At 48.9% G+C, this 69,404-nt stretch overlaps 4 protein-coding genes across 9 annotated transcripts in view; 3 read left to right on the top strand and 1 right to left on the bottom strand.

The window, feature by feature from the left end:
* The first annotated feature begins 18,933 nt into the window (after positions 1-18,933).
* On the top strand, positions 18,934-33,657 carry Mims2 (mitochondrial inner membrane scaffold 2). Of its 2 annotated transcripts, none has more exons than XM_085832060.1 (4): positions 18,934-19,212; positions 24,492-24,661; positions 25,576-25,834; positions 27,829-28,675. In XM_085832060.1, the coding sequence occupies exons 1-3, from the start codon at positions 19,027-19,029 to the stop codon at positions 25,790-25,792; spliced, it is 573 nt and encodes a 190-aa protein (XP_085688186.1). In that variant the 5' UTR covers positions 18,934-19,026; the 3' UTR covers positions 25,793-25,834; positions 27,829-28,675. The 2 variants fall into 2 exon arrangements, with proteins under 2 accessions (XP_085688186.1, XP_021011460.1); XM_021155801.3 differs by lacking the exon at positions 27,829-28,675 and adding an exon at positions 31,739-33,657 and having other exon boundaries at positions 18,935-19,212.
* Positions 29,118-43,778, bottom strand: Aurka (aurora kinase A). Of its 2 annotated transcripts, none has more exons than XM_021155797.3 (9): positions 43,528-43,778; positions 41,928-41,974; positions 39,884-40,133; positions 37,433-37,487; positions 36,611-36,802; positions 35,810-35,948; positions 32,825-32,973; positions 29,996-30,170; positions 29,118-29,897 (listed from the first exon to the last, which is right to left on the bottom strand). In XM_021155797.3, exons 1-9 carry the CDS (start codon positions 43,532-43,534, stop codon positions 29,712-29,714), a joined length of 1,200 nt encoding a protein of 399 aa, XP_021011456.1. In that variant the 5' UTR covers positions 43,535-43,778; the 3' UTR covers positions 29,118-29,711. The 2 variants fall into 2 exon arrangements, with proteins under 2 accessions (XP_021011456.1, XP_021011457.1); XM_021155798.2 differs by having other exon boundaries at positions 43,552-43,778.
* Positions 43,779-43,781: 3 nt separating this feature from the next.
* On the top strand, positions 43,782-53,775 carry Cstf1 (cleavage stimulation factor subunit 1). Of its 4 annotated transcripts, none has more exons than XM_021155792.3 (6): positions 43,782-43,935; positions 46,019-46,216; positions 48,670-48,947; positions 49,084-49,281; positions 50,402-50,792; positions 53,052-53,775. In XM_021155792.3, exons 2-6 carry the CDS (start codon positions 46,048-46,050, stop codon positions 53,309-53,311), a joined length of 1,296 nt encoding a protein of 431 aa, XP_021011451.1. In that variant the 5' UTR covers positions 43,782-43,935; positions 46,019-46,047; the 3' UTR covers positions 53,312-53,775. The 4 variants fall into 4 exon arrangements, with proteins under 4 accessions (XP_021011451.1, XP_021011453.1, XP_021011450.1 ...); XM_021155794.3 differs by having other exon boundaries at positions 43,794-43,935; positions 46,016-46,216; XM_021155791.3 differs by lacking the exon at positions 43,782-43,935 and adding an exon at positions 44,013-44,106 and having other exon boundaries at positions 46,016-46,216.
* An 11,548-nt stretch (positions 53,776-65,323) lies between these two features.
* The window catches only part of Cass4 (Cas scaffold protein family member 4), a 39,986-nt gene continuing 35,905 nt past the window's right edge, over positions 65,324-69,404 (top strand). The window contains exon 1 of the mRNA XM_029469096.2: positions 65,324-65,578. Coding sequence (XP_029324956.1) covers positions 65,543-65,578 — 36 coding nt within the window. The 5' untranslated portion in view covers positions 65,324-65,542. The remainder of the gene's footprint in view (positions 65,579-69,404) is intronic.

The raw sequence follows: 69,404 nt of genomic DNA, 5'->3' as shown, positions 1-69,404 counted from the left end.
TGCCCAAGCAATTGCATTGCACAAAATGGGAACGACGCTGAATGCATTTACCTGCACAGAAGAGCTGGCTTGCGGGATAGAAATGACATTGAAAGCTTTTATGAGCACAAAGGAGGGCCTTCTCCAAGTCTGAACCTGGAGGACAGCAAGCTGTGCTATACTGTGTGACAGTATGAGGCACCATGTTCCTCTGTCTCTCGTAAGACCATCCAGCAAATACCTCGAGGGTCACCTGCGAGAGGCAGAGGCCACTTCCATCCTGAAACTTTTTGTCCTCTTTTCTACTTTGGCGACGCTAAGAGAATTGCATCTGTTTCTTATTGGTTGGCACTTGTGACCAAGATTGTATTTAAGAGCTTTTTAATGTCTCCAAAGCTGGTGTAAAGGCTGGAAGACGGCCCAGCTGGTAAAGCACCTGCTAACTTAGGTCGTGTGAGCCATGAAGCCAGAAAGGAGACAGTGAGAGGGAAGAAGAGGTCTTAGCAGAAAGTGGACATCTTTAAGTGAGGCTTGTAAAATACATGTGATATCAAGGCAGAGTGGACATTTCAGGGAAGAGAGAACCCAGCAAGAGTTGGGCAGGATGGGGCTGGGGGGCGGGGAGGGAGTGGGCAAAGGGACCAAAAGAACAAGTATGTTCAAAAATGTCATAAAGACCCAAAAATTCAAAAGCTCACATTGCTTCTACACTTTCCTGACATGATACTTTGTCCTTTTCAGTCATGGATAAAAAGAGACAGAGAGAGGGAGACAGGGACAGACAGACAGACAAACAGACAGGGAGACAGGAAGAGAGAGAGAGAAACAGAGACAGGGACAGAGATACAAAGAAACAGAGACGAAGACAGACAGAGGCAGATGGAGAGAGAGAGAGAGAGAGAGAGAGAGAGAGAGAGAGAGAGAGAGGGAAACAGAGACAGGGACAGAAGAGACAGAGACAGACAGAAAGGAGGGAGAGACAGAGACAGATAGAGAGAGACAGAAAGACAGAGAGGGGGAGAGGGAGAGAGAGAGACAGACAAACAGAGAGAGACAGACAAGGAAAAGAGAAATACACAAGAAATTTTACATCCCGCAAGTGAATTAGCAGTCTTCTGTGTGACAAACCACCACTTCACAACCTGCAGAGATGGCTCCTGCTCAGCAGACATCAGCTACCCAGCAGCACTTAGCTGGGGTGTCAGCCTCCAGCAGGCTACCCAGACTTGTGCATGAGGTAGCCACAGTTCTAGAAACAACAGCAGGACCAGGGAAGACCTTTTGCAGGCTGAGTTCACAACACACAGAGCATGACTTCTGCTCAACCCTGTTGATCAGAGTTTAATCAACATGCTAAGCCAGAGCCAGGGGGTTGAGAAGCAGCCTCCAGCCCTGGGTGAGAGAAGACAGATTCCTTCCTGCAACATTTTGTTGAAAGGGTTGGTCACTTGAGGTATACAAGCTGGGAAGTACTGGCCTGGAACAAGTGAGTAATGGCTCCTCAGACACACATGGTCCCCTGCACAGTGCTTCCCTCTATTGGTTTGCTCAATTATGTAAGCTTCCAGTGTACAGGGCGTGTGAAGACTGACCACTAGCATCCCAAAGTGACTTCTCATCCAGTATATCCCAGATCTCAGACAGACTTCTCTCCCCAGCGTATCCCAAATCCCAGCAACCTCCCACCCTAGGATATCCCAAACTCCAGAATGATCTCTACCCCAGAGTGACCTCTGACTCCAGTATAACCCAAATTCTAGAGTGACCTCCTGCCCCATGGTATGTCAGTTCCCACTGTATGTGGGTATGTGACTTCTACCCCAGCAAACTGCAAAGAGCCAACACAACTACAGCTGCACCCTGACAACGCTTTGTCTTCCCAAGAAATCTCTCCTTTCTGCTCACCCTGCTTGTCCTTCTCCAGCCAGTAGCCAATGGAACAGTCTGCACGGCTAAGGGTCCTTAGTTGGTAACCCATAACCCGGATTGTGAACAGGCACCTCATCTGGAATGGGATTTACATGCCACCATGTTGGTTGCACAGCCGCCACTCACTTGGGGTCTCTCAGGCCCAGAGCCCTCAACTGCAGATCTGTGCATGCTGTGTTTGCATAATACTCGTTGGAGATATGTTCATTGAATAGTACCTTTTGTACAAGCACAGGTTCGTTTTGAATATGCTAACAATATTCAATAAGGAAATAAACCAACAATGGTTCCTTTCTTTGTATTTAGCCCTGTGTCCCCCAGTGTGATGGAGGAATGGCAGCATCCCACAAGAAGCAATTTGCACTCACACAGAGGCGTTTTGTTGAAAGGTGGAAAGACTCCGTAACTCAGGAAAATCATCTTTTAAGTACTTACATTTGCAAATTACAGCTTTCACAAAACTACCGCAAATGTTATGGGCTGCTGTGGCTCTGCCTCTGTGATCATGGCCGTGGGAGAGCCTACAGCGCCACCTTCTGGGTATTGGTGTCTGCTACAAGGGTGCCCTGTGCTGAGAGCCGCTCTTGTGGGGACTGCCCAAAGCAATCTGCACTTGATAGCCTCAGAGCCACTGCAACTCGCAACTCGCCACTCGCCGTCTTGCAGGGGGTGGCTTCTGCAGTCCCCTGAAACCTCTTACCAAGTGTCTCCCAACAAAGCCAGCAGCTCTCCCCCATCAAGCATGCCAGAAATGTACGGGAACAGGAAGAGCTCCCAGGAGCTGGCCAGCCACGTGAGATAGCACCCCCATCCTCCCTCACCTTTCTGAGGCCTCAGTTCTCTTACTTGAAAATTTAAATGAAGCCAGACTTTTGGGGTTGTAGTGCCAAGAGTCAACAGCAGCTAGAAACATTAAGCCTGCAGTTCCTCTGAAGGATGCTGCAAACATGGCCATGATCATCGCCAGCACTCCTTATAGTGGGAAGAGCAGGGCATCATGGGATTAATCACCCTACAAACTCTGAGAATATTGTCATCCCATGGACGCAGGGGTATTCCCGCACCATTCACCGATGGGAGAAAAAAAAATCTCATTAAATATCTTGTTCAATGTTAACTAGAGCCCTTGGGAGTGTTCTGTTTTCCTCTGAAGGTCCGATGGTTTTAGTACAAGCAATAAATAGACAATAGACAGACTAACAGGAGAGACACCACACAGGTTTATTATTGTGAGCAGCAGCTAAACAGGGTATGGAGGGAAGGGAAGGGAAGGGAAGGGGAAGGGAGGGGAGGGAAGGGGAAGGGAGGGGAGGGGAGGGGAGGGGAGGGGAGGGGAGGGGAGGGGAGGGGAGGGGAGGGGAGGGGAGGGGAGGGGAGGGGAGGGGAGGGGAGGGGAGAGGAGAGGAGAGGAGAGGAGAGAAGAGAAGAGAAGAGAAGAGAAGAGAAGAGAAGAGAAGAGAAGAGAAGAGAAGAGAAGAGAAGAAGAGACCTTCTGAAGATCAGACATCTGAGGTTTAAATCTCTCTTCCTGGTGGGAGGGAATAAAGGTGCTGGTGATTTTAGAAGGAGGGAGAGATTTAGGGTGGGCAGGTGCAAAAGAGTCAAAGCTGGGCTGGGTTCCTCCAGATGTGTGACTCTGAGGCTCCCTTCTTGCAGGTTTAATTCAATCTTCTCTGGTTAATGAAGTTTCGGGCAGACTGGAGGCCAGGACTGAGGCAAAGTACTAAGCCTAGTGTGCACGAAGTCTTGGATTCCATTGTGTGCCATGCAGGGTGGTGCAAGCCTGTCGTCTTGGCACTTGGAAGGTACAAAAAGAAGGATCAGAAGTTCAAGGTCAGTGAGTTCAAATGCAACCTGGACAATTTTGAGAGCCTGTCTAAATGAAAAGAGAAGGAGGAAGAGGAGGAGGAAGAGGAAGAGGAGAAGGAAAAGGAGAAGTAAAGGCTTTCTCTTGGCAAGTAGAAGAGGAAACTTGGATTATCACCAAGAGTTGGGAAATTGTGTAACCTGGGGAGTCTGACAGAGCCATAGGGGGGTCTTATGTATGTATTTATTTATTTAGTATTCTTTGAGAATTTCATACAGTATGTATAATCATATTCTTTCCTATTCCCCAACTCCCTCCCCACTTCCTACTCACCCAACTTCATGTTCTTCCTCTTTCTCTTAAAAAGAGAAAAAGAAAGAGAATTTTTAAAAAGAAAGAAAACAAACAAACAAACAGAAAAAAAACCCAAAGGTACTGAAAAACCCAGAGTCCAATTTGTATTGGCCAATGACTCCCGAGCACGAAGCTGGTCCTCGACTGAAATGGGCATGCTCAGTGTCACTCCATGGCCAGCTATTCCTGAGCATGAAGCTTGGCCTGACAGTGGTCGTCATGCCCAGTGTCACTCCATAGATGACAGCTGCTTCTCCCTCCCCCAGAAGCTATCCTTTACAAACAGTTTCCTGGCTAGACCTGGGCCCTGGTTTCTGCAGCTACTGCTCTGTGCGGGGGACCTCAGTCTGGCTTGAGCTTGTACAAGTTCTGCCCGTGTCATTGCGGTCTCTCAGAGATCATGTACAGACGCCTTGCTATATTCCCAAAGGTTACCCCACCACTGTTAATCTGTGTCATGATTCAGAAGATAATGGCCCCATAGATTCATCTGCTTCATGCGTGGTCCCCAGTAGGTGGAAATGTTTGAGAAGGATTGGGAGGTGTGGCCTTGTTTAAGGAGGTGTGTCACTAGGGAGGGGCTTTGAGGTTTTAAAAGTTTACACCACTCCCCAGTTAGCTCTCTCTCTCTCTCTCTCTCTCTCTCTCTCTCTCTCTCTCTCTCTCTCTCTCTCTCTCTCTCCCTCCTTCCCCCATACTGTTTGCAGATTGAGATGTAGGCTCTCGGCTACTTCTCTAGCTCTGGGCTCGCCTACCTTCTGTCATGATGGATGAGGACTCTTAACTATCCCTCTGAAACGGTAGGCCTCAGATAAACTCTTTCTTCTATAAATCACCATGGTTATGGTGTCTTGTCACAGTAATAGAAAAATAACCAAAGCAGCAGTTGGTAGCTGGAGTTAGGTATTGCTGTGACTGGCCTGCCGTGCTGCTCTTTAAAGGAATGCGGAGGGTCAGGCAGTGGTAGCACATACCTGTAATCCCAGCACTTGGGAGGCAGAGGCAGGTGGATTTCTGAGTTCAAGGCCAGCCTGGTCTACAGAGTGAGTTCCAGGACAGCCAGGGCTACACAGAGAAACCCTGTCTTGAAGAAAAAAAAAAAAGAAAGAAAGAAAGAATGCAGATCCTTTGAGAGTTTGGACTAGGAAAGCAGGTGAATGCTGTAACATTGAATGCTGTGAGCAAGGCGTACTTAACGGGTCATACTAGTAGGAGCCTGGAAGGCTATAGTGCTGAGACCAATGTGGGCTATGGAGGCCCAGCTCAAGAGCTTTCAGAGGACACCAGTACTAGCAGCTGGACTAAAGACCATTCTGGTGATCCATCCTGTGGTTGGCTTTTGCCCTTAATGCGGGTCAAGGGGGAACAGTCCTCTGTTGCGGGTAGAGGGGCAAACTGTACAGCCACTATGGAAATTAGTATGGCAGTTCCTGAGAAAGATGGGACTCAATGGACCTCAAGATCCAGCGATGTCACTCTTAGACACATACCCATAGGATGCTCCATCCTATCACAGAAGCACCTGCTCAACCGTGTTCAGTGCTGTTCTAACCATAGTGGCCAGAAACTGCAAACACCTTAAATGTCCCTCAACAGAATGGATAAAGAAAATGTGGTACATTTACACAACGGAGTATTACTCGGCTGTTATAAAAAATAAATAAATATGACATAATAAAATTTGCAGGCCAATGGGTGTAATTAGAAAAAAAAATCATTCTGAGTGAGGTAACAGAGACCCAGAAAGATAAATATGTTATGTATTCACTTTTATGTAGATACTGGCTGTTAAATACATGATAACCAAGCCACAAACCATAGCCCCAGAGAGGTAAGGCATAGCTCAGTGGCTCTCAACCTTCCTCGTGTTATGACCTTTTAATACAGTTCCTCATGTTGTGGTTGACCCCCAACCATAAAATTATTTTTGTTGCTACTTCATAACTGTAATCTTGCTACTCTTGTGAATCATAAATTAAATAGTTTTTTGAGACAGAGCTTTACTAAATAGTGTTGAGAACCACTGGTATAGAAGAAAGGACTGGGGTAGGAGACATATTGAAGGGGGAATAGAATAGGTTTTATGGGTGTACAGCAGCCTTGTGGAGGACAGGAACAGGAAGGTTGGAAGTGAGGAGGAGGGGACATGGGGTTGAGTGAGGGAATGCACAGAAAGACAGCTAGAATTGAAAAGGAGGATCTGCTTCCTGCTAAATTGAAACGTCTGGGACTAATTCATTGGAAAGGAGACTTCAGGACAGACTGATATTAGCTCTGTGGCACGGTTATTAATAACCATTCTATTACGTGTCTTTAAATGGAAAAGAGCAAGCAGGGCAAAAAGAAATACCAGATGTACAGTCTAGGGAGAAGAAGCACACCAGGAAATTTAATGACGGAGCCAAGGCTTGTGCTGAAAGAGACAGAGACCCAATGAGATGTGGAAGAAAGAGAGTCGCCGTCCAGGGCAAGGCCCCACCCAGCTGATCCTGTGACTGTTGAAAGAAAGAGGCCTGAGAAAGTTTCCATTCCTACAAAGCAGCAGCCATCAGAACGTGTGCCGATGTAATTCAAGGAGGAGGTGATCAGGCAGGCAAAGTCATGCCAAGCAGGCAGGCAAACTTGGCAGCATGGACCATGAGGTTCTGGCTTTACAGTCACAAGGGACATGGAAGTTAGGGCTTGCAGGGTCTTCCTCCAAGGTTAAGGAAATCTGCTGAGTGCAGGCCATGACGGGCACCCCTCATGGAAGCCCTGGGAGGCCACTGCCTTTGGAAATGAAGCCTGGATTTCATTGAAGATGCCAGGATGTTGGAGGTGCCAGTTCCCTGAGATGTCTGCCAGAGAGAGCTTCAACACAGAGTGGAACCAACCTAAGAGAGATGGAAGGATGCTGCAGGCAGCAAAGCCAGAGGGTAGAGCCATCTAAGATCTCTGATGTTAGACGGGAGCTTCGGAATTGGAGTTTAGTCCTTGCTTTGGCCCAGTATCTCCTCAACGTTCCCCCATTCCTCCTTTTTGGAATGAACCGAGAGGGTCTCAAGATGCAGTCATTGAATAAGTAAATAAGCTCGCTCCCAGTCCTAAGGAAAGCTCTTTCTGCCCACTCTCAAAAGCTTTCATAATCAAGTCTGTGAAATAAGCAGACAATATGTAAACCAGCCAAAGAAACCCCACTGTCTGCATCTGCACAGGAAACTCAGATTGGAAAGTCACAGTCCAGCCAGATGGCTGAAGTTCATACAACGCTCTGAGCACAGAAAGGGCTGTGTGCCTGGGGGCTCCGGTCGGTCGAAAGAGGTCATTAGCAAGGGACAGAAGTGACTGAATGGTGCAGAGACACAGCTGGGCCTTGTCTCCGAGGACAGGCCTCGTCACAGTAGCCTCTCCCTGCTGCTGCTGTCCTACTGAAATTCTTTCAGAGGTGGATGTCACTGTGGCAGAAGGTCACCTACAATGTCCCCAAAGAGCCAGTTCAAAATAGGTCAAAAAAGTAAGGGGCACATTCTGCAGGCCCGTACCATCACTCTGTCCAGGAATGGCACAACAGGGAGGTGTCCTGAGTTCTACTAAGTTCAATTTGAATTGTATTTTTTGCAATGAGAAAGTTAGAGTTATAGTTGTAGTAGGAAGAAGAAGAAGGATAAGGAGGAGGAGGAGGAGGAGGAAGAGGAGGAGGAGGAAGAGGAGGAGGAGGAGGAGGAGGAGGAGGAGGAGAAGAAGAAGAAGAAGAAGAAGAAGAAGAAGAAGAAGAAGAAGAAGAAGAAGAAGAAGAAGAAGAAGAAGAAGAAGAAGAAGAAGAAGTTGTTGAGTTTTTAAATCTCCCACGGTTGCGGTAGAACAGGCTGACAGGCTTTTCAGATATTGACTTTAGCCATCATACCTACGCTCCTCAGACCTGACTCAGAGTTCCCTCCATCTGTCGGTGTTAGTAATGGCTTCCCACATTGCCATTAGTGAGCATTTCATACAAAGCACCCTTCACCGGCTCAGTTCTTCTGGATCCTGCCGGAGTACCCAGAAATGATGGGCTCTTTCTGAAAAGCAGTACAATTCTCGGAATACTCTGTAATTCTGTCCTCCAGTCAACGACTCCCCAGCCACTGATGACTTACAATCAGCAGCTCACCACAAACAGCTCAATGTTCCAGGCACCTGAGACGCTGTGTCCTGAGCTGCCCACCCTCCAGCTTAGACCAGACACGCCTATCAGCTTCTTCTCAAAATAGGTGAGTGAGAAAAGCCACAATGGACCTGGTATGTACTGACATACTGGCCTTGGGGCGACGGAATCCTGGCTAATGCTGGGAGCACACTGAGTGTTCTCTCTCTCTCTCTCTCTGTTTCTGTGTGTGTGTGTGTGTGTCTGTCTGTCTGTCTGTCTCTGTCTCTCCCTCCCCTCCCTCCTTCCTTCCTCCCCCTTTCCTCCTCTTTCCCTCTCCCCCCTCCACTCCCCCCTCCCTCCTCCATCTCTCCTCACACAAGTCCCCTAAAACAGAGACTGCCTTTGTGCCTGGTCTACAGACAAGGAAAGAGAAAGTCAGAGGTGTGGATGGACTTGCTCACTCACATGGTAAGTGTGAGTTAATGCTTACTCACATGGTGAGTGTGAGTTAACGCTAGGCAACCAGATCCCTAAGCCTGAAGCCATAAAAAAACCCTTTGCCTCAATGCATTGGGCTGATCTTCCATCTGATTTGTAGAAACAGAAAGAGAAGGCCCACAGGGAAGAAACTGGGAGGAAGCCCAGAGCTTCATTGCTAACTCTCCTTGTCTATATTCTTACCCTGTGGTCTGCCCAGGCTGAACACACTAGAGACACTGTCCAACAAAGGCCTCCCGCAGTGTTTACTCTAAGTAGAGGGGAGCAGGCGTGTACCCAGTGCCACACTAGGAAGTGGTCAAGCCAAAATCCAGCCAGCTTGTGTTTACAGCCATGATTCTTCCTCAAAAGCACAGGAGAAAAATGAAGACAGTCTGGAATTCAGTCCATATTCAGGACTGGGAAGACGGCTCAATGGAAGGAAGGGCCTAAGTGTCAAGTTCCCCAGAGTTCAGGTGAATTCCAGGTGTGCATGATGTCCTACCTGCTACTCCAGCCTCAAGGAGCAGAGGCAGGAGATCTCCAGAGCAGTCTGGCTAGGCAGAGTAACCACATCAGTGAGCTCTGGGTTCCATTGAGAGCCCCTGTCTCACTGAATTAGGTGAAAGGGTAAAGAGAGATGACTCTTGGGCTTTTAGAACCTCATCCTAGCTGCCTGGAAGTCAGTATTCTGCTAGCAGCCTTCAGATGAAGATGGAGAACTTTCAGCTCCTCATGTACCGTGCCTGCCTGGACGCTGCCATTTTCCTGCCTTGATGATAATGGACTGAACCTCTGAACCTGTAAGCCAGCCCCAATTCAATGTTGTCTTTATAAGACTTGCCTTGGTCATGGTTGTCTATTCACAGCTGCAAAACCCTACGACAATGCCCATGCATAGAAAGGTTGTTTCCCAGAAGTCACAGAGATGTGTGTTTCCTTATTCCCACATTGCAACAAGAGAGCTGGGGTTCAAGAGTTTTTAAGAATTATTGATTTAGTTATTGGGAGGGTGGCATGTGAATGAGAATGCCCAGGGAGGCCAAGAGGACGTTGGGTCCTCTAAGGCTAGGTCACAAGAGGCTGTGAGCCAGCTGATACAAGCTTTGGGAACTGAACTCAGTTCTTCTCAAGAGCAGCAAGCCTTCTTGACCTCTGAGACATCTCTCCAGCCCCTCAAGTTCTCTTCTGATCATGGAACCACACAACCAGTAGTCACAAACAAGCTCCAGAACTTAATTCTGATCTGTTTACCCCCAGAGATAATGTCACTATCCCTAGGTAGGAATGAAGAGTCAAAGCACCTGACAGCTATGAGTTGGAGACTGAAGAGATAAGTAAACAGGGGAGAGTATCTCAGAGAACAGGATGCTGGCAGGATCTGGGGGGCTCAGGACATCATGAGTAACGGGAACTAGGGGGAGGCCAGTGGATTCAAGGATCAAAGTCCAGTGCTGACAATTGGCTGGAAAAGGAGACCATCCATGTACTTACTGCCGAGAGATGGTCTCAATCATGGGACCAGTGCAGTTGGAGCGAGAATGTCCCCCATGGGCTCATAGATTTGAATACATGGTCACCAGGGAGTGGCACTATTTGAGAGGATTAGGAGGTGTGTACTTGTTGGGGGAAGTGTATAACTAAGTGTCTTAGTTAGGGTGTTACTACTGTGAACAGACACCATGACCCAGGCAACTCTTATAAAGGACAACATTTAATTGGGGCTATCTTACAGGTTCAGAGGTTCTGTCCTTTATCGTCAAACGCAAGAGCATGGCAGCATCCAGGCAGGCATGGTACAGGCAGAGCTGAGAGTTCTCCATCTTCATCTGAAGGCTGCTAGTTGAAGACTGACTTCTGGGCAGCTAAGACAAAGCCCACACCTACAGTGACACACCTACTCCAACAAGATCACACCCTCTAATAGTGCCATTTCCTGGGCTGAGCATATACAAACCATAACACTAAGAGTGGTCTTTCCAAAAAGGTAAGGTTCCAAAAGCCCATTCCAAGCCGAGTCTCTCGCTCTCCCTGTTGCCTGCGGGTCCAGTAGAGCCCTCAGCTTCTTCTCCAGCCTTATATCTGCCTGTGTGCTGCCATGCTCCCCGCCACGCTGATAATGGACTAAACCTCTGGCACTATAAGCCAGACCCAAATGAATGCTCGCTCTCTCCCTCTCTCTCTCTTTGTTTTTTGTTGTTGTTGTTGTTTTTCTAGACAGGGTTTCTCTGTATAGCCCGGGCTGTCCTGGAACTCACTCTGTAGACCAGACTGGCCTCGAACTCAGAAATCCGCCTGCCTCTGCCTCCCGAGTGCTGGGATTAAAGGCATGCGCCACCACGCCCGGCTTATGAGTGCTCTCTTTTATAAGAGTCGCTATGACCATGGTGTCTCCTCACAGCAATAAACACTGACTGAGAGAGCACCACGGAGCGTCCTGAATCTTTGGAAATAACTCTCAAGCACGCCAGTCTCAACAGCAAAAACACAGGCAAAGCTACTAAAGGGAGCAGCAATGTCAGAATATCCATGAACACGGTCTGACCCCACTCTCATCCAGTCCTGGGAAAGTACTACAGCGGCACTCGGGCGTGTGCTTGCCTCCTGACCATCAGATGGCAACTCGACAGACAGCCTTGCTGGGAAAAGCGAACCGCAAGCCAAGGGAAGCAGAAGAGAGCGGTAGCCATGTTGTCATGGCTCCTGCCCTTGTAGAGCCCAGGCCCATATGCATTTTGTCATGCTTAACCTTCTGCTATCCCACACTGTGGCTAAACAGACCTTTCCTCTTTACAAATCCCTTGCCTTGTGTATTTCATTGCGGTAAGAGGAAGCTAACCAGTGCTCCTTCCTTCTGAGCAGTGCTTTGAGATAGATTTCACAGGGACATGGTTCCCAGGTGTTGGTGATTTACAGTGGCTTGAGCACCAGAAGCCAGGGCCACTGACAGATTTCACAGGGATGTGAGTCCCAGGAGGACAAGGGCATGAACACCAGAAGGCAGGGCCACTGCTGTCCCAGAGGCCACAGAAACTGTGCTGAGCTCCCTCCTGCTTTCAAATAGCTTACAGTGGGATGAGAGTCAATACTTACTTTGCTCTGCCATTCACTGAGAACCAGCTCAGAGTGTGAGCCAAGCCGGGCTCCTCTCCTTCCCGCTACAGAAGGAAATAATTTTCTATAATGAGGTCTTCAGGCTGTTCCCTCGGAAGGAAGGCTCGTCACCTGTCACTCAGCCTCCATCTGCCTCATTACTCTCAAGACGAACAGCCAATTTTCCTGGATTCACATGTCTTCCTTCCCTCTGTGTCGTGCAGCTGTGAGTCTGATTTGCAAAAAAGCCATCACCTCATAATCTGACCATCAGAAAGGCGTAAAGGGGGGCATGCTACCAACCGTATTTCTGTTTTAAATTCCAATAAACATGAGCTGAAGTGTGAGGTTTGAAGGTGCTTGTTTCCATCGGCCTCTATGGCCCCTCCCTTAAGGGCTTCTGGGAAGAGCATACATTCCGTCCGCACCCATGTTGATTCAGTGTGTGTCCGTGTGTGTGTGCATGTGCGTATGTGTGTGCGCGCGTGCATGCATGTGCACACTCACACACGTGTGTGCATGTGTACAAGTGTGTGTGCGCACGTGCATTGCACACACGTGCACACACACACACAATGATACACATATGTAGGTCAGAAGACAACTTCTAAGAGTCAGTTCTCTCCTTCCACTCTGCAGGTCTCAGGGATCAAACTCAGTCTGCCAGCCTTGGCAGCAAGCACCTTTCCCTGCTGAGCCATCTCACTGTCCCAACCCTGTTTTTCTTCATGTCGTCTCTCTTGCTGTATCTACGTGAGACCAGACCTGCAAAAGCTGCAGAAATCTCGCCATGTCTTTACTACAACTTCTTCAGGACGGCACACAACATCCAGGAGCCCCATGAAGAAGGGCACACAGATACCAACAGGATCAGAACCCCAAGGAAGGAAAGCAGGGCACGTAATCACCAGTCACTGGCTCCCCAGCTCAGCTACAGGTCACCATGGGCTGCACGGGAAAGATGCCACCAGAGTGTCATTAGTGTGAGGTTCAAGCCAGCTCCACGCTGTGTGAATGATCCTTAGTTTGTGTGTTTGCATCTTTTCTTGAAACAAATTAAATCATAACCTGAGTCCCCATCCTGCATGAACACCCCAGGGGAAGAAAGGTATAGAAATTGTGGTACACAGAATATTCTGGGATGTCTTAGTTAGGGTTTTACTGCTGTGAACAGACACCATGACCAAGATAACTCCTATAAAAACAATATTTAATTGGGGCTGGCTCACAGGTTCCGAGTTTCAGTCTGTTACCACTAAGGTGGGAGCGTGGCAGCATCTGGGCAGGCATGGTACAGGCTGAGCTGAGAGTTTTACATCTTCATCTGAAGGCTGCTAGCAGAATACTGGCTTCCAAGCAGCTAGGATGTGGATCTTAAAGTCCAAGTCCATAGTGACATACCTTCTCCAACAGGACCACACCTTCTAATAGTGCCATTCCTTGGGCGGAGCATATACAAACCATCACACAGGAGAATCTCGATGTCTTCAGTGCAGTACCAAGGGGCAATTTGAGATTTGGGGAGCTACTAGGTGTTCAGTTTAGGTCAACATAGAAGGTTAAGGTACCTTATTTCTACCTTGCCCCTGAGAGTGTATCTCCAAAATGTCCCCTCTGTTCAGGTTTCCCCAGCATCCCTAGCTGGTCTAATTTCATTCTGTGACTATGGCAAATCCTATGATCAAAATCTACTTAAGGGGGGGGGGGGGAAGGATTCCTTTTACTTACGCCACCGTCGCCGTCCATTATTGAAGGAAATCAGGGCAGGAACCCAAGGCAGGGACTTAAATCAAAACCATGGAGGAATGTTGCTGGCTAGCTCACTCTCTGGCTTGCCCTCAGGCCCAATGCTGGCCAGGTTTCTACACAGCTCAGGGCCACCTGCCTAGGTGGGAACCAGGGAAGAGACTAGGCCCTCCTTCATCAATAACTAATGTAGACAACTTGCCGTAGACATGACGACCACAGACCAAGCAGACCTAGATAATTCCTCAATCAAGGCTTTCCACTCAAATGGCTCTAGGTTGCGGCAAATTGAAAATTAAGGCTAAGTAGACACCAGCCTTCCTCTGTACACTGGTCAATTCTGGAGGCTTGTGTGGTACCATGGAAGCCTCACAAGGCTTAGTACTATAGCTATGGCTATCCCTACCTTGGAAGGTTGAAAGACTTAGCCATAGGAGGTAGGTTCAGCCCGTTTGAGCAGAGCTGGGAGCTCAGCCTGAGTCCGTGGTCTCAGCCGGTCTGTTCCGCACATCCTCCAGAACACCTGGGTGAAGCAGGAGTTGTCAGAGCTCATGGTAGCAAAGTCCACAGCCGTTACACAGCAGTTCTATTAGCTACACAGTCGTTCTGTTAGCGGAGAGACATTCCCTTAACTCTGAGTGGAATTCTTCATCATCAGTCTAACCCGAGGGCCACCATGCCTTTCTGTGAGGGTCATGGCCAGGCCAGATGACACTCTGGACCAGAGGAAGGCTCAGCCCCACAATTGGTGCCCTGTCTACTGTCTGGCAGGATGGTCACACTTTATTTAAACAGAGAGAGTTCAGTGCCCCTGGTCAAGCAACATAAGCTCCTTAGCTCTCAGGCTGCTGGTCCGTCTGAGGCACAGCCTTCATGTCCCTGCCTGACCAAGCTAACACATGGGATCTGGATTGAGGACAACAGACCCTGGCCCTAAGAGGCCTGCAGTTGGTGTAGTGCCCTCTGATTGGCATTTCTACTCATTTTGGAAGAGGGACCTTTCATTTTCAATGCAAACCGAGTCTTTTGTTTATTTCCTTTCTTACCTCACAGCAGGCTCTGCCCTCTTCCACCACCCCAGTCTGTATTTCCACCGGAGCCTGGGGAGGGGGGCCTTGTTAGAGTTCCCTGCATCTCTTCCTACTTGAAACAGATTTTGCCACCATGATTTTGTCACAGGGACTCTTCCCACTGGGTGCCAGAATGTTTACCAAAGCGTGAGACTTTCCTTTTCCTTTTTTAAAAAATGTATCATCATCATCTTCATCATCATTATCATTTTTGACAGGATCAAAAATAGCCTAAGTTGGCCTTGAATTTACTATGGAGCTGAAGATGACCCTGAGCCTCTGCCCTTTCTCCTTCCATTTCCCAAATGTTCAGATTACAGTTGTCCCACAACATTCCTGGCTTACTTTGGGGTTCCTTTTGTCTATCTCTTAGCTGGTTCTGGGATGCAGGTAGAAGGAGCTGGTGCAGGTGTAACATGGACACATAATAAACAAAAGCCACTGGGGCCACTTCTGCCTGATGGTGGCAGAGGTCTGGGTAAGGTACACTGTTATCATTATTAGTGGTCTGCAGCGCTTCACTGATCAATCTGCTGAAAGACAATGGCCCAGACAGAAAGGCTGAGAACCCTTCCTGGAAGGGATCCAGCCCAACTCTGCAGGAGTTCCTGACAGCCAGTCCTTAAAGCACTGAGAACTGGTTCCTTGATTCCCAGCCCTTTACAGCACTGAGGAGTCTCACCAGGCCCCTTGTCATGGACAAGGACAGAATGAGGGCCTAATCCCTTGCAGATGGCCCTCCTGCTGAGGGACCTCTGGCAAGTGACTTGTACTCCTGAAGCCTCAATTCCTCATGTACAAAAAAACAAAATAATAATAAACAAAAAAGAGTCTATGGATAGTAAGAACATTATTAAGCCCTGGACTCAATGCCCAGCACAGAGGGGAAGAGAGAAAGAGCACAGAGCAGCTGGGCTGAGTCTTTTGTCCTGCACGGCCCTGGTTCTCCTCTAAAGCATTTGCGATCTTGGTGGCTGCGGTTTGTATTCTTATAAAACTTTGAACTATTGTCTCTGGACATCCTACAGAAGCAGAATGTCTGTATTGCCTGAGATTTGAGGACATCATCCACAAGATGGACAAAATTAAATTCAGGCATGGACGTCTGGGTGGGCTCAGCCTAAGATCTCCCTGAGTAACTTTTCAACCATTTATTTATCAAGGGATTTATTGGCAGTAACTCCTTAACACCTGACACTTGACATCTCCCTTCCCTGTGTGTGTCAGATCAAACCAACTGGGACAAATCTCATCCCAGCCAGGAGGGACAATTGAGACCAAACCACCAGATGGCTGAACAGAGAGGTCTTCAGAGAATACAGTTCAGAAACAAGGGGGAGGAGTTGTCAGATCAAAGTGAAGTCACACTGTACACAGTGAGTGGCACTGGCCTGTAATCTCAGTGTTTGGAAAACCAAAGCAAGGACGACTATATGTTTGATGTCAGACCCTGTCTGAAAGCCAGGGACAGGAAAGCACAGCCACCTGTGTCAGCCCCTCCAAAAATAGCTCCGGTTGAAACGTTATCTGATGTGAGTACCCGAAGTGACTGAAATGCCTTCCGACCTCAGATGCTATTTGCATTCTGTTTGTAGTTCTGATGCAGAAACATCTTGGAGAATTTGAGACTACCTCATGGCTGCTTACTGTACTCCGATGTGGACAATGATGTGCCGGAAAGTTCTGTTACGGAGGGGAAGCCATTCCGCCAAATGAGTGTGTGCATGTTGGAAGGGTGTCTCCCTCCTCATGGCATGAAGCTCGAGTGTGTGAGTGTGGGAAGGATGCTGGCCTCCACGTGGCGCAGAGCTCATAAGTATGAGTTACTACTAGCGGTGGGAGGGTTATAGAGGGCAGAAGGGAGGAAGAGCGCTTTCACTTGCCGTATTCTGGACACACCTGTACTTGAGTGTGTACATTCAGAGCATCTGCACATACACGTTATTGATCATCCGAATGATTGGTCAAATGGTCAATATGAACGAATGGTCAAAGGCTGGCCATTCCAACACACTGTTCCTCGTCCTCTGTTAAATTTAAAGGGAAAAATTTAAATGTGTTTCTCTCCCCCCCCCCCAAGAACCACAAAGCAGAAATCACAAACTCAGTTCCTAGGAAGCCAGAGCGGGAGGCCTGAGTGAATAAAGGAGACCCAGACACAAGAGCATTGTGGGACCTAGGAGGCCCTCCAGACGAAGTGCCAGGAGCCCTCTCTGACACCTTTGAGACATTCCCTCTCCCTTTGTGCACCAGGAACTAGGTAACGGCCCACTCTAAGGTCTGTGTCAAGACTTCTCCCAACAGTCTTACAAGGGGAACTCTTAGGGTGTCTTCATTTTACAAGTGAAAAGGTGAAGCTCAGAGAGGCTGAGCCACTGACTCCAGGTCACACAGCTGGAGTTGCAGGACCAATGTGACTGAGGACTATACCTTTATTTTTTTTTGGGGGGGGGGTGTTTGAGACAGAGTTTCTCTGTATAGCCCTGGCTGACCCAGAACTCACTTTGCAGACCAGGCTGGCCTCAAACTCAGAGATCTGCCTGCCTCTGCCTCCCAAGTGCTGGGATTAAAGGCGTGCACTACCACGCCTGGCTTAGGGCTATACCTTTAACTCATCTTTATACCTTGAACACCCTGAGCAGAAGCAGTCCACACAGGATCAGTTTGCCTCCTTCAGACACTGGTACCGAACTACCACAAACAGAACTCATGCATAACCAGCATGGGTTCTGACTCTAAGAGCTCTGCCAAACTGAAATCCAGCCAGCACATCTTGAGAATGTTAGCTTTATACATTTTATTCTTTTGGGTCAAGGAGACTGAGCTTGGGGGCTGGTCTGGAGCTCCTGCCTCTACTTCCCCAATACTGTAGTTATAGGCTGGGCCACGGTGCCTGTCCTGGGGACCGCTGGCATTGTTTCACTGAAGTATGATTGCTCTGCATAAAAGTGAGCTTTGCTTATTGTGGTGACCCTCACTGCCCTGTCAGCCCCCTGCTCCTTGAATCCCCACCCAAATCCCACTCAAAATCCTAGATGGCTGCTGACCTTTCTGGGGGGGTCCAGAATTTTGCCTGTGAACTTTGCAGTCTCTGAAGATGAAATCCTCCTGCATGTTGTGTTTGTGGCTGGAATTTTCCATTTGGCAAAGCAGTCCTGAGACTTGTCCCTGGGATGAAGGTGTTCACTCCTTACTTTAAAAAATATTTTTTATTATTATTGCATGGGAGGGAGCATGTGTGCAGGTCAGAGGACCACTTTGTGGAGACTGTGGTTCTCTCCCCCCACCCCCCAATCCCCACCCCCACCTTGCCTGGGCCCCAGGGTGGAACTCAGCTCGGAGAGCAAGTGATCCACAGACGGAAGTTCCATTCTCCAGCTGATAGATATCTGGACTGCCCTGCTATGAGTATTGGTGTCTTCTGAGCATGTGTGTAAGACAGGTTCTCCTCGGGTCGAGGCTGGCCTTGAACTCTTAATCCTTCTGTCTCAGCCTCCTGGGTGCTTGAGTTACAGATCTGCACCACCATGTCAAGATAACAGTCTACTATTATTTCTTTAAGTTATAAGAACAGAAGGGTTAATTTTGGCTCATGGGCCTAGAGGTCCAAGGTAGAGGGGCCACATCTAATGCCAGCAACACCTTCCTGTGGGCCCAAGTCCCCAGGCAGTGCATAGTCACCAGGTACGAGAGAGTGCCCTCTTGTCAGATTTTAGTCCGACATAGAAATGTCTTTGCTTCTCTTGAGACACTATGGGAGCAGAGTTGCTGAGCAACCTGGTTTGTGTACTTTTAACTATCTGTGAAAGTACAAAACTTTTCTCCACGGTGGCTGCTCTCATGTTCACAGCCACGATATAGTAGGATCATTTAGAGGGCTTCTTCAAGTGAGAGTTAACCTCTATAGTTCCTTTCTTCTTTAAAGCAGTCACGTAAGCATCAGTCTTCCAGGTTTCACCCATTCGGCTGAGAGGAAAAACAAAGAATGCATTAGCCCTCGCTTGAAACAGCCGCCAGCCGCGCTCCACAGTCCGGAAACTCAAAATCCTGGAAAGTTCTGAGAAAATGCATTCCACAAAGAACTGGCCTGAGGTCCTGAGAACTAGGCTGATAGACTTGGCAGGTCCCCAGGCCCGCCCACTCCGCTTCAGGAGGCGGGACTTAGCCAAGGAAGCGGGGCTGAGGGGCGGGAACGAAAGAGAGCGAGCGTCTCCAGATGCCCCACCCACTCAGGGATAGGCTGCTTCTGCGGAGGGCGGAGCTGTTGGGTGGAGCCCAAAACCTGCGCTCCGCTATAGAGCCCCGCCTATCCCACGCTCAGCTCCGCTCCGGGGGCGGGCCCTGGAGGTGTTGAGGCGGGGCCTGTCGGGGGGTGGAGCTCGAGGCCCCGGTCTCGGCCCCGCCCACCGCGCTGTGTTGGCGCTGGTTCCCGAGTGGGCACACTGGAGCTGCGCTCGCGGCGCGCCATGGCCGGGCTGTTGACGCTGCTTGGTCCGGCAGGAAGAGTGAGCACCCGGCTGCGGCCCCTGGCCCCTTGGCTCCTGGGAACCGCCACCTCCTGTGCTCCACCGCTCTGGGCCTTAGCCTTGTCCCATCCGGTTCCGGACGCCCGACTGCTGCGCACGGCCCGCGGGGACTGTCTCAGCCGCCAGGTAAGACTCCCCACAGCCACTCAGACCCTGATCCCCAAGTGGCCGGAGCGCCGTGCCAGGGCCAGCCCCAATGGACAATTTTTACATTGCACCTGCCCGAAACGGGTCACCTCCGGGGTCCCTGAGTTCTCAGATTCCTAGAATCCGAGAAAAATCTCTTTCAGTTAGCAGCCGGAGAAACTGAGGCTAGGAGTGGAATGGTGCGCTGCCCAAGGTCATGGAGTCGCCCGCCGAGCCCCAGTTTCGAAAGCCAGAACAGTGGCGTTATGGAGCCGATCGCAAGGGGCCTGAACTCTATATGAACTTCCAGTCCGGCCCCTGGACTTGTTCCTTTTGAAGTTAAGTTGAGGCCTGGGCACTGGGCCCAGGAGGCGGCATCGCCGGTGCCGCCGGTACATCTACTGCTTCCCTGTGCTCCTTGCGCCACCCTTTTATCTAGCTGGAAGAGCAGGCTCAGAGCAGGCAGTCCATCCCGTTTTGTTGTGGTTACTTGCCCTGAGTGCTCAGAGTGAAAACCAGCTTCCATTCAGACAGCAGCGTATCTCAAGTAGGTCTCGAAAAAAGCAGGAGTTCAGAAGTAGTAGATCGGAAGCATCAAGGTCTGGGGGAGTCTGGAAGACCACTGCCATGAATCGAGCAGTTCTGAGTACTGTCTGCTCCGCACAATGATGGAAGGACTTCCCTTCTCTCCTGCCTGACAGACAGGACACTGGCCTCAGCTCTGCTCCTGAGCACAAGTTAGGATACTCACAGCGTACCGTGCTTCCTGGTAATTGTTCAGGGCACCGCATAGCTTCCCTCTCCTCCAGAAAGTCTTCCCTGACTACCAGTAGTGTGCCCTCCCCCCTCAGGCTCATAGGATCCATGTCTCTGCTTGCTAAATCAATCACTTTGATCAAATGCTATCCCTTTTCCATGTCTGTAAAATGAGATGTTACTAAGTCATTTCCCAGAGGGTGAATGTGATAGGCGACAGCATGCTAGCTGGCATCTGGTACATCATGGCCAACACCACTGATTGATGTCATCCGTGTCACACCGTCCAGGGCCTCCAGAGCCCAGGAGCTGAGCTTGTACTTCAAAAAGAATACTCCTCAAGAAGCTAACGGTGGGGGAGGGGCCTGCGCTGGGACTCAGTCCAGCATTCCCACTCCACCTCCAACCTGCCTGCCTTCACTGGGAGGCCAGCTGGGGTCTCCACATGTCCTAGATAGTAAATCAAGTGTCTGAGTGACATGCCAACCTCTTGCCTACAGCAAGGACGGCACTGTGCCAGAGATGGGGAGATACGCCACACAAGGAGCCCTTTCAGAGCTCAGGGGTCAGGGTCACATAGACCAAGTGAGTGGAGGCCACTTGTGACCCTGGCGGGGCAGGAGGGGGAGGAGTTCGTTTGCAAGTGGCTTGCTGGCAGCCCTTATCTAATGAGCAGCAACCCTCCTGACTCACTCCTTGCTTGTCTTGGTGTGTCTCCTTCCTAGTTTTCGCTGTTCTCTGCTCCCTAAAGTCAGAGTCTCCTTAGAGGTCTGTCCATCTGGTTTGTTGCAATGTCCCTGCTCTGGAACACTCTGACAGGCGCAGTGCTGGGTCTGGGATTGGGCTGTGCTGCCACACACACACCCCGGGCTTTGCAGATCCTCTTCTGTTCATCGGGATATTGTGAGGATTGCACTAAACTAAGATTTTCATGGCACTCAGAACATGGCCCGGTACAGAGTCAACACATACAGTGCTTATCAAACGGATGGGAGCAAGTGTTACCACACGGCGTGATCAACTCGATCAACCTTCTTTTTCTAATATGGCTCCCTCTGGTTGTTTTGAGACAATGTCTCCTGTACTCCAGCCAGGCTGGCCTTCAACTCAATAGGCTTGAACTTCTGATCCTCCCGCCTCCACCTCCAAAGGAGCTAAGGCTTACACCGCCAAGCTGGGTTGATACTGTGCTAGGAAATGAGAGTGTTGCATGTGCTAGACGCTCTACCACTGAGATGCATCCCCGCCTGAGCACTTTGAGGTCAGTGTGTCAGGCAAGTCCAAGAGCCCTTGCAGGTGGCAAACAGCAGTACTCGTGGGGAAAGAGTATCTACCGGTGCCCCATTGCTTGCCAGCCACTCTCATGAATCCCTTTGCTTCAGCTTCTTTAAATCCCTCTAGGATTTGGAAGAAAAATGCATGGTCCTTCATGTCTTGCCAGAGTCGTCATTCCCTACAGGAGAGACTTTTCCAGATGTTCTGGTTCTAGGGGACAGGAAGAAAAGCTGCCTCGGCTTTCTTTTACTGGCCAGCCCTTACCACTCTCCCCTCCCTGAGACGAGCACTCCCCTACTAAAAAGCTCACAGGGGCTCTGGTCCTTTCTGATAAGTAATCCTCTCCTGCCCTGGGCTGCAGATGGGGTGGCCAAGCTGATAAGACAATCTGCAGACCATCCCAGTGCCCGCACCTCCATTAGGCCAGTGTCAGTCAAAAGCCCATTGACACTTGGCCCAGGCAATCTCAGTTATGGCTCAGTCTCCGTGCCCCAGAACAGCCACAGCTGTCTGCTGAGGCCCCCTTTGTCTCATACTCTCAGGTTTGGCAAAAGGCCTTCTGGCCCAGAAGGGAGAATAGAAAGGCAGCCAGACTTCCAGCTAGAAAATAAACAGTAGCTTCTACCAGGCTGGAGGAGCAAACATTAGGGCCAGACATTTGTTTGTTTTAGAGAGGGGAGTAGGCTACAGAGATGGTCCTATGATTTAGAGCACTGTCTGCTCTTATAGAGGACATGGGGTTCAATTCCCATCACCCACAGGACAGCTCACAACTGTCTGTAACTCCAGTTTCAGGGGAATCTGAGGCCTCTGGTGCATAGATATACATACATGCAGATAAACACCCATACCCATAAAATAAATAAATACTAAAATTAGAGAGGGGAGCCTTGCAAAGCCCAATGGAGATACTGTTTGATTAGGACTTGTAGGCTACAATGCAGAGAGACTCATGAAGGATTTCCATCTAACAAACATGAGGGATGGAGACATCCACACTCCCTCCCTGTAGCACATCCTGCTAGTGGGGCCAGCACAGAGGCCGGGTGAGCCAGGGCTTTCTTCTCTAAGTTTAGTGATTACCTTCTAGGCACCTCCAGAAATGATGATAAGGCCCAGTCCTCAGGCCTTTACCCAGATCTGCAAACAATCAAGGTTGGGCTCACAGGCAGAGGGACAAAGAGAAGAGTCCTCTAGCTGCCCACTGCTCCGTAACCACAGAAAACAGCATTTGTGCACTTGGGGCTGGCGAGGGACATGGGAGGGTGCTGAGCCTTATCCCACGAGTAGGAAGTGAGGACCCAGAGCTGCAGCAAGTGGCTGCCACAGCAGGTTCCCTGCAGCGGGACACAGCTGGCTCTGTAGGTGCAGTTTGGGGACTACTGCTCAAAACACAGTAGTACCATTTCCCCCTCAGTAGGGGAGTCCTGTGCCATCCCAAGGATTCTGGTATGCCCACTTCCTTGCCTTTGCAGAGTTGCTCTGCTGCAAAATCAGGGAGTAATCTGCCCAGCATTAATCAATAGCCAGAGGTGACATCGAGAGCCAAAGATGCAAAAAAGCCTTTGGTCAGAAGCATTCTCTTGCAGAGGTGTGTTTTGTGTAATCCAAGTGTGGCTGTGACCTCTGTTGTCTGTTCCAAAGTTCCCAGACTCAGAAGATGATTCAGTGCATGTTAAGATCGCCCCGTGTGAGCAGCCAGGTGGCTTGGCGGGTACACTTCCGTCTTGCCTTGCACACCTGGCAACACTGAGCCCAATTCCAGTTCCCACTGTGTGGTTTGAATGAGGATGTCCCCATAGGCTCAGACATTTGAACACTTGGTCGCAGTTGGTGGCACTGTTTGGGGAGTTGCCGACTCTCTGTGGGCGTGGCCTCTGGGTTTCTGGTCCTCCCCACGTCCAGTTTGTGCTATGCTTCCTGATACGGTCTCTCAGCTTCCTGCTCCCACTACCACACCTGCCGCTTGCTGCCACCGTGCGCACCAGGATGGATTCATCTGTCGGGAACTGTGGGCCAAAATGAACTCTTCCACAGCTTGCTTTTTGGCCACAGTGTTTTATGACAGCAGCAGAAAAACAAATATTACACAGACACAAAGGTGGGAGAAGAGAATCCACTCTACAAAGTCGTCCTTTAACTCCATGTACAGACTGTGACATGCATGCCTGTGATGCATGCCTGTGTGCCCGTGTACACACACACGCACACACAAAGATTGGCTAATTTCTTCCCCCACCCTGGTCAGTATTTTGTCCAGGACTCGGCCTGCCCTACCGTGTTTCCTGTCTCAGTGAAGGCTCATGGCTGTTGGAGCTCCATCCTGTTCAGCCCTGCTCCCTTCTCGGGATAGTGCGGACCTGGTGTTGTGCGCTCAGACCACAGACTCGGATGGTCTGAGCTGTCCCCATTAGCCACTTTTCTCATTTCTGTGACCAAATATTGTGCAACAGCAACATTAGGAAGGAAGGAAGGAAGGAAGGGCTCATCGTGGCTGGGCTTTGAGACTTTTCCATCTTGGTGAGCAGAGAGATATCAACGCTGGTGTACAGCTTACTTTCTTCATATTCAGCCCTGCCCAGGGAATGGTGCCTCCCACATTCATGGTGGGTCTTCCCTCCTTGGAAATACTCTCACAGACCTGCCCAGAGGTGTCTCCTAAAGCTATTCTAATCAAGTATCACACTTCTGACCTTGATAACAAGCCTGTGTCGCTCCTCTGGTGCTCAACGCATTTATTAGCTCCCTCGCTAGAGGTCCGAAGTCTTAAACTTGCCTCACTGGGCTAAGGTCAAGGTCACAGCTGGGGTAGTTTGTTTCCTGAGGTTCCTGGGCAGAATCCATGTCCTGCCTTTTGCTGCGGCTTCTAACAGCCTCCCGCCCAACCCCTACATATCAGTAAGCCAGCAGTACAGCATCTTCAGGGACCTGCTAACACCTCCCCTTGGATTCCAATTCGTGCCCACTCCTTTCCCATCTAAGGACCCTTATATGTTCTCACTGGGCCCACCTAGGAAAAGCCAAGTCACCATTCCCATCCCAACATCCACGGCCAGATTCCATCTGCCAGGTCCTTCTGTGCTAGGAGAGGACCTGGACATCTCCCCGGCCACTGTTCTGCTGACACAGCCTGGCTTAGTGGGAGTGGTGGTCACTGACATCTGAATAGGGGGCAGGGGTGCAGAGATCAGATAAGGATAAAGGCCTGTGGCAGCTACCAACCTAACCTCCCCTTGGTCTGTGAACAGGAGCCCAACAGGACCTCTGAGCCAGGAGGCGGTGTCACCGGCACAGAGAAAAAGCTAAGCAGAACACAGCAGCTGAAGAAGGTTTTCCAAGAGTACGGGGCCGTGGGCGTGTCAGTGCACATTGGGATCTCCCTGGTCTCCTTGGGGATATTTTACACAGTTGTTTCCAGGTACAGTTTTCACCTGTGTTCATTATTGTTTGTGGCTGGGTGTGGCGGCGCACACCTGTGAGTGCTTGGGAAGCTGAGACCAAAAGTTCCAGGGCAACCTGGGCTGCAACATGAGGCATGTCTACAAATAATGGAAGGAAGGAAGGAAGGAAGGAAGGAAGGAAGGAAGGAAGGAAGGAAGGAAGGAAGGAAGGAAGGAAGGAAGGAGGGAGGGTGGGAGGGAGGGTTGGAGGGTGGGAGGGCGGGTGTGCTGGGGGTGCAGCCCAGTCGGTAGAACCACTTGCCCAGCCTTCACAAAGCCCTGAGTTCTGCTCCTCAAACAGCATCAGCCATGCACCTGTAATCCCAGCATTCAGAGGTGGAGACAAGAGGGGTCACAGTTCAGGTCATCCATCCTTGGTGACATAGAATTTGAGCCAGCTTGGGCATGAGACCTTGTCTCAAAAGTATTGTTTTGGATTTTTTGTTATTGTTTGTTTGTTTTCCTGCTGTAAGCTAAGCTAATGTGTGGGTTATTGGTTTGTTTTTTGGTTGGGTTTTTTTTTTTTTTGTCTCGTTTGCTGAAACCAACTGGTCATCCAGCTCCTTACATTATTATATACTTTTAAAGTGGAGTTCCTCTGGGTTAGCAAGACGACCCAGCAGGCTAAGTGCTTGCCACACAAGCCTGATTGCCTGGGTCTCAGCCCTAGAAGTCACAGTGGAAGGAACGGATTCCTGACCTCTGACCTCCACATGCATGGCATGGCGCGTGCATTGCCTACACTCACACGATAATCATGAGGGTTTTTTTTGTTTTGTTTTGTTTTTTAATAAAAAGTAAAAATACTGTTAACCCAGACAAATCAATTTCTTCCTTTAATCCCTGCTGTAATGTTTTCTTTGTCTCTTTCTCTCCCCACCCCTAACCCCAGTGGCATAGACATGTCTGCAATCCTGCTTAAACTTGGCTTTAAAGAATCCCTGGTGCAGTCCAAAATGGCAGCAGGCACCAGCACGTTCGTGGTGGCCTATGCCATCCATAAGCTGTTTGCTCCCGTTCGGATCAGCATCACCTTGGTCTCTGTGCCCTTTGTCGTCAGATACTTCCGCAGCGTTGGACTCTTTAAACCTCCAGCCGCCAAGCCTTGAAGCCAGTCTCTTCTGATCTGCAAGATGTGGGCTGTGTGCAAGGTGGTTCTCTTTCCTGGTGGGGGAAGGGAGGGGCCGAGGCTAATTGCTACGTTCCCTGTGGGTTGGTTTTACTTTTATCATCAAACATCTGGTGTTTTAATTTACTTTTTTTTTTTTTAAATGCTGTTCCTCATGTACATGACTTAAAATGTCACCGAGGCATCAAAATGAGTTGACAGCCAGGCCTGGTGGTACAGGCCAGTAAAGCCAGCTGCTCTGGAGGCGGAGGCAGGAGGATCTCAAATTCAAGCCTGCTTAAGCTACTTAGTTCAGGGTCCGCTTAACAATTTATAAGACTGTGTCTTGTTCACCAGTGAGAGAGAGCTGAGGCCATTACTCACCTGGCACAGACGGCCTAAATGCAGTCCCCAGCACAAAAAGAGACTGCCTACAAATTGTTCCTCTAGATCATCGGGGCAGAGGTGCTGTCTATAAAGCCCCTGGGGGCTAACCTTTGCTCAGATTCTTAAAAGGCAGTGGTTAATTTGCTGGCTTTTCAAACCCTGCCTGCCCTGGTTTGCCTGCAGTTTAATATGCAATATTCAGCATACAGCTGCCGGCGCTACAATTAGTGAGGCGAAAATTAACAGTCCATAACCACGATCCACATTACCATCAAGCCCTTGACATTCGTAGCACTTGCTGTGGGGAAAGCAGGTCAAGAACTTGTCATGTGCCCCATCCACTTCGAGGCTGGATGGGATGGGGCTCCAAGTCTGACATTTCATTGATACTGGGCAATATGGTTTGTAAAATACAGAAACACTGCCCAATTGTGATGTTGCCAATGGGCTCCTGATGCCCATATTCTGGGGACCTTAGATACTGCCATAAAAGCTAAAAGCACCCTAGCTTACTTAGACAATCCACTTAGCTATCTGAAACTTGAAGCATTCCAGACCTGACATGTTTACAATGTACCACTGAACTTTTTTTAACTGAATTAATCAGATGCCTATTTGTACCACTTTGGGGGGGGAGGGGAGGTTGAGAGGAAATATTGCTCCTTCTAACTGTAAAGAAACCAAGAAATAATACAAGCTGGGGAGAAGAGATGTCTTAATTAGGGTTCTATTACTGTGATGAAACACAAATGACCAATAACAGGGAGGGCAGGCACCTGGAGGCAGGAGCTGACAGCAGAGGCCAGAGAGGAGAGCCACTTACTGGCTTGTTCAGCTCATGGGTGCCAGTGGCTCTCAACTTGTGAGTTGTAACTCCTTTGCCAAACCTCTATCTCAACTCAAAACAGGAGCAAAACTAATTATGAAGTAGCAATGAAAATAACCTTCCGGTTGGGGGCCACCATGAGGAACTGTATTAAAGGGCCCATCGGGAAGGTTGGGCACTGCTGGTGTAAAGGGAGGTTAGAATAGCAATTCAAGCAGAGACTCAAACTGAGGCTTCCTCCTCCACCAAGTCAGGAGCAGACAGAGCAAGAATTGGCTCCACGGCTCAAGCCTCCCCTCTGGGCAGGCTGACGTGGGGACACTTGTTCTGTTCTGTCATATCCAAAACAAACTCCACCTCACACACCCCCTCCAAGGCAGCCCAAATATCCAGAAACGGGCTCACCTGGACTATAGAATTTCTGCTGGTCAGATAAAGACAGCATTCCTCGGGAACCCGTGAAACTGGTTCTCTACCAAATGGAGTCATTCTCCTTACTTCTGGCAGAAGGGTCATATAGCTCTCCCAGTAATATAGACCTCTGGTACCTAACAGCATGGTACATATCAGGGCATGCTGGTATCACAAGAACCTGATACACATTTCAGTGTTCCTAGCCCTTCTTGTCCCCCCTACCCTAAACTGCCCCCAACTCACAACAGGCTTCCCTTCCCCCAGCTGCCTGTCCTTATAACCAGCTATTCTCTGTCCTCTTAGCTCCTGTTCCTCTCCGTGCTCTATTCTCTATCCTGTGCCAGTTTCCTCTCCATCTCACGGATCCCCCAGCCATGTTCAGTCCACCCCTCTCTCTCTCTCAACTCCAGATGCCTCTGGCTGTTCTCAGATCTATAATAAGAACCTCCCAGCGACCATACGAAGTCCGACTATAGTTCTCCCCCGGGGAGCTAGTGTTTGAACTTTGAAGTCTGCTCAGCTGAATGGTGGAAAGGACTGTGTTCTTTTTTTTCTTGCTCACAATTTCTTTGAAATTACATTGACAGCCAGGAGACAAAGGAGAGAACTGTTTACTAGCAGAATGCATTTTATAGAGCTCTGGCTAACCGCAGGTTACCCAGTCATTTGTCTCAGTTAACATTTAAAGGAGTTTTTGTGAGACAAATTCTCCATTCTGAGATCTCTGAAGTGGGACTGTCTTATTTTCCTTAGTACAGCCCACTGCCAAAAAGCTTCCTCTGATGTCAAATCAGGATGTATTACAGAAACCGATTCCAAGGACATCCACATAGCTGAGCCAAGATGCCCCAGGCCAGTGGCAGGCGGACTGGATGGGGCCTCTCCACCGAGCCTGTGTTCTAACAGCCATGTTAGCTTCAGGCTCTGGATCATCGCCCCCGCTGCTCTCCCATTCCGGTACCTAAGTAACATCTATGCAAAGAAACACATTAAAAGCAGGCCACGTATTTTCCAAACCTAGGCCCGCTCTCAGGCCTCTACCCAGCAGCCAGAGCACAGCAAGAGTTGAGGTAAAAGCAACTAAAGCACCATATAAGCCAGCAAGGCGCACACAGCTGCTCCTGCCTATGTGATCTTTAAGTAGACCGGGAGCCAGGAAACCACTTTAAGATGTAAGCCATTGTGTGTTCTCTAGTTTCCTAAGCAGACCAAGTGAATGGCTTACAGTCTGAAACAAATAAAACCTTTGTAAAAGTTTGTCGTCTGGTAAGCCATCACTGCCACCAGGAAGAGCGCCATGGGAATGTGGCACTCATCTGCACGTAAGGATAGTCACAAACTAGCAGGAGCTAGAGGAGGCGGTGTCCCGTGCTCAGTTTGCCTCCCTGGGTGGCATCTCACTTAACTGCAGCTTGGGTGGACAGTACTAGCAATATTGCTACTTCAACAAAGCCTTAGCACAGGACCGATGACTAGAGGCCTCTTGTCCCAAGAGGATGGACTTCCACTCAGGCATGTTCTCAAGTTCCTGATGGTGGTCCAGTTGGCCATGAAAGCCTGTTTCTCTAATTCCAAGTTCCCCCTCTGGTTGATGGACAGATGGCACTGGCCACTATCCAGCAGGCCAGAAAAACACCAGTCGCTCATGGCTAGCCAACAGTGAAGAGATACTCAAATGATTACCCACGTACTCCAGGTAGATGGTATACATATATATTTAACAAGTTTGCATACATGACAGAACTCCAACATAAAAAATAGCCTTTAACATGCAGAAAAAGAAACACCCGAGTCAGGTCTCAAGACAAGGCACAGGCTCTGTAACAGTGGCTGAGGATCCAAATCCCGCATGGGCTTCGGAAGACGGGAAACAACAAGACCCTGAATGGGTGTCACTTAAAACTCAAAGTCTATGCAAATCTTTATTTTGACATTTAAAAGATTACATACCCATTCCAACAGTTTCCCTAGGCCTGGTGACCCAATAAGTTACACACACACTCTGGCACTTGAAGGCTACGACACAGGTGATCACTGCTAAGTTTCCCACAGTGAGACCCCCACAAGGACACCTTGGGGCATAGGCCCAGGGTGAGGGTAGGGACAGCTGCAGTGGGACCTTCCCTCCAGATTACTAAATCAGGAAAAGCAGCATGGTTCTTGGGGTTTCCTGGATGCATGGCCAAGGACTAGTTGCTCAGCAAGGCACCCTGAGGGCAGCCATGAGGGTCCAGGAGGGTGGCTTCAATAGGGTGTTTCTCACAGTTGCACGGTGCCCGTGGTTCAGGACTCCCTAAGATGATTTGCTAGTTGACTCTTTGCTAGTGTGGCCAGTTGGAGATTTGGAAGAATTAGCTTTGATCCAAGGGTGCTCAAGGACTTCCGCTAGTGTTAGCCTTTGGCTTGCGTTGTGTTTTAACAGTCTTGAAATGAGGTCCCTGGCTCCCTCTGTCACAAAGTCAGGGAAAGTGAATTCAACCTGCAGAATAAATGATAAACCAACACAAGCATGGGTCAGAGGTGAACATGAATAAACAAAACACCAGCCCTCGGCAGAACCTGACAGCAGCAGCTCACCCGAGATATTCTTCTGTAAGTCTCCTGGTACGTGTGCGCCTCAAAAGGAGGCATCCCCACTAGGAACTCATAGCAGAGAACGCCAAGGCTCCAGAGGTCCACCTTCTCGTCATGCATCCGGCCTTCAATCATCTCTGGGGGCAGGTAGTCCAGGGTGCCACACATCGTGGTTCTCCTAAACCAAACGGAGACCGGGGTTGACACACAGACATACCATGTGGTGATGTGATGAGCGCTCACTATGGCAGGCCAGCACTTTCAGACAGGTGCCCACCTAAATGGTCAGGGGGAAGCATGGAAGATCACACACGAGCCACCAAACTTCCCCAGACCCATCCAACTCATGTCTAAGGCTGTTCATGAAATCTTTTTTTTTTTTTTTTTTTTTAGGTTTTTTGAGACAGGGTTTCTCTGTATAGCCCTGGCTGTCCTGGAACTCACTTTGTAGACCAGGCCTGCCTCTGCCTCCTGAGTGCTGGAATTAAAGGCGTGCGCCACCACCGCCTGGCTCTGTTCATGAAATCTTATAGCGGCTTTAAAGTCGGTACTTTAAGTAAAAGCAGCTATAAGCAAGCACACACACCTGTAAGAGGGAAACATAACCAAGCCCTGTGTGCTGGTGTATCTTTTAATCCCGGCACCTGAGAGGTGGGGAGGGAAGGATATTGAGTTCCAGGACAGTCTGGTAAGACGGTCTTAAAAACAGATCTTAGTCGGGTGTGGTGGCTCACGTCTGTGATCCCAGCAGCAGCCAGAGGGTTGGGGCCAGAGAATGCCTGCTTGGAGTGGAGTCTGGGCTGCATAGCAAGACACTGGAGGGATGGCTCAGCTTGGAGAGCATGGGAGGCTTTAGCAGAGGCCCTGGATTCAGTTCTCAGCACCCCATGGTGGCTCACAACCATCTGTAACTCAAGCCCACAGCTGACATTCTTTTTCTGGCCTCCTTGGACACTAAGCATCCATGTGCACAGACAGGCATGCGGGCAAAATACCCATACGTTGTAAAATAAAAATAAAATCTTTAGACCCCTAAACCAAACAGCCAAGCAGGACTGCAGAACCAGGACACTGCTGCCGCCTTCATTTGTCGACTCTCCCTTTCTAGGGCTTTCCTTTCCTACCTCCCAAAAATAGTCGCATGCTGTAGCCCGGGTCGGCTTTGAATCAGAGTGTAGACTAAACATTAGTTACTAAGAATTATGCTAACCTTGGCGGTCACAATGGTGGTGACAGTGCAGAGCAGTCCCCTATCTTAGGGGATGCACACTGAGACATCACATTGTGATGTCACAACTGACTTTAAATGTCCCCTATCACCAATGTCCAGGTCTCTAGAATGGAGCTAGGTCCAGGGCTCTAGGATGGAGCTGTGTCCAAGGCTCTAGGATGGAGCTGTGTCCAGGGCTCTAGAGTGGAGCTGTGCCCAGGGCTCTAAAGTGGAGCTGTGTCCAAGGCTCTAGAATGGAGCTGTGTCCAGGGCTCTAGGATGGAGCTGTGTCCAGGGCTCTAGAGTGGAGCTGTGCCCAGGGCTCTAAAGTGGAGCTGTGTCCAAGGCTCTAGAATGGAGCTGTGTCCAGGGCTCTAGGATGGAGCTGTGTCCAGGGCTCTAGAGTGGAACTGTGTCTAGGGTTCTAGGATGGAGCTGTGCCCAGGGCTCTAGAGTGGAGCTGTGTCCAGGACTCTAGAGTGGAGCTGTGGACCTCTGTGCCACCATCACCAACTCAGCATTTTCTATCCGTTTAGGTTTTGAAAACAAAAGCTGGAATCAACCAGGAACAGACAACAGAGGCTTTTGTGAGATTCCCAAGGGATGGTCCCCAGTAACCAGGCAGCTAGGATGGGACTGAATTTGAAGTTATTGGAGTCACTGACAAAATTCTCAACTATGATCTCTCCTAAATCCTGCAAGCTGGGTCTCTCTCTTGATGCCACCACTAGACGGGTTACAGTCCTGCTTAATCATACAGTCCCATGACACCTGCAACTCTGGGGTTTGTGTCACTGGGTAACAGGAGCTACCACGGACGTCAGTTACAACAGCCTGCCCCAGAGCTGCTGGAGACAAACGGGTAACCTTAAACTGCACCAGTGCTTAAGAAAACAGGCTGTACACTTTTTAAATCTGCATTTCTTTGTGTGTTTGGGGGGGGGGGGGGAGAGCGCTCACTACATAGAGCAAGGCTGGAGGACAGCTTGGCAGGTCAGTCTTTCCCTCCACCAAATGGGTCCCGGGTCTTGAACAAGCACCTTTATCTGTACCTGTTTAGCTTTCTCATCTGGCCTCAGAGCAAGTTCAGGACAGCCAGTGCTACACATACATACATACATGCATGCATGCATGCACACACACACACAGCCCCCAAAGTTGACAACACTTTTGACAACAGATGTACACTTTAAAGACACCCCATTCAAATGAAAAAAATCAAAGTTATTCAAACCCAAATCAGTTTTCAAGTTTGAAAGTGCCTACTTCTGAAGTGTTGCATGAGGTAATGTCTCCGCTGCAGCTCTAAGGGAACCTTTACAGCTACTGACCAGCAGCAGGAGACAGGCATCCCCAGAGCTGCACCCACACCACTGTGGTTTTGAAGTTCCAATTAACTGGTGCCCAGCTTCACTCCCTACCCTACCCCCACCCAACAATGTACAAGTCTCTCCAGGACACACCTTTGTTTATCAACCATCAGGCATATCTCTAAGTGCACCACTCTCTTCCATTAGCCTCTAGGGACACTCAGTATCCATAAGCCAGAGTGACAGAGCCCAGGTTCCAGAAAGAACTTTATCAGGTGTCCCCAGGGTTTCTGCTAACCTGGAATCCCATACCTGGAAGATGGAGCATGCACCGACCACCCGAAGTCTGCAATCTTCAACTCTCCGTTTGAGCCAAGCAGTAAGTTCTCTGGCTTAATGTCTCTGTGGATCACTCTCTTTGAATGACAGTAAGACAGAGCGTTTGCCAACTCAGTGATGTACTGTTGGGAGAAGAACACAGGAGGCTCAGGGCTTAGGGTTATGTAAGACCATTGGGCAAAACTGCAAGTTGATCCAACAAGGACTAGCGTGTTTCTTCTCCTGTATTGAAGCAAACACCATAGAAAAGGGTGAGTCTGTGAACACCAGCTGCAGACTGACAAACTCAATCAGGACTCTGCTAACAGGATGCTCTCAGGAGTAAGACGATCTTGAGAGGCAGGGATGGCACTGGCTGTAAGCTGGACTTACAGAACTGCACAGCTAGCGATAGGAACAGTTAAGCACCCTGACCATGGGTAGACCTTGAGCACCCATGGCCTCCACATCTGAAGAGTCTAGTGCCAGTCCCACAGTCTGCTCTGCATCCCATAACAGGACACTCAGGATAACCCTGCTAAGTTTCAATCTACACGAGAAGTCAGCAAGCAAAGACGGAAGGCAGTGGGCATTTCCCAGCAAACCTGTCTTTCTATTTGCTTCTTGTTGAGCCTCCCCAGGCTGGGGGAGGAGACGGACTTCAGTGGCTCAGCACACATGAGCCACCTCAGCTCTCGTGTGTCAAGGGCTTAATAGGCAAACAAACTTTGCTTTCCCAAAAGGAAAAGACGACGACCAGGCTTTAGTATTGTTATTTGTATGAAGCATCGCCTATCTCAATGTTTTATAAACATTTTTCTCCATCATCCTTGTGATTGGTTTAATAAAGGACTGAACAGCCTAGGGCAAAGCTGGAAAGGATAGACGGGACTTCTGGGCAGAGATAGGAACAAGAAAAGTACCAAGTGCGAGGATTCGAGAGCTAGAAGCAGAGGAAGAAACAGACTGGTTATTTAAAAAATGAGGGAGGGAGCCATGTGGCAGAACGCAGATTAGTATAAATGGGCTCATGTAGTATAAATGGGCTCACGGAAGTTATACAAGCTAGTTAGGAACAAGCTGTCACATTAATAAAAGTCTCCATGGCATTACCTGGGCAGCTGCCTAGTCAGGACAGTCCAGTGATATGATTTCTTATTAATGGCCAATTATAGAAAACGATTAGTGGAGGTGGCTGTAAACCAGGTGGGCATGATGGCAACCTTGACTTTCAGCATGTAGGAAGCAGACAAGGTTTGAAAAAGAAAAAAGAAGCCGGGCGTGGTGGTGCACGCCTTTAATCCCAGCACTTGGGAGGCAGAGGCTCGCAGATTTCTGAGTTCAAGGCCAACCTGGTCTATAAAGTGAGTTCCAGGACAGCCAGGGCTATACAGAGAAACCCTGTCTCGACAAACCAAAAAAAGAAAAACGAAAAGAAAAAAAGGAAAAGAAAAAGAAAAAAGAACTGCTGTGCTTTAAGGACAAGAAAGAGGCCACAAACGGCCTTGAGACGGGAGGAGGGGAGAGGAGTTCAGACTGAGAGGAGACATCTGCAGGAACAACACACAGGACAGGAGCTGAGGGAACTACACTACACAGGCATCTAATGGCAGACACAAATGGCAAATAGCCAATGGCACATGGCACTGGAAACCACAGACCAACAGAAAGATGACTACCCTGCCAGAACCACTGATGCCCAAAACCATGGTAGCAAATGCCCGAGGTGTGCTGGTGTGGAATGACTAACTCCACCAGCTGACTCAGACACACTGAGACCCAGGCAGGCACACACACACGCGCGCACACACACACGCACACACACACACACACAGAGGAATGCATAACTAACAAGGAGGCCGTGGGTGCTGCACGGGTACAGTGAAGCCCAAGAAGAGGGGGTATCCACAATGTCCCACATACAATGGATGAGCTCAGGAGAGATGAATACTGATCACTAAACAAGCATGCACGAGCCCCGTGCATTCTCCCCAGCTGAGACCTACGAGCAACAACAGCCCAGCAGCAAGAGTTCCCAGGAGACCTCAGTTCCCAGTAACATTCTCCAACAAAGGAGCCAAGATCCTTGGGGAAGAAATGGCTGCTTCTAGGACCAGGCCTGCCTGGAAGTGAAGAGGAGGCCAAATACTCGGTACCAGAAAGAAAGCTCAGCAGCCAAAACCCCACAGTGGTTATGGCTTATGGAGAAACCAAGCAGAGCACGGAGACAACGCTGGAACAACAAAATACATTAGCGCTGGCCAACCAACAACAACAACAACAAAGTTAAAAGACAGGAGCAACTGGTTATTCTTCCAGAGGCCCCAGGTTCAGTTCCCAGCTTCTACCTGGGTGTTCACAACCATCTGAAACTCTAGTTCCAGGGAGTCAGACTCCCAGCTCTGGCCCCTGTGCACAGAGAAAAATGCAAGCCAAATACCCACATGGATAACATGGGTAAATAAAGCTAAAAGACAACAGGAAGAGCGAGCCATCTCCTAGCACATGGCACCAAATAAGTCCCATTCCATCCCCTCCTCAGGGAGAGCGTGCTTACTGGCTCTGAGAGGTCAGCATGGGAAGGGGGACACTGACTTTCAGTAGGACAAAGATCACCCAAGGAACAGGACACTAGCTTACCACCTCGCAAGCGGTCACACAGTGATGCCCAGTGGTGACATGACAAAACCTCACTTTAAACCAAGATCTTCTCAGTACCTCTGCCCTTTGTAGTCACAAAGAACACAGACGCACTCTGAAGAAAAGGGTGGGCTTCAGCACGCCAGTCACGCACCAGCAGTGCTTAGTTATAAAGTATAAGAGAAGCAATGTTCAGGTAAACGCACACACGCGCACACACAGTATAGAGGCAACTAACTGCTGCTTTGACTTTCCTCTGTTTCAAATATTTGATCATAACTACGTGCCCTCTCTATGAGAACAGAGCCGACGCCAGCGTAAAGGAAGGAGCGCACTTACAGTAGCTGTTCTCTGCTCGTCAAACTTGGAGAGTTTTTGGAGCTCTCTATAGACTGTTCCAAGGGGTGCATATTCTAGAATCAGATAAACTCGGGTGGCGTCATGGAAATAGCCATACAGCCTGAGGATGTTGGGATGCCTGCAACAAAGAGCAAAGACTGTGACATGTGGTTTCAGAGCCAGTTCCACATGGACTGCTGACCCCTCAAGAAATAAAGACAGTGGGTGTCACAGAACACACACGAGGTCTGAACCCAGATCTGAGCCCAGCCAAAAGACACCTTAAACATGTCCACCCACGGATTTCAAAATAGAAGCAGATCAAGTTTAGTTCTCACTGCTCCTTTCAGACATCTTTATCCTTAGTGGAAAACAGTGTCAGATGACAGCAATCTCTGTCTGTGTTGAGGAGGGAAGCGCTTCTATGCAGGCCGTGCAAACAGGAGTCACAACCAAGGCAGGCAGGGGGGCAGTGGGCAGGTGCCCCAGCCCCCACCCTGCCAGGTGACGGATGGCAAGCAGAGGAGGACACCAGAGCCTCAGCACTGGCATCTGTGTCAAACTCGGAAACACTGAGAGCCAAAAGGGAAACCAACACCGCCAACTCCCCCAGTGTCTCTCTCCAATCTCCTCCTGATGAGAAAAGCCCAAGTGCACTGCTGGCTTTAAGCCTTGGGCAATGTTTCCCGAGGGCCTCGTCACCCAGTCTAACAGGAAATGTCAGCTTTAACCATTCCCTGAAGCAAGCCGGGAGGGGCACTGTCCGGGTCCCCCAGCTCCTCCAGCAGGAGGACCACTCACCGCAGGTGCGACTGGATCTCCACCTCTCTCCGAAGCTGGTGCTCCACGTTTGCCTTCTCCAGCTGCGTTTTAAACAGCACCTTCAGAGCCAGGATGAATTTGCTTTGTCTCTCCCGCGCCAAGTAGACATTTCCAAACTTCCCTTTTCCTAGTGGGCGGCCAATGTCAAAATCTTCCAAAGTCCACTGCCTTCTACAGAGTAATGTGAACAATTAAAATATGAAATCACTAGCCTCAGCTCATAGCCATGCCACTGAGCAGTCAGCCTGGTCGTGCTCAGAGACATTCAGTACGCACCCTCAACGAGCATCAACCCCACAGCACCAGAACGAGCCCCAAGCTTTAGAGCCCCGCGTTCCCTGTCCACAGCAGCACTCTGCTCCAGGACAGACTGACTGGCAACCCTCACCAACCACAGGACAGCAATAGCACTGGACGGGACACCCTTTCAGGACCATGTGGGGACCTTCTCCCTGCATCCCCAGAGAAGCTAACAGGCTGTGGGGTCGAGAGTCACTCTGGTGAGAAACATAGAGCCACTGTCACTGGTGGGAGCAGGGAAGGGCCAACAGGCCACTCCAAATGACTATCCAGATTGTGTACAAGTTCATGGGATTGTAGCATCTTTTGGCAGGTTTTTGTTTTTTGGTTTTTACTACTTTTTAAAATAAAGTTTTAACAAAAATCTTCTATGAGAAAGTAATTAGGGAAATAAAAAGAACTACTCTTGAGCCCTGCTAAGTTTGATTTTAATGGGGATGGCATGAAGACTAGTGTCCCACAGCCCGACGGGTGTTCTCGTAGAAGAGAGAGCAAGCTTACTTTTTTGTGTCTTCGGTCTTCTGTAAGGATGCCTGCTCCTTTTCAGAATTATTTCCTATGAAATAAGTTAAAATACTGTTTTTAGAGCAACTAAATAAAGTTCTTTTAAGCAATTCAGTAAGAAACTCAGAGAAGCCAGATTGAATCAGTCAGCTTGGACAGGAGTTTGAGCCACAACAGCTGAGTTACACCAGCCAATAGAGTTCAGAAAGAGCTAGAAAGGTAAGGTAAGCTTAGTCTGCAGGAAATCTCAGAGGCCACAGTCCTGGGCCTAGATCAGATTATACAGAGGCTGGAAGTTTCCAGGACTAGGCCCAGGTTAGCAGATGGAGGCAGTAAGCCTCCCAGACAATTACTTCAGGTAAATAAAAGTTACTTTCACAATGACCCAATATGACTTGAAACCAGAAGAAGCCACCCAAAATCCACTCCAGCCGAGTGTGTTTCAGATGGTGGAGTGACAGTGGCCCAGCTGAGAGGTGGGTCTGAGGGCAGCACTGGCTTCCTTCACCTCCATCTGCTCCTCTGCCCTCAGAGCTTGCTGGAGCATCGCTCCCTTGCTGAAGCTCAGGATACGACATAAGCTTCAGCCATCCGCCCCTCCCGGCTTCCTGCTTTGTGACTGGTATATATGCACTCGATGTAAGTGGGTTTTCTCCAGACTCAGCTGTCCGCCTTGGCTTATTTGTACAGACTGTTTTTCTTCATGAGGCCCAGCCTGACTTCTCTCCCTCCTTACACTGCTACAGCTATCTCCTCCCATCCCATCTTTCAGGTCTTATCATGCAGTGGTCTTACATTTGCTTCCTAAATGAAGTGGCAGGTTTGCCCATACCTCTCCTTTCTGGAGTTGTCCTGGGCTAAGTTAATTGCTGCGTTTTAGCCTCTTCTGCGTCAGTAACATGCTGTCTACGTGAAGTGCCTGCCAGGGTTGGGAGGATGCAGGTCAAGGCTACCCCAGAGGCTCTGTAAGCACCCACAGCTGCCAGACAGTCCCAGCATCAGCCCAGTTCTGACCCAGCCAGACCCACTACACAGTGAAAGTCCTGGAGCCTGCACAGCTGCTTGGCCCACCCAGGTCCAGGAATGCTGAGCCAATGGCTGCAATTGCTGTCCTCTCTCTAACCTTTGAGATTTGGTCTCTGTGTGATTGTGTGTGATTATGGCTGCCGTGTTAGCAGGGACTTTCCGCATTAGGATTCCTTTTATGTCTTCCTGAAAGAAACTCTGTCTGAGTCTTTTGAGGAAAATCCTAAAATTAACTTTATCTGGTCACTATTTGGAAGTCTTCTTTATGCCCTGGAGATCATTAAGCACAGATAAGCACATAGCTAGATGAGGCCATCACTCCAGGAACCTTCCTGGGCTATCTGCCCCTGAGCAAACTCAAACAGTATAATTGATGCAGAGACACTGACAAACTCTGACTGGGCAGGAGAACAGGCTATGGATTCAACATCTCTTTTTAGTATAGGCTTAGCAGTCTCTAAAAATGTAGTTTAAAAATAGGGAGTCATGCAGGGTACACTCCTAAAGAAATAAAATTCAGTAAACAGACTGACTAAAACGGCCATGTAGTACTTAGTGTAGATGGTGAAACAGTAAAAGACGTTGGGCATTAGAATTTGCTCATGAAAAGATGGGTTCAGATATCCTCTGTCTGTCTGGAGTGCTTTCAAACAGCAAACACTGCCATCTTAAAAGTAGGATGTCATATAACAAATGTGTTTGTTTTGGAGGTGACATTCTTTAGAGTCTTTAAATTGAAGTTATAGGTTAACAAGAATCTGCTGGGCATGGTAGCGCACGCTTTTAATTCCAGCACTAGGGAGGCAGAGGCAGGCAGATTTCTAGAGTGAGTTCCCAAAAAACCAAAAAGAAGGAAGGAAGGAAGGGAGGAGGAAGAAGAAGGAGGAGGAGGAGGAAGAGGAAGAAGAAAAGACGAAGAAAGAAAGAAGAAAAGAAGAAGAGGAGGGGGGAGAAGGAGGACGAGGGGAGAAGTGGGGAGGAGATGGTGTTCTGTTTGTATTTTCTAATTATGACTGAACTTGTGACCCTGGACATGTAATGAAAAGGCAAACATCCCCCTGACCACCTCACCTGGCTCCCTTCCTCTAGCCAACTCCTCATCTCCTCTGCCAGCTAGCCTCTCAGGAAGGACCCTCCAACTCGCCTCTCCATGCTGGGGAACTCCTCCCTCCCAGGCTCTGGGAACCCAGAAGTCTCTCCATTACATCCAACATTTCCTCCTGTTCCGGGCAGAGGACATCTGGGAGCTTGGCCAGCAATGGCATCTGCATCCCAGCACTGGTGGAGCCCAAACCCAGACACACCATTATAACTGAGCACAGAGATCTCATTCTTTCTCTCCTCCTCAACAGACATGGTACAGAGGCTAGGACATCAAGGATAAATGCCAAGCTATGCGTTTGAGCACCCAAGGCCACTTACCGGAGGCTGCAGGCTGCTCACTCTTTTGAGGGTTATTGAGGCGGGACACAGGTCGAGGAACACTGGCAGCTGGCAACTGCTTTGGTGCCGGCTTCTGACCTGCTCCAAGTTTCTGGGCTTGTGAAGGGACACGCTGGGAGTTAGAAGGACACAGGACCCGCTGGGCCTGGCCACTGCTAGCAGATCCTAGGTTCTGAGACGGAATCTGCTCAGTTACCAAGACGCGTTTTGGACCGAAGGGAACAGTGGTCTGGGATGGAGAGAAGACAGGTGTTATGGCTTCGGGAAAGGCTGCTGCTACCCCAAGAACCAAGTTTCCTTTGCAGTCTAACAAAGCCCCTAATATCTTGTATAACAAATGGGAATGGGAGGCAGAGAAAGGCCTGAGCAGTTAGGAGCACTGCCTGCCCTCTCAGAGGCCCTGGCTCCCATTCCTAGCACCCACACGGTGACTCACAACCACCTATAACTCCAGAGCCAGATCCGACCCTCTCTTCTGGCTACATGCAGGCAAACATTCATCCACAAAAGATATAAAGATAAAAATATATATCTATTAATAAATAAAGTAAAAGGGAGGAGGCTGAAGCTGCCTTACTGTGCACGCGCCCTAAGGGAGGACTCGACCGACTCAAACCCTGCTTCCTTAACCACTCGAGAATAAGCTCCCATCCAGTGATGGAAACCCTGAGCACCTGTGAAACCCAGAGGCCCCGATACTGGCACACCACACCTGTGATCCAGTACTGAGGCTGAGGCAGGAGGAGCACTGACTGAGTTCTAGGCCAGCCTCTGCACCTGAGGCAAACTTTATTGTTACTGAAAGTTTATATCAAATCCTTGCAGCAATTTTACGTTTAGGAGAAAAGACGATAGAATCATCCTCAAGCAATTTTGGAAAAAAAAAAAAAAAAAAAACAGTCTAAATCTAAGGCTATGCTGGGTTTCCAGGGCTTGTTACCTTTCTCTCAGTTCATTCATCCCCTGGGTCTTTCTATCAGAGTACTTATTTGACCAAGTCTCACTGTGTAATCCTGGCCAGTCCCAGTCTCACTATATAGAACAGCCTGGCCTCTATTTCAGTCTGCCCACTGCTGACTCCTAAATACTGGGATTAGAGGTATGCCCACCAAGCCCCACCCAACAGAAATATTTTTTAAGAATGTTATCTCCAAAACTAAAATGCATAGAAATTATGTTTTTCAATAGGAAAAAAGGACAAAGAAGACCACAGAGGCCTTGAAAAACAGTCACTACTGCACCGGAGGGTTTGTGCCGACTGTGTCAGTCTTAACGAGGTCTCAAGACTAATCACACTCAAGAGAAGCCAGCACTCCCTCCTCCTTACATGAGGTGCTCAGGACCCACCATGAGCTCAGAGGCTATGAGGTTTCCACAGCAGAGCCATTTCCTGAAGAAACAGAGGCTCAGGAAGCCTCCAGGCAGGGTCAAGAAGGGACCTAAAGTTTCTACCCAAAGCCACGGAGGAAAGGATTTGATTATCAAAACAATTTCCACATGCGCTGTACAGGTTTGCTCAGAGACTAAGGTCTTTTACAGCCAAGCCTGAGGACCTGGGTTAGGGTCTCTGGACCCACTCTGACAAGTTGCTCTCTGACCTACACCGTGGCATATGCATAGGTGCACACAAACAAAATGCACATCATTTTAAAAATGGAGAGATGGCTCAGCAATGAAGAGTACTGGCTACTCTTCCAGAGGTCCTGAGTTCAATTCCCAGCAACCACATGGTGGCTTATAACCATCTGTAATACCCTCTTCTAGTGTGCATGAAGACACATTCATAGTCATAAAATAAGCGAAGAAATCTTTTGTTTTTGTTTTGTTTTTTGAGACAGGGTTTCTCTGTGTAGCCCTGGCTGTCCTGGAACTCATTCTGTAGACCAGGCTGGCCTCGAACTCAGAAATCCACCTGCCTCTGCCTCCTTGCATCCCCAGTGTTGGGATTAAAGGCGTGTGCCACCACGCCTGGCAGAAATAAATCTTTTAAAAGCCACAATTGTAAATACAGGTAATTCTGTACCTTAACAGGCCTGGAGACACAGTTTTCTTTACATCTGTCCATGTCACCTGAAAAAGGAAACAAGAGCCTTTCTTTTAGGAGGAGTCCACATCCTTTACCTTTGGATCTACACCAAATGGCCTTGATGGTTCTCACTCAGCTCAAAGATTTACTACACGAAAGTTGCACATGTCACAGGGTTCCCCTTTTCAGATCAGGGAAGCTAGGCAGGAGGCAGAAGCCCTGAGCAAAGGACTGCAGTTGCAGCTACCTCACACTCCTGGGCCCCAGACCGAGGTTAATAACCAGCCCTGCAGTTTAGCTTTCCCATAATAGCTATACCAGGGTCTTATCCCTAAGAGATTTCTATGTCTTGTATTGTTTGTTAGGTTTGGATTTTTTCTTTTTCTTTTTTTTTTTTTTTTTTTTTTTTTTTGGTTTTTCGAGACAGGATTTTTCTGTGTAGCCCTGGCTGTCCTGGCACTCACTTTGTAGACCAGGCTGGCCTCGAACTCAGAAATTCGCCTGCCTCTGCCTCCCGAGTGCTGGGATTAAAGGCGTGCGCCACCACGCCCGGCTTGGATTTTTTTTGAGACAAGGTCTCCTTAGGTAGTCCTGGCTGTTCTGGAACTCACTATGTAGGTAGACCAGGCTGGCCTTGAACTCACCGAGTTCCTTCCTCTGCCTCCAAAAGGCTGGGATTAAAGGAATGCGAGACCACACCTAACCTTATGTTTGTGGTAGAGACAAGAGTTCCGTGGACCCCAGGTTGGCCTTGAGCATGCTATACGGTGGAGGATTACTTTGAACTCCTGATCCTCCTGCCTGCAGTTCCTCAGTGCTAGGACCACAGACATCATCACCGTCCTCGGGGTTCCAAGTGCTGGGAATGGAATCCAGGGCTGGCTAGGCAAGCACCCTACTGACTGAACTACATCCCCAGACAGGCTCTCACTTATTAGCTGTGGCTGGCCTTAAATCGAAGGCTAACCTCCTGCCTCAGACTGCTGATGTAAGCAACCACACATTTAGGGGTGTGTGTGGTGGGGGTGGAGGTGTTGAGGCAGGGACATATGTAGGTGTAGTTTAGGCCGGTTTTTCGGACCTACTGTGTGGCTGAGGATGACCTTTGACTTCTGATCCTGCCTCCACCACCTTACTGTTGGAATAAACAGCGGCGGCCACCACAAAGGCAGTGCTCAATCCTAAAACTTCTGGAATATTCTACAAACTGAGCTTTGGCGGGTCTGCGCTTTGAAACAGAGCCTCAAGTAGTCCCGACATAAACTTCTCAGAAGGCTGCGGGAAGAGCAGCACCAGTCCTGGGCACTCTACGAGGGAACTCCCGTTCATCCACAGACTCGTCAGGTCCACTTAGACTCCGATTCTCCACCCGAAGCAGTCCCCAATAAGCCGCAGTTCCCGCATCCACCCTCAGTTTGCAAATTACTCGGTTAGCTGATGGTCTGGATCCCCATTCCCACAAGAACCTAAAACCAAGCCGGGAAATCTTAAACGTCTGGGTCTTTCTTAAACAGAATGCAAACCCACTGAGACAGTCCACTACCCCGACGCCACACAACCTTCCCTATCCGTTTGCAGCATCCAGGCTCGCCCTCACCAGCCATGTCCCTTTCCAACTCACAGGCAGGAACCTGCTCCCGACCGAAGCCTCCAAGCGATCCCGGTAGCTCAGCCGTTACAATTCAAAGGTTCTCCTTTTAAAATAGGAGTCAAACCCTCTTCTCCAAGAGCTGATTGGCTAGAGCCGGAGCCACGCCGTTCTGTGATTGGCTCACCGTAAACGCGACTATGGGAAGCTCGTTCCCTGCCGTAGCTGGGCGCAGGCGCACTGAGCTGTCGGAGCCCGGAAGTGGTGCACCAACGGCCTGTCCGATCTGCGGCCGTTCTATCGCCCGCCGTGCTCCCCAGGATCAGGCGTTCGCCGGTCACACACAGACCTTTGGATCCAAGGCAGTCGCGGAGGTGATTAGCTCGGAGACGGTGAATGAGCGTCTCGAACGTGCCAGTGAGTAAGATGGCGAGAAGGGCAGACTTGCGAGGGAGCAGGGATGCTCGGCGCTCGGCTGCATGCCCTTTGCACGTGCGCAGTGGGTGTGCACTCCGAGCGATCGATCGGGCACGATTCGCGCCTCCATTTTTCTAGAAGAGAGCGAGAGACCGAGACCCTGATCTGCGGGTACGGGGTCAGGGGGGCGTAAGGAAGCGGGCTAGTGCGGTTGGCTAGGGTCTGTAGTGGATCACGTGAAGGACCGGGGCTAACGGAGAGGATGGCAGGAGGCCGCTCGCCCCAAGTCCGTGTCCTAGAGTTGGCCGGCCCGGCCTGCACCCCGGCTCTCAAAGGGCCTCGGTCCCGGTGGGTCCAAGCCTTCCGCCCTGAGCAGAAGTGGTCGCGCGGCTTCGCTTTGGGCCCCCTGCATTCCCGGGGTGTTAGCGTCCCCGGGGCGAGCTCCTCCTGTCTCGTGCCTCGGTGTCCCCTCCGGGAAGGATATAAGTTATCTGTGTCCCATTGGAAGTTAAGCGGGGAGTTAAGTAAAGGCTCAGCCTCCTTCTCCCACCCCCGTTTTCTTTAAATGTCGTGATACAACCCCAGATGTTTCCTGACAGGAGTGAAGAGATGATAGGTCAAATGGTTAAGTTCTGGGCTCTGGAGTGTGCAGGCTCCCCCTCAACTTTGCGGGGTAGGGGAGGGAGGGCTTAACTTGAACGGGTGCCCAAGATTCTTGGAACACATTTCACCCTCTGTTGTGTCCCAATATCTTACGCAGGGGTAGATTTGTATTCATTTCTTTCTTTAAAAAAAAAACTTATTTAGCTTTATTTTATGTGCATTGGTGTCTAGGTGGCAGGCCCCATGGAACTGGAGTTAGAGACAGTTGTAAGCTGCCATAGGAATTGAAACCAGGTCCTTTGGAAGAGCAGGCAGTGCTCTTAACCACTGAGCCATCTTTCCAGCCCCCATTTCTTTCTAATGAACACGAATATATTGAATAGCTTCGTTTAGTGATTGGATGCTAACTAGGTGCTTGGCACCACATCTGCCAGGAGGAACTGCATGGTGTTATTAAGGACTCTGGTCAGTACTATGCCCTGTGGCCTTGCTAGTCATTTTGTTTAAAACTGAGCCCGGGGTGTCTGTCAGCAAGCATTGTAACTCTTGGCTGTTTCTCCAGGCTACCTTCTTGCTTGATGTCTCCAGACTCCTATAGTCAAACATCTAACCACACACATACTTATCAAATTACCCACCCAGGTTGATTAAGAAACTATCATCTTCAGTTTTGTTTGGAGAGCTTAGATCTTAAAAGTATATGTGTTTGGATTTTTACATTTATTTGTTTTGATGGTAATCATTTTTTTGTTTGTGATAGGATCCCACTGGCTGGCCTGTGATAGGGATATATAGACAAGGCTGGTCTCAAAATCACAGGGATCCGCCTGCCTCTGCATCCCAAGTGCTGGGAATAAAGACATGGGGCATGTGCTTGACACATTTTTATTAAGCAGTTTAACTTAGAATCTTCCCAAAGCATTGAACTTAGCTTATATTTTCATTTTGTTATCCTTATTTGCTTTTTATGATGTATTTGTGTGTTCATGTACTACCTCATCAAGTTGTATAATTATAATAATGAGCTCGGTTGCCTGGAAACAAGTTTTAAAAATAAACACAACAGTCACTAGTAGATTTACATTCCAGCTGGTGTAAAGTGGTCCAGGCAGCCACTGAAACATAGCTATCTGCCGATTGCAGACTCCACTGTTGACAGAAGAATCGGAGGGATAGCTACAGGGAATAAAAGTTTATCAGCGAAGAGAAGATGGTCAGGGATCCTATTGTATCTATCAGTGACGATATTTGAATAGTTTCTTTATGCACTTTCTGTGCACCATTTTGATTAAACTCCGGTAACTTAGGTAACAGCTGAGGAACCTGAACAGAGAAAGCAAGGTCACCATCCTAAGATAAAACACCTACTGAAGCTGAGCTTGAAGTGTGTGTTATGCCTGGCCTAGGAGCCCTGTGCTTCCAGGGCCTGGGCCGTGCCTCTCCCTGCCTTTTACTCAGTGCCTGGTTTCCCTTGCAGCAGTCAGGGAAACTGTCATCCTCTTCTGCAAAATGTACAGAACCAAAGTGGGTTTGAAGGACCGGCAGCAGCTCTACAAGCTGATCATTAGCCAGCTGCTCTACGACGGTTACATTAGTATCGCCAATGGCCTCATCAACGAGATCAAGCCCCAGTCGGTGTGCGCCCCCTCGGAGCAGCTCCTGCATCTCATCAAGCTAGGTAAACCGTGGGTGTGGATTCCAGAGGGACGGTCTACAGACTGAGATCACTCCTGTGTACCTTCAATGTGGATGTATGCAGAATACAGTGGTGGTACTGAAAGAGTGGGTGGAGTCCGGGGACGAAGCTGCTTCTCATGTATTGTACCCATCTGCCGGGCACTCCCCTCAAGTCCCAGCTCAGGACTCACGGCCCTCTCACCCCTATAAAGATGATTACCCTGTCTCCTCCATGCTCCTCCGCTTGGTTCCCTTCTTAACAGACACTGTCGGAAGCTTGCTTTGTTCTTTGACTCAGTTCCACGCCGTCTTCACCTTCCTGTTCCATACTCACCCGGTAGACCAGAATTTCTGTTGATATCAGGATCGTGGGTTAGCTATTGATACCTGTTGAAATAAATAATTTATAAAGGGTCCTGGTGCTAGCAAGTTCCAGCTACCCACCCCAAAGATTTACACACACCCACAGCCTTTATATTTGACATGCCTTAAGCATCACTGCTGCTGGGCCACTTCCTAACCTTACTAAATTTTATATTCTGCCTTGGCTGCCCTGGACCCAGACGGCTGCCCAGCTGGGCTGCGCTCTCCCAGCTCCTTCACCCAGCCATGCCTCTCCGTCCTCCACTCGTCTCAGGCATGTCTCCTCCACCTTCTCTTCCTGGCATGGTGGATCTCCTCCCTCTTCTCTCAGTCAGGAATCCTAAAAGTCCCACCTTTGTCCTGCCCAGCCATTGGCTGCTGACATCTTAGTGTCTTAGTGTGGACAGTCATGTAAGGAGTTTTGGAGACACAAATCAACATTATAATGCACTCAGCATAGGCCACACCCACTCCAGATACCTGCCTTACCCCCTCCGCAGTGTTTGAAATCCCCCAGCTGCATCCAACATTACTCTGAACATTATGGGAACTTTGTTTTGTTTCAGGTTGCTTTCAGTCAATTTCCTGCTTTCAGCAAGTGATTGCCACACACGCAAACACACATACACATGCACATAGGGAGAGGTGTTTTAAGACTTTAATTCTAGATATCCTTAAAAGTGTATAATGTTGGGCTGGAGAGATGGCTCAGCTGTTAAGAGCATGACTGCTCTTCCAGAGGTCCTGAGTTCAAATCCCAGCAACCACCTGGTGGCTCACAAACATCTATAATGATATCTGATACTCTGTTCTGACACATAGGGTATATGCAGATAGAGCACACATATGCATAAAATAAATAAATGATCTTTTTTAAAAAAAATGTATGACGTTGAAGCAATATAATATTGAAGACTTGTTCTGATGGGTTATTTAAAATTTTTAAACAGCCAAGCAGGTTCGTAGTTATAGCTGAGGCCGCTTTGTTTTGTAAAGCAGGAGTTGAGGCCACAAGAGTTCTTGATGTGCTTCGAGTCCCTGTACCAATTACCGTTATTTTTATGTGATAACGTGAGGTTGTGTTTAATCCAGCCCTCTCTTGTTTGTTATGAGGGATGATTTTTATTATTTTGTGTGTGTTGTTTGCATGTATGTGCATATACCATATGAGTGCCTGATGCCCACAGAGGCTAGAAGAGGTCACCCAGTCACCTAGAACTAGTATGAGTGGTTGTTAGTCACCATGTGGATGGTGGCAACTGGACCCGAGGACAGCAAGCATTCTTTACCATTGAGCCATCTTCCCAGCCTCTTTGTTTTGTTTTGAAGACAAGGTTTCCCTGTGTAGCCCTGGCTGGCCTGGAACTTAAATTATGTAGACCAGGCTGGCCTTTGCTCTCTGCCTCCTGTGAGTGTTGGGATTAAAGGTGAGCACCGCCAGGCGTGGAGGCAGAGGCAAGCGAATTTCTGAGTTCGAGGCCAGCCTAGTCTACAAAGTGAGTTCCAGGACAGCCAAGGCTATACAGAGAAACCCTGTCTCGAAAAACCAAAAAAAAAAAAAAGGTGAGTGCCATCATGCCCAGCTATTTGTTTACCTGCTTGCTTGCTTGCTTGCTTGCAATAGGATTTCATGTCTCCCAGGCTACCATGAACTCAATGTGTATATTAAGTTGTGGAACTTAAACTCAAGATCCCCCTGCCTCAGACTCCTATGGGATTACAGGCTCTGTCATAAATAACAATAGCCCTAAAGGTTAGAGTTGAGGGCTGAAGGACTAGCTCAGTGAAAGCCTATTTGCCTGGCAGGTGTGAGGCCCTGGGTTGTCCTCAGCAGCACAAAATAAGCCAAGTGTTGTTTTCCATTCTGAACGGGAAAGATGGAATGATGGCCGCACTGCTGCTTTCGTTGCACTTTGTTGTCGGGTTAGAGCGAGTGAATGGCTGTGGAGGCAGAAATCCCCTTTCCCAGCCCACTCTGCCCATGGAGTGTGCCTCACATAGCATGGCATGGGCAGGGCTCATGATCCATCCGCTCCAGGATGGGTCTTTGCGTTTACAGATCTTCTCACGCTCTTCTCTTGATTCCTTTAGGGATGGAGAACGATGACACTGCGGTCCAGTATGCCATTGGTCGCTCTGACACGGTTGCCCCGGGCACAGGGATTGACCTGGAGTTTGATGCAGACGTTCAAACAATGTCACCAGAGGCTTCCGAGTATGAGACCTGTTATGTCACTTCCCACAAAGGCCCATGCCGCGTGGCCACCTACAGCAGAGACGGGCAGTTGATAGCCACAGGATCTGCTGATGCTTCCATAAAGATACTGGACACAGAAAGAATGTTGGCCAAAAGTGCCATGCCGATTGAGGTACCATTCCCGCTACCACTGCTCCAGACAGCGTGGCTGTGTTGTCACCAGCTCTGGTTTGCCCCGTGGGACTGTGGGCGTGGATCCCATGCCTCTATGCCTTGAGCATCTATCTCTCCTTTTCTTGTTGGTCCAGGTCATGATGAATGAGACTGCACAACAGAACATGGAGAACCACCCAGTGATTCGAACTCTTTACGACCACGTGGATGAAGTCACGTGTCTTGCTTTTCACCCAACAGAACAGATCCTGGCCTCAGGCTCAAGGGATTATACTCTAAAATTGTTTGATTATTCCAAACCATCTGCAAAAAGAGCTTTCAAATACATTCAGGTTAGACCTAACGGGGGCACTTGACTTTCTGATACAGTATTTCAAGTGGTCTCGGGGATCAGCCTACAAAGGATGTGCCCTACGTGGCACTTAGATAAGATGCCATTGAGGTTAGGGGTCACTGGCTGTCCTTTGCCCAAGCAAGACTGCAGATGAGCAGGGTATGGTGGATCACACAATAACCCCAACATTTGAGGTCTGTCACAAGTTCAAGGCTAACCTGCTGCATAGTCAACTCCTTGCCAGCTTGAGCCATAGAGGGAGACCCTATCTCAAAAGGGGGTTTAGGAATGGGTCACTTTTATGACACTGGGATCAAGCCTCAGGACTGGGGGGGGGGACACAAAACAATGGAGAGGGGCTGAGGGGAGACAAAAGAGGAAAGCTCTGCCTTCCTAAAAGTACCTATAAGCCACCGAAGTGCTCCATGCAGTCTAATCTAGGCTTAGAATGTTGTCAGCTTCTGAGACTTACTGATAAATTAGCTCACCGTTTCTGGCTGGCTGGTCCAACTCAGCTGTTCAGGCTCAGCTCTCCAAGTTCACTGATGCAACCTGGCTTCTCTCGATTCCTCCTGAGTTGCTCTGCTTGGCCTCATGCTAACTTTGGCAATGTGTTCTAATCTTCTGGGTCCTCATTCTCTGGCTTCACCTGTGTCTAGCTTCTTCCCTCTTCACCCTGTCTCTCTAAAACTCTCCCTGTAAAACTAACACACACTCTCTCTCTCTCTCTCTCTCTCTCTCTCTCTCTCTCTCTCTCTCTCTCTCACTGTCCCTCAAGTAGCTTCCCTTTCCTCTCTCTTCTCGTGAGAACTGGGTATGTCATCTCTGATTCATCATTTTGCCACTCAGACAGCACTTTCTAACATGAGTGGTTCCTTCTACAAAATAAATTTTCTGTCATTGTTTGAGATTAAAGGTGTGTACTAAGGGTTTGTTTTTATTCAGATTCCATCCCATGCTCATTTGCAAGTGCAGTTCCTGTCTGAGTTTAGGACTATGTGATCAGTAACTAGTTCTAGAAAGAACCAGTTTTCCGTGTCCCAGAAAGTGCTTTTGTCCCTTCTGTCCCCTGCAGCTCAGTCAAGTGCAGGTGACTGACCCTGTGCCTCTGTCCTCAGGAAGCCGAAATGTTGCGTTCCATCTCTTTCCACCCTTCTGGAGACTTCATCCTGGTGGGAACTCAGCATCCCACGCTTCGCCTGTATGACATCAACACCTTCCAGTGTTTTGTCTCCTGCAATCCCCAAGACCAGCACACCGATGCCATCTGCTCCGTTAACTATAATCCTAGTGCCAACATGTATGTCACTGGCAGCAAGGACGGCTGCATCAAGCTGTGGGATGGCGTCTCCAACCGCTGCATCACAACCTTTGAAAAGGCTCACGATGGGGCAGAAGTCTGTTCTGCCATTTTCTCCAAGAATTCCAAGTACATCCTCTCAAGTGGAAAAGACTCTGTAGCTAAACTCTGGGAAATATCCACAGGGCGGACACTGGTGAGGTACACAGGTGCGTGAGAGCGCTGCTGGCATTTCTTGGGGATCACAGTGCTAAGCAGGAATGAGGCACTGGAGGAAAGGGATTCAGAGAAGGCTTTGGCCCATCCCTAGGTCAGTGCAGATGGCCTCAGAAGAGATCCAGTGTCTGTATGTGAAGTAGACCTCAGACAAGAAGACAAGCTCAGTTCCCCTTTAGTTCCTGGTAGCTTTAGTTTGTAGGGAGTGGCTGTGCCCAGGCGCTTTTTATGGTGATTATGTTTGGATTTGCCCAGCGCAGTCGACAGATGAGGTCTGGGTACAGTGAGTGGTGGCTACTGCTGAGCTCAGATCTGTTCCCTAGCAGCTAAGAGTGGTGTTGGATAGAAAACCTCTGTGGTAGTTCCACTGCCTTCCTCTTGTGAGGTGTTTGCGGCTCGCATTAAATACAGATTCAGAGCTCGCAGGAGACCTGTATTGTAAGGAGCTGAGTTAGCCTCTGGAGAGGGACATGGAAGAGCTGGTGGCACCCAGGCCACTAGGGTGCAGCACAGTTCCTCTGTGTGGCACAAGCTAGTTACTGCTTAAAGGGCCACTCCTGTGACTTTATATGACGTCTTCGAACCAGGTGCTCCTGGCATGCAGAAGTGCTCAGAGTGAGTGAGGAAGCTTTCGGTTTACAGGTGACAGCCCTTGCTTTCCCGGGGACAGTGCACCCAGACAGCCATGTTCCCAAGTGCTACCAGGAGCTCAGGGTGCTTATTTTAGTAGGGCATTGGAGTTTTTGTTTTTGTTTTTCTTCAAAGGAATATATAGACACGTTCCTTATTCCCTAATTCCTAAGTCAGCTCCCTGACAGGGAGTAAGGCTTTCCCATCTGTTTTTGGTTTTGTTTTTTTGTTTTTTCGAGACAAGGTTTCTCTGTATAGCCCTGGCTGTCCTGGAACTCACTCTGTAGACCAGGCTGGCCTCAAACTCAGAAATCCACCTGCCTCTGCCTCCCAAGTGCTGGGATTAAAGGCATGCGCCACCACGCCCGGCTCCCATCTGGTTTTAAGATATCCTTAGAAAGCAGAGTGTTCTTGCAATGGCGACAGAAGGGAACTGAAGACGATGTTAGATGTGCTGAGTTCATGGTGCACAGGTCAGTGGTCTTAGTCGGTAAATGGGCTGTGGGGGGAAAAAGGTGAGCCAGAATTTATAAAGGGAAAAAGTCAAAATTTGCAGTATTTTGCAAGGGAATTGAAGGGGACAGTTGGTTATAAAATGAGCAGCCATAAACTCTGGAAAGAGAACTGGTGGTGCCTTTCTTGACTCATCAAACTGTCTATAACTCAAGGGACTGTGTTGTTTTATTGGTGAAAGTTTGAAAAAGTTAGCCCATTTTACTGATAAGTCATTTGGTAAATATACAGAAAGGTAATTGTCAGGTCAAACATTGAAATATATGGCTGGTGAGTCTGTCCGTGCACACAGAACGGCGGTGTCGGCATCACTGAGAGTCACTGGAACTTAGGAATATACTCACAGTTCACTGCAGAAGCCAGCGTCTACTACAGAGCATTGAGTGGCTCTGCCCTGCCCCCATCACTACACGCAGCCTTTCAGATAACCTCTCCTGGTAGCATCTCCTTAGTGCTGTGTGCTGAGACTCATTTGTCACTTGTTTTAATTCTCAGCACCAGAGAGAGTAGACACTAGAGAGTTGAGAAAGGGCAGGCTTATAGTAGGCCATCTATCCCGCTAACTATGAAGGATATGTCTTTCCTCCATAGCCGTGTTCTTCTTACAGATCTCATGCATACATGCTCTCAGTGAAAGTAGCGTGTGACTTCTGGTTTCTGGAACTGGAAGTGCGTGTGCAGTACGTGGGTATTTGGGAGGCCATCATGAAATGCCCTGGCTGTCTTAATCTTTTATGCATTGCTTTAAACATGAACCATCTATTCATAGTCATGAAATGATAACGTTTCCTTTTGAAAGGTGAGTGTTCATATGGTTTGTCCCAGTAAGTCTGAATGGTAGGAGATAAAGGTGTGTACAAAAGATTTTACACAACATTGCTCAGTGACTACAAGCTGTATGCCCAGCAGCAAAAGGATCATTAGGGAAGGCAGACAGAGCCTAGCACTGTGGGTTTGACCACTGTTGGAGAGAGGTGCTATGCCATAGACCACCTGCCAGTGGCCAGAGTGAACAAACAGGCCTTGGCTGGTGGGCCTGGGGGAGACAGTGTGGGCACAGTCTGAGGCGACCTCACATCATCGGGCTAACATGTTGGTTTGTGTGACAGGCGCAGGTCTGAGCGGACGGCAAGTGCACCGGACACAGGCGGTGTTCAACCACACTGAGGACTATATTTTGCTGCCGGACGAAAGGACCATCAGCCTGTGCTGCTGGGACTCCAGGACAGCTGAGCGCAGGAACCTGCTGTCCCTGGGCCACAACAACATCGTGCGCTGCATAGTGCACTCCCCCACCAACCCTGGCTTCATGACATGCAGCGATGACTTCCGAGCTCGGTTCTGGTACCGGAGGTCCACCACTGACTAAACTGGCCCCATCCTAGGGTTCTTGTCTCAGGACTCTGCCCTCCTCCCTGTGTCCTCACCGGCTGTGGAAGTGAGCAGCTTGCACCATCTGTGGCAGGGGTGTGGCCGCCTGGCTCCTGCCTCGGATCTGTGTGTGGGAGCTCCTTTTTTACCTTGACGTAGACGCGTGGTGGGAAAAGTTGTCCTATTACAGTGATTTCCATGTGGTCTCCACCAGCTCAGTGAGTGCAGGACTCGGCACAGCCTTCAGCTCTCATTCCTGGAGAAGGACAGCGTGTGGCCTCGGGGGCACACTTGTCACTTCCTGCGTTGTCCTGACCCCTCTGTATTTTCTTTCCAGATGCATTTTGACACGTGAGGAGGGCGATATCTCTGAGGACCCGGGTTCCATGTAGAACCATCTTGCAGGGAACCCAGTCCCACCCTGAGGTGACATTGTCCTGGTAATAAAGCTCAGATCTACAACCTCACGGTTCCTCCTTGTTCACGTGAAACGGAGGCTTTCTAGCCCCGCCCCCTCCTGTCCTCCACCCCTCAGTACCAACAGTGCAGTGCTTGCTGTTAGGAATGGTGAACAGCCTGCAAGCCCAGTAGAGCAGGAGGATCAGGAGCCTAAGGCCTTAGCTAAACAGCAAGTTTGAGGCCAGCCTGGGCTACATGAGCCCCTTTCTCAGGAAAAACAAACAAACAACCAAATAGGTGCCATAGCCCATACCTTAATCTCAACTCTTGGGAGCCAGAGGCAGGTGGATCTCTGTGAGATCCTAGCCTGGTCCAAATATGAGTTCTGGGGCAGCCAGAGCTATAGAGTGAAACCTTGTCTCAAAAAAGGAGGTAAGGATCGGATCCATTCAGTCGGAACCACAAGAGCCTGCCATCCCCTGCTGGGGGTGTCCCAGCCAGGCGCCCCGGGGCCCACGCTCCCTCCCGGAAACTTGCTGCAGCACTCCAGCTGATACCTTTTCCTCTCTGGAAGTGCTTGGGAAGCTGGCAGTGTTCTCTGTGTTAAGTCACATGCAGATGACCCAGCCCTGCATGACTCTCTTACTAACACAGTCTGCTTTCTGTCTCTCCTGGGGCCCTCAGGACCTGGGCAGAAGTATCTAGAAACAGTGTAAGGTCACCGACTAAGCAGTGACAGGCCCCAGGAAGTCACTCCTGAGTTGTGAGAACTTTGACATAAAAGATCTGCTCCCTCCTCCCCACTGGGGATCCCTGGGTTTGTGGTGGTTCCTAAAGAGCCGTTTCTGTCAGCAGGACGTAGTAACTGACACGTTGATCTTGCGTGTTCTGTCCAGTGTTTGACCCTGGCCACCTGGGGGTGCTACCCATAGGTTATAAGAAGGCTAGTGGACAGGGACAAGGACAACCAGTGCTGTCTAGGCAAGCTTTGTTCCTCTGGCGTCCCTGGTGCTTTCTGGCTGTGGCACAGCAGACTTGACACCTGTGTTGCCACCCGCACGCCCAGAGAGAGGTTCTGGGGTGCTGCGGTCACTTGGGAATTAAAATAATGCAGCCTCCTCCGGGCCTGCCTCGGTGCCAGTAGTTTGAGGGCTGACAGGTGCAGAATGAAGATGCTCTTCTGTTTCCAAAATAGTTCCTCCCCACCCCCAAGCCCTCCTTGTCCTCTTCCTTCTTCCTTTCAAAAACCACACTAGCGTTTGAGCTGTTGCTCATGTCCAGAATATCACATACTCATTCTCTTCACAGAACACCTCGCTAATTGTACCACATAACACTCTGGCATTTGAATGAGAAATTTATGTCTGGTCAGGATAACCTACCCCTTCTATGTTGTTTTTTTAAAGATGTGATTTCTAAAATAAATTTTTTTTATATAACAGTGACATAAAGGTAGTTTGTGTCTTTGGAGATTGCCATGAGCCTTCTTGACCTTGAACAGCGGTTCTTAAGCTGTGGCTGTGGGTGGCGTGGCTCACAGCTTGGCACATAGGCTAGAAATCCTAGGTGCGTTCAGATGGGCTCTTTACCCTTCTACTCTGAACAGAAAGGACCTGAGTATAGATCCCTTTCTTTGGATCAATTCAAGATTATTTTTGCTTTGCATCTTGGTTTTCTTTAGAAAAGCAACATGGGAGAGTCTGGTCTCAGCTCTAGCCCTGACTAGATAGGTAGTGAAGCTCACCGATTGTGTGTGCGTGGGTTGTGCGTCCCTTGGGTGCTCAGGGCTGCAGCTCCAGTCTCCAGCCAGCACTTGAGCAAGTGAAGTTGCTTTCCCAGTACGATGATATAAACAGTCCAGGGGTGAGGGGGCATTTGCTCTCAGGGAGACCTGTGAACCGTAAGCTAAACCCTTCCTGAGACCCTTGCAGTTAAAATGTGAGCAGAATTCATTTTTAAGCTCTAAATGGTGGCGCTAGCAAAAAAAGCAAGAGAATTCCGAAGAGAAACAAACACAGGATTAGCAGACCGTCAGCCAGCAGGGTTGTCATCTGGTGTCAGGTGACAGTTTCTGAGCAGAGCTAACACTGTGCCCAGTAGAGTAGGAACTTTGATCCAGACCCGAAAGAGAAAAGAGAGGAAAGAGTGAGGTGACATTGTTTTGGTTTCGAGAAAGTAAGATTGAGCTGAAGATGTGGCCCTCCAACTCCATCAAAAGAAATTTGCAGACGTCTCCAAGCTCTTGCCCTAGCTTAAGACTTTACAGGGAGAGCAGGATGGAGCCGTGGAGAAGGTCTCTAGGAGCCAGCCTGTGTCCGAGCTGTACCTCAAACATGTACGGGCTAACACTACCCAAAGTCATCTCCAATGGAGAAGCAGGCGAGTGCCTTACAGGAGCCAGCCCAGTTCTCTATGACAGCATATCTGAACCCAGTCCTCGGTCCTCCCAGGTTACAGGACACGGGAGGCCACAGGCCACCATGGTGCCAACCACTGAAAACAGACTTGCAGAGTTAGAACTGTCCGTGTAGAATGTATACATACATAGAGTATGTATGTACCAGTAGAGGCCAGAAGGCATTGCTTCTCCTGGAATGGTATATGTGGGCTTGTATGAGCCACCAGCCATTGATGATGGGAGCCAGACTGAGCCATCTCTCCAGCCCCTTATTTTTGGTTTGGTTTTAGTTTTTTGTTGGTGTATGTGATCATGTTCTTCCACCATGGGTTCTGTGTGTCTGTCTGTGTGTGTTCGTGTTCTTCCACTGTGGGTTTTGAAGATCAAATTTAGATTATCAGGCTTATGCCACAAATGCCCTTCCCTGCCAAGCCATTTTTCCCTCCCAGTCTCAGACTTGAAGCAATACAGTTCCAAAACTTTAAGGTCTTAATCTTCAGTATACAGTCTGTGTTCAGCCGTCTTTATAGTCGTGGTACTGAGTGCCCAGTTGAAATACTACCAAACTCAACAAACTTCACAGTTGGTGCAGAAACTGTTGACGCAAGCAGTGCACACAGGTAACTGGCCGTCTTAAACATGTGTTAGACGCTGTAGAGACAAAGCGAGCAAATGCACTAAGGCGAGGAAAGGATACTGAGTCCAAAGTGTCGCTGGCTTTGTGATTACGGGCGTGTGCTATGATTCTGAGACCACACTGGACTTGAGTACCAGCTTAGCCTAAGCAGCAGTAAGGACTTCAGTACAAGGTAGGTGTGGCAGGCAGTGTGCCTGTAATCCCAGCACTTGGGAAGTAGAGGCAAGACAGTCTAAAGGAAGGCATCCTGGTCATCCTCTGTTTTATAGCCAGTACAAGGCCTGCCTGGGCAAGATTTAATACAAGAAAACTCCAAGGTCTCCCCTGTGTGGTTCTCCTTCACTCTGGGTCAGCTTCAGGCCATCAGATAATTTGAAAGCGCCTAGCTTCCCAGAATAGCCTGTTGCGATATGTAGGCTAACGCTGAGCTTGCCTTAAGACGCAGGCAGGTTGCAGCAGAAGAGCTAATGGGACTTCTCAGACCTTCCATTCATAAAGTTGGACTGGATCAAACCTGCACTGAGCGGTCACATGTGTTTGCAGATAGCCTGGTAGGAGGTAACCCAACCATTGCTGGGCCACATCCCATTTGTTCAGTGTCCAGCAACTTGAGGTGGCTTTCAGTGTGGGGAAGGAACGCTGCCACCCTGAGTTGTGGTGTCTTTCTCAACATCAAATCCTACATAGTTATTTCACAATGACCTTCAAGTTTGTTGTTTTTGTTTTGGGGGACAGGGTTTTCATCTTCTGTCGAAGTTTTTACATGAGTGTGTATCAGAAGGACACAGACTTGTGTATGTATCCTCCCCCTTTCCTCCCCTCTGTTCTCTCTCTCTCTCTCTCTCTCTCTCTCTCTCTCTCTCTCTCTCTCTCTCTCTCTCTCTCTCTCTCGTGTGTGTGTGTGTGTGTGTGTGTGTGTGTGTGTGTGTGTGTGTGTGTGTAAATGATTTCCGATGTCTTTATAAAATCTAGGAGCTTAATCCCAGAACTCGGGAGGCAGAGGCAGGCGGATTTCTGAGTTCGAGGCCAGCCTGGTCTACAAAGTGAGTTCCAGGACAGCTAGGGCTATACAGAGAAACCCTGTCTCAGAAAACCAAAAAAAAAAAAATAAATAAATAAAATAAATAAAATAAAATCTAAGAGCCACAATGAGAGAAAATGCTCCTCTTTCTGAGGCTGTCTTCATAATTATCTATGAATCCATTTTCTTGCCAATAGCATAAATTTCTTCCTCATGATGACTGGGGGAAAAAGTCCCCCTGTGCACACTGCACAGTCCTCCTCTATTGCTGGATGGGTAGGTGGGTTCCATGAAGGAGTTACTGTGGACAGTGACACGCAAGCGCCTCTGTGACATGTTGACTTAGAGAAACTTTGGCCAGATACCCAGGAGTGTTCACTGGGTCATGAGGAAGACCCAGTTTTAGTTGTTTGAGAAGCCTCCCTACTGTCTCCTCAGTGGCAGGCCTGGGTCGTCTTCTCTCAGTGGTACGGAAGGGGTCCCTTTGTTCACATGCACATCAGCATTTGCTGTCATTTGCTTTGATGGCTGCCGTCTCATTGGGCTGAGATTGGATCTTGGTGTGCTTTGGATTCACATTTCTCTGATGGCACTGGACATTTCCATGTTCGTTGGCCACTTGTGTTTTGTCCTCTAAGAACTGTCTGTCCAGGAATCCACCAAAGAGGGAACTCTTGGTGACAGAAACGACACGGTGCTCTCCACAGTTTTTGGCTTCTGTGCGACTGCAGTAGGAAAGAGAGAGCCGAGCGGGCCCAGTCAGTCCACAAATAGAGAACACAAATTGGACATTTTTCTTTTATTCCTTATTTTTATTTTTACTTTTTGTAAGGGGTCTCACAAGGATTGAGGGGTAGACACAGAAGGACTGGGAAGTGAGTGTGATGGGGGTGCATGGTGTGAATTCCCAGAGAATCAAGAGGAATGTTGTTGGGGGCAGGGAGGGCAGTCTGTCCCGGTCTTTGATCTGGGTGGTTTGGCTGCTTGTTTTGTTGTTGAGTTCTATATATCAATTAGATACCAGTCCTGCCAGATGTTTAGCTAGCAGATATTTTTTTTCTCCAGTGTGTGTGTGTGTGTGTGTGTGTGTGTGTGTGTGTGTGTGTGTCCCTTGAGACTTGCCTGTCTTTGTCGCCTGAGTTCTGGCATATGTCACCACACCCATCTCTTGTCCCTTTCTGAGGGTCCCAACCCTCAACCTCTCCAGTGCTGGGATGAGACAGGTGCCACCATGCCCAGCCTCCTGGATTTTATTACAGGGAATCACAAGTGTATACTGAAGTCAACAGTGTAATAAAGCTATGGTTGCCAGGCTCTGGGAGAGGGAAGACAGCTATTGGGGATGGGGTTTCTCCAGGGAGATGAAGTTAGTTTAAGTTAAGGGTGATGGTTTTACATCTCTAAATATGCTTTTAAAATCATGGTTTTTTCATCGTAAGAGAGTAAATTTGGGGCCTGGAGAGATGGTTCCAGGGTTAGGAACACTGACTATTCTTCCAGAGGATCTGAGTTTGCTTCCCAGAACCCACATGGTTGTAACTGCAGTTCCAGAGGATCCTGCGCCCTCTTCTGGTGTTTTTGGGCACTGCACATACATGATGGACAGACCAAAAAAAAAAAAAAAAAAGTTCACACGCAAAATAATAAAAATAAAATCTTAAAAGTGAATTTTATGGTACTTGAGTTAAATCTACATAAAGAGAGATGAGTGGGTAGCTGGAATGGGTGGGTGGGTGGATGGAGACAGGGTCTCATTCTGTAGCCCAGACGAGCCTGAACTCACTCTCTTTCACGCTGACCTTACACCATGGCGATCCTGCTTCAGATTCCTGAAGCTGTGAACCACCATATCCGACTTGGTCTCTTTATTCATTAAAAAAAAAAAGTCTAAGGCTAGAGAGATGATGGCTCAGCAGTTGCCAAAGCTAACTATTCTTTCAGAGGACCCAGGTTGGTTCCTTAGAAGCCACCCACATGATGACTCATAACCAGCTGTAATTCAAGTCCCAAGGGACCTGACACCCTCGTCTTGACCTCCACGGTCACGAGGCTCACATGTGGTACACATACATACATGAAGACAAAGCACTCATCCATGTAAAATAAAATAAATAAAATAAAATAAAATGTAAGTGTAAACAGTCTCCAGGCAGGGCCGGTGAGGTGGCTCAGTGAATGAAGGCTCGTGTCACCAAGCCTGAGCACCTGAGAGAAACAGCTCCTGCATGTTGTCCTGTCACACACACACTATGGCATCTGTGGCAAGCTGTTGCACACCACACACACACACACACACACACACCACATCACACACACACACACACACCACATACACACACACCCCACATACACACACACACACACACATACACACACACCATGGTGCTGCAACAAAACACCATGACCAAAAAGCAATGTAAGGAGGAAAAGGTTTATTCAGCTTACACTTCCATATTACTGTTCATCACTAAAGGAAGTCAGGACAGGAACTCACACAGGGCAGGAACATGGGAGCAAGAGATAATACAGAGGCCATAGAGGAGTGCTGCTTACTGGAGTGTTCTTCATGGCTTGTTCAGCCTGCTTCCTTATAGAACCCAGGCCCACTAGCGCAAGGATGGCACCACCAACAATGGGATGGGCCCTCCTTCATCAGTAATCATCACTAATTAAGAAAATGCTTTGGGCTGGCAAGATGGCTCCGCGGGTAAGAGCACTGACTGCTCTTCTGAAGGTCCTGAGTTCAAATCCCAGCAGCCACATGGTGACTCACAACCACCTTTAATGAGATCTGACGCCCTCTTCTGGCGTGTCTGAAGACAGCTACAGTGTAGTTATGTATAATAATAAATAAATTTTGGGCCGGAGCGAGCAGAGGTTCTAAAAATAATTCAATTCCCAACGACCACATGAAAGCTCACAACCATCTGTGCAGCGACAGTTTACACATTAAAAAATAAATCTTTTTAAAAAATAAAGAAAATGCTTTATGGGTCTGGAGAAATGACTTAGTTGTTAAGAACACTAGATAATCTTTTCCAAAGGACCCAGGTTCAATTCCCAGCACCCACATGGCAGCTCACCACTGTCTGTAGCTTCAGTGCCAGGGGATGTGACACCCTCACACAGACAAGCAGACAGAACCCCATTCGAGACAGGGTTTCTCTGTGTAGCCCTGGCTGTCCTGGCACTCACTTTGTAGACCAGGCTGGCCTCGAACTCAGAAATCCGCCTGCCTCTGCCTCCCGAGTGCTGGGATTAAAGGCGTGCGCCACCACACTCGACAAAAGGGTTTTTTTTATAGGAAAGAAAATGTCTTACAACCAGATCTTTCTCAGTTAAGGCTCTCTTTTAAACAACTAGTTTCTGTATCAAGTTGACATAGGACTGTGCCACACACACTAAGCAAAGTTATGTCTACTCTGCAACTCGGCCTAGCACATCTACCAGACAGAGCATGTGATCTTTTCTGTGGTCCCAGGATCAAACCCAGGGTCTTGCACAAACTTGGCACACACTCTACCCATCAGCCACATCCCAAACCCAGTCATGACCAACCTTTTTTTTATTATTATTAGATATTTTCTTTATATACATTTCGAATGCTATCCTGAAAGTTCCCTATACCCTCCCTCCGCCCTGCTCCCCTACCCACCCACTCCCCCTTCTTGGCCCTGGCGTTCCCCTGTACTAGGACATATAAAGTTTGCAATACCAAGGGGTCTTTCTTCCCAGTGATGGCCGACTAGGCCTTCTTCTGCTACATATGCAGCTAGAGACACGAGCTCTGGGGGTACTGGTTAGTTCATATTGTTGTTCCACCTATAGGGTTGCAGACCCCTTCAGCTCCTTGGGTGCTTTCTCTAGCTTCTCCATTGGGGGCCCTATGTTCCATCCTATAGATGACTATGAGCATCCACTTCTGTATTTGCCAGGCACTGGCATAGCCTCATATGAGACAGCTATAACAGGATCCCTTCAGCAAAATCTTTCTGGCATATGCAATAGTGTCTGGGTTTGGTGGCTGATTATGGGATAATCATGACCAATCTTGATTGACTCAAACATCCACATATTTTCTGGAAGACTGAAGTAAGATCTCAGATGCAGATAGATAGGTAGGTAGATAGACAGACAGATTGGTATAGATAGATGTGTGTGTGTGTGTGTGTGTGTGTGTGTGTGTGTGTGTGTGTATACAATACATATCAGACAGATAGGGTCTAAGCACCATCAGTCAGCACCACCATTACACCTGAAAATGTGATGTCACATAAGCAAGATAGTCACATCCAGCCAGTGTTTGCACTTCCATACAGATGTGTCCTAACAGAAGCTCCAGGGGACCCCTTTGTCGTGTATTTCACCGGATGAATTCAGTCCCTCGTAAGTAAAGCACCTATCACAGTCCAGCTACTTTTTGAGACTGCTCTTGATGCTCAGAGAAACAGCTGCCACATGGTACACCAAGCCTGAAGGCTGGCCCAGTCCCAGGTGACTGGTAAGCCTAGACCTGGTCCTGTGGCCCTAACCAAACCATAATGTGCTGGAGTCCCAGCTTCAGTGTGTGGCAGCCTGTCACATGGTACAAATGTCAACCAACAGGACACAGCCTGCCACCACTATCCTCCTCTCTGCTGAGCATTGCAGAGAGCTTGGGAGACCCTGGCAGGGAGGACTGGCTGCCCCATCACTGTGAACCCACAGCGGGATCTGGGGGTTTGAGGTCACTGGTTACCCACAAGCTCCTCTCCGTCCTGGTTTCACAGCTTTTCCAGGTGTTAAAACAAACACCACCACAAGAAAGGGGGCGGGGATGGGGGCGGGGGCAGGGGACAGAAGGAGCAAAATCAAGAGTTCTGTGGCTAGAGAGCATTGCTCTAGTAGTGTGGAGAGCTGGGCTACTGATATTGAAGTCTTATTCTTCGACAGTTTCATGCATATTCACATAATGTATTTTGAGCACACACACACACCGTACACACACTTATATAAATATAGAATCTTTTTAAAAAATGATTTCCGAGTATTGTGTGCATTTTGAGTGCCGGGAAATCCTCAGTGGCTTACAGGCTCACATGCAGAACGGGTTTAAGGAAGCAACTTCAGGTGAGTTCTGTGGAAGCTGTGCATGACTGAGAGGATGTGTGTCGAGTCACTCTTGCATTCACTCGGATGACATCCGACCAAACACTCACCTCTGATCTCTTCCTCCTGTTTCCCTAATAAGTGATGGCATTTGGGCATGGACCTTGGGTTTTGGTAGTTTTCTGGATATGTGTTTGCTAGGGATATTATTCACTCTCAGGATTTTTCTCAGATTCCCACATCCATTTATGCCTTTAGAAATTAGTATAAGTAGCAAATGCTTTTTTTGTTGAGTTCTGCCCTATTTAAAGCATCAACATTGGCAGAGTGCTTGGGCTATAGGTCAGTTGGCAGAGGCTTGGGCTATAGGTCAGTTGGCAGAGGCTTGGGCTATAGGTCAATTGGCAGAGGCTTGGGCTATAGGTCAGTTGGCAGAGGCTTGGGCTATAGGTCAGTTGGCAGAGTGCTTGCTTGCCATGCTCCAGGTCCTTGGTCTGATGCCCAGCGCCACATACAAGGGTATGGTGCCTATAATCTCAACACTTGGGAGGTGAAGGCCGAAGGATCAGAAGTTCAAGGCCATCCTTAGCTACATAGAAAACGTGAGGTCAGCCTGGGCTACATGAGACTCTATTTCAAAACAAAGGAAGGGCTGCTGGGAGTGGTGGTGCACACCTTTAGTCCCAGCACTCTAGAGGCAGAGGCAGGAGGATCTCTGCAAGTGAGTCTAGCCTGGTTTATAAAGTGAGTTTCAGGTCAGCCAGTAATATTACACACAGAAACTCTGTCTCAAAGAAAGAAAAAAAAAAAGAAATAAAGAAAGGGAAGAAAGAAGGAAGGAAGAAGAAAAGAAGGAAGGAAGCAGGCATGAGGGGATCATTTCAGTAAATATCTGGACTTAAAGTCAGTGGCATAGCAGCTGAAAAGATGCTCAACACCGTCTGTAACTGCAGTTCCAGAGAATCTGACGCCTTCTTCAGGCATCTGTGGACATTGCCCGCACATTTAAAGACATATGGGCAAAACACCACACACATTTTTTTAAAAACTGGATGACTGACGGAGAGTCGCCTGCTACCAGGGATCCCTGGCTCGGTGAACGAGAGCATGCCTTCTGATCTGTCCCTGTGCAGAGCAGTGGGCTGAAGCTCTTATGATTCACAACTCCTCTCTGCAGCTACAGAGTTTCCTAAAATGGAGCACGCACTGCCTCTGATCTGACGCACCCCACCCTTTTCAGAACGTGTCTCTCTTGTGAAAAGCCTTCTGGAAATTACTACTTCTTCCCTGTGGACTTTGGCAGGGAGCATGTGGCTGACAGCTACTTCTATTTGCTTGTTAAGACAGACTCACACCGTAGTCCAGACTGGCCTAGAACTCTGAGGTGGCCCAGAACAGCCTTAAAGTCACAGCTGTTCTCCTGTCTCAGCACTGTAGATGTGGGGGTGGGAGCATGCCCAGTTCTACATTTGTTTAGAGCCTGTTCATCCTGTCTAGTCATTGTCACCCCTTTTCGCTACTGTCGCCTGCAGATTGCTGATCACTGGTTCCTTAAAGACCATTTCAAATAGAGACAGCATTTTATCTGTTTGCTTGTTTTGGTTGCATTTATTTATCTGGGGAGGGAAGTATGCACACGAGTGGCAGTATGCATGCAGAGGTCAGAAAGACAGCTTGCAGGAGTCCTCTTCTCCTACCGTGTAATTCCAGTAACTCCAACAAGTTTTCAGCTTGGCAGCTGACAGCTTCACCCACTGAACCATCTCACTGGTTCAATTTTTTTAAATTTACTTTTTTTTTTCCACTTTGAGTTTGAGGCTGGCCCCGAACTTGCTTTGTAAGTCAGGCTATCATTGAACTCACAGAGATTAGCCAGCCTCTGCTTTCTGGGAGTGCTGGTATCAAAGGAGAGTGCCACCGTGGTCTGTCTATGACATGCTTTTTAAATCTCACACCTGGGAGGCAAAAATAGGTGAGTCTTGGTGAATTTAAGGCCAGCCTGGTCTACAGATCGGATCCCAGGGGAGCTGGGAGTAGCTGCTTAGAAGAGGGGACCCTTATGCTGAAATGAAATGAAGCCTAAGCTAGCCTGCTAAAATATAACCACGGAGAATTGGAGTGAAGGTGTAGAAAACTGTGGGGTTCAGAGCAGGGCAGTTTACTCCTGTTACCCCAGCTGTCACACCGCAGGGGACAGGAAGGAAGACATGCTGACCCTCAGCGGAAGTCCAGTCACTTTGCTTCATCATGGAAATGTATTGCCTCGCTGGGTGGGAATTGTTCCATTAGTCTTCAAGGGACAAGAATGCGGTGTGATCCTACGCTGGGCTGCTCAAAGTAGGAACTTCACCTTGTAAAGCAGAAGGGTGGGTTTTTTTTTTCCTCCTTCTTCTTTTGTGGTTTCACACAGCAAAGGAGTGTCAGCCTCCACTTACCGATGAAGTGGGACAGCAGGCATGGAGGCGTTGAGTGTGGCCTGAAGCTCTGGCCCCGCCTCCCCTGCTCCTTTCATTTGACTCTCATTACTTGAAAGAATCTTCTCGACTGTTTCCATGTGTTGGCAAACAGTTCCATAGAATCCAGCTCCTGGGAACCAGCCAGCAGCATGCAGTGAGATTGCATCATCGGCCCCTGGAACCAGACATATCAGGGGCAGAACTCCGAGGACCCTGCTCACATCACAGCCATGAGAGGCACCAGCATCAGAGAGGCTGCGCCCAAGGTGAGTGACTGACTGGGGCTGTGTGCATGAGAGCAACAGTTGACTCAACTGCTTTTATCGTTGGGTCTCTAATGAACACGAAGGGTAGGTTATTAGTGGCAGGCAGGTTTGGAATGAGAAAGCTTTGCTCTTTACCAGTTGTTGGTTTCAAGATGACTGGAAATGATGGGGTGAAATCAGCAGGAGGCAGACAGCCCAAGCCCCCACTGTGTGTCTCTTCACCACTCAGCACACTTCTTAAACATTCTCTTTCTCTGCATCCTGAAGGTGCTTAGTGTGGCTCTCAAGGATTCTGACTGGCTTGGGGGACTCACTTCTCTTGAACAGAGAGAGCTTAGACCTTGGCTCTACTCTTGCTAAGTCCAATAAGGACGCCCATGAACTGCCTTCGTGTTCCTTTGAGCGCTGGGGACTGGAACTCTGGTACAAACTGCAAGTCTGGGCCAGGAACCAAGAGACGGTCCTGTAGCATGTGTATAGCATGGCACACTGCTAACCCAAGAAGGGCACTGGAGCTTGAGATGTGACGATGGTACTTGCAATACAGGCATAAGGACCTGAATTCAGTACCCAGTACCCACATAAAAAAACAGGCATGAAAGCATGGACCTGCAACCCCAGAGACGGCAAGGAGGTGACAGCAAGGTCCCTGTAGTTCTCTGGCCAGCCTCCCTAAGACAAGCAATCCAACTCCACACACACACACACACACACACACACACACAAAATAAAGTGGGTGGGTGATGGAGAAGGACATTGTGACATCAACCTTTGGGTTTCACACACCCATACTGTATGCGGGGGCGCAGGGAGAAGGAGGAGAGATCACAAGGAAAGGGAAGCTCACAGTCAATGCTTTTCTGTCCCGTCCTATTCTTTCAAAATGTGATAGAATGCTAGATACAAAAGAGCCATGAAACAGTTGCTAAATGGGAGGCTGCTTGCGGGAATTAAATGTTGCTTGTCATTGTGATAGTAACAAGTGTTGGGTGTGGGATCCAGGGCTGGGGTCTGTGGCGACTCCTTGTTTAGATGACTTGTAAATATCTGAGTGGAGAATCTTGCCCCACAAAGCGCTGGGGAAATGAGTAGTTGATCCAGCCCCAGTAAATCTTTCATCGAAAGGCATCCCCGCAGTTCCCCGCAGTTCCGGGCAGTCTATCCGGCATACGGCCTCTGTCTGTACATCAACAGATGCTACAGCTCTGCTCACTATTGCTGTTCAGCTGCATGATAATAAATAGCTAGCCCTGTACTCCTCCCTCCTGGGCTTGGGATGTTGTTCCGTTGGTAGAGCGCTTGTCTCACAGGCACAAAGGCCCGGGTTTTGTCCCCAGCATGGGCGACACAGGTCTGTAATCCAAGATGATGGGGAATTCAAGGCATCCTCAGCCAGGGCCATCAACAGCAGGACATCCTTCGTCCCTGTGTGTTTCTTACCTGCACATTGATTTTATGAGCCCATTTGAACTTCAGAACAGTCTCCAAAAACATCCTTGCCAACCTTTTTGGCTGTGATGCATGGGTCTGTTTGTCCAGTTCAGGCTTCATCTCAAGGTCACACACACACACCGGTACTTTTTGCCAGGTCTTGTCCTTAATCTGGAATAACCCATTTCCTATTCTTCTCTCACGACTTTGTCGGCTCTGTTTGTTTTGTTTCTGCTGAGATGCTTTTAAGATCTGAAACTTGGTTTTACTTATGCACCACTCATTTCTGCACATTTTATATGTCACAGTACAATCTGTAAGCGCATACGTATGTACATCCGGGCAATGATGCGCAGCCCGCTTGTCTGTTTGATGCAAGTCCCAATAACTAACCGTCACTCACTGTGTGTGCACCAGGTGCTCCATGGAGCACCCAACAAGTCCTCACTCCCTTAGTGTGTGGACTCCGTTTGCAGCCTTCCCATGAGACAGGTGTTCTTCTCAGCCTCATCTTGCATATGAGGAAACCGCCCAACCCCCATGGGCAATCAGCGGCCCTGCCTAAGCAGAGCAGGAAGACGACATCTGACTCCCCCGCTTACTGTGGTCTTACCGTAGCCATGGGGTCAGTGAACTGCATCAACAAAGAGCCAGCTCATGTGGGGGGGTGAGGGGGAGGAAGAGGAGTGCAGCTTGGACTTTCAGCTCCAGGGAGGCTGGAGGCAGGGGTTGGGGTGTGGGGGTTGTCGCTGCCACTTCAAGGCCAGCTTGAGCCACATAGACCCTGCCTCGAGAAACAAACGAAAAGCCAGGTGCTGCTCCTCACTTGGCAGGGCCCAGGTCCTGTCTGTTGTGCTGCGCTCTGTTTCTAAGACTCTTTAAAATACGGACTCTTTCTGACCTCACCAATACCATCCAGATCTGGTGCTCCAATCTCAGCTCATGCAAGACACCCCTTTCCAGTAAGGTGGTGCCTGGGGGGACCCCTCCCTGAGTGGGGGCCCAGTCTTCATCTCCCAGGCCAGAGGAGCCTCCACCTGATTATTCACTCCATTTCTTGAGTGTCTGTGTGGATGTATTTCTTCCCTCCCCTTCCTGGGTCTCACTAGTTAGCCCAGGCTGGCCTCGAACTCTTGGAGATCTATCTGCCTCTACAGTGCTGGAATGGAAGGTATGCTCGCCGCACTCTGTTTGGTGAGTTATTTTCTCACATAAGTGAGCAGGAGCAGTGCAGGGGCTTCTGGGCTTGTACTGTTTACAATGTAATCAGCATGTAATAGAATACAATCATTAGTCAGCATGTCATGTATAATATAGTCAGCATACAGTGTGATATAGTCAGCACTATGCATTAGATTGCACTGACACAGTTGATCTGCCGGTTGATTTGTTAATCAACTGCCCTCATTAATTTGGTGTCTCACTGTTTTGTTTTTTTTAAATGACATTATATTTATTTCACGTGTGTGTACATGTCTGGAAGATGGAGGTGAATGTCATGGCATGTGTGTAGTCAAAGGAGGACAGCTTGCCGGAATCAGTTCTCTCCTTCCACCATGTGGGTCCCAGGGATTGAACTTGAGACATGAGCCTTGGTAGCGGGAGCCTTTCATCACTGAGCTATTTTGCCACCTTCATCTGCTTCCTAAGCAGGAGCACCGTGTGTGAGCAGGCTATACAGGGAAGCAGTTCTCTTTTTCTTCTTTTCTTTTTAAAGGCATTTTTTATTATTTTTATTAGATATTTTCTTCATTGACATTTCAAATGCTATCCCCAAAGCCCTCTATACCCTCCCCCTGCCCTGCTCCACAACCCACCCACTCCTGCTTCCTGGCCCTGGCATTCCCCTGTACTGGGGCATATGATCTTCGCAATACCAAGGGCCTCTCCTCCCATTGATGGCTGACTACACCATCCTCTGCTACATATGCAACTAGAGACACTCTGGGGGGTACTGGTTAGTTCATATTGTTGTTCCTCCTATAGGGTTGCAGACCCCTTTAGCTCCTTGGGTATTTTCTCTAGCTCCTTCATTAGGAGCCCTGTGTTCCATCCAATAGATGACTGTGAGCATCCCCTTCTGTATTTGCCAGGCACTGGCATAGACTCACAAGAGAGAACTATGTCAGGGTCCTGTCAGTAAAATCTTTCTAGCATATGCAATAGTGTCTGGGTTTGGTGGTTGTATATGGGATGTATCCCTGGGCGGGGCAGTCTCCGGATGGTCCTTCCTTCCGTCTCAGCTCCAGACTTTGTCTCTGTAACTCCTTCCATGGGTATTTTGTTCCCCATTCTAAGAAGGAGCAAAGTATCCACACTTTGGTCTTCCTTCTTCTTGAGTTTCATGTGTTTTGCAAATTGTATCTTGAATATTCTTAAGTTTCTGGGCTAATAT

Source organism: Mus caroli, unplaced genomic scaffold (genome assembly GCF_978045245.1).
Source record: "Mus caroli unplaced genomic scaffold, Mus_caroli_1 scaffold_2, whole genome shotgun sequence".
Taxonomy (NCBI): domain Eukaryota; kingdom Metazoa; phylum Chordata; class Mammalia; order Rodentia; family Muridae; genus Mus; species Mus caroli.
Note: the sequence above shows the minus strand (reverse complement) of the source record. Positions and strands in the feature narration are given on the sequence as shown.

Coding starts and splice junctions, on each gene's coding strand:
- Mims2 (XM_021155801.3), top strand. CDS start 19,027: ATGGCCGGGCTGTTGACGCTGCTTGGTCCGGCAGGAAGAGTGAGCACC. Junction 19,213..24,491: donor GGGACTGTCTCAGCCGCCAG/GTAAGACTCCCC, acceptor GTCTGTGAACAG/GAGCCCAACAGGACCTCTGA. Junction 24,662..25,575: donor TTTTACACAGTTGTTTCCAG/GTACAGTTTTCA, acceptor CCCTAACCCCAG/TGGCATAGACATGTCTGCAA.
- Aurka (XM_021155797.3), bottom strand. Junction 36,803..37,432: donor AAGACCGAAGACACAAAAAA/GTAAGCTTGCTC, acceptor ATTACTCTGTAG/AAGGCAGTGGACTTTGGAAG. Junction 32,974..35,809: donor ACGAGCAGAGAACAGCTACT/GTAAGTGCGCTC, acceptor TTCTCCCAACAG/TACATCACTGAGTTGGCAAA.
- Cstf1 (XM_021155792.3), top strand. CDS start 46,048: ATGTACAGAACCAAAGTGGGTTTGAAGGACCGGCAGCAGCTCTACAAG. Junction 49,282..50,401: donor GAGCTTTCAAATACATTCAG/GTTAGACCTAAC, acceptor CTCTGTCCTCAG/GAAGCCGAAATGTTGCGTTC. Junction 50,793..53,051: donor GACACTGGTGAGGTACACAG/GTGCGTGAGAGC, acceptor TTTGTGTGACAG/GCGCAGGTCTGAGCGGACGG.